General features: G+C 39.0%; 3 protein-coding genes and 1 gene segment (V, D, J or C); 3 read left to right on the top strand and 1 right to left on the bottom strand.

Annotated features, from left to right (window-relative positions):
- The first annotated feature begins 17739 nt into the window (after window positions 1-17739).
- On the top strand, window positions 17740-24572 carry LOC116902797 (probable inactive serine protease 58). Of its 2 annotated transcripts, none has more exons than XM_032905134.1 (5): window positions 17740-17779; window positions 18508-18673; window positions 20999-21249; window positions 23842-23990; window positions 24423-24572. In XM_032905134.1, the coding sequence occupies exons 1-5, from the start codon at window positions 17740-17742 to the stop codon at window positions 24570-24572; spliced, it is 756 nt and encodes a 251-aa protein (XP_032761025.1). The 2 variants fall into 2 exon arrangements, with proteins under 2 accessions (XP_032761025.1, XP_032761024.1); XM_032905133.1 differs by having other exon boundaries at window positions 18505-18673.
- A 7600-nt stretch (window positions 24573-32172) lies between these two features.
- Window positions 32173-36224, top strand: Prss58 (serine protease 58). The gene is made up of 5 exons (XM_032905052.1): window positions 32173-32212; window positions 33607-33745; window positions 33943-34199; window positions 35754-35893; window positions 35976-36224. Exons 1-5 carry the CDS (start codon window positions 32173-32175, stop codon window positions 36123-36125), a joined length of 726 nt encoding a protein of 241 aa, XP_032760943.1. The 3' UTR covers window positions 36126-36224.
- A 5757-nt stretch (window positions 36225-41981) lies between these two features.
- Window positions 41982-42874, bottom strand: LOC116904272. The segment is given in 2 exon segments: window positions 41982-42580; window positions 42820-42874. Coding segments are annotated over 2 exon segments (654 nt in total).
- An 11856-nt stretch (window positions 42875-54730) lies between these two features.
- The window catches only part of LOC116902695 (DBH-like monooxygenase protein 2), an 8465-nt gene continuing 6771 nt past the window's right edge, over window positions 54731-56424 (top strand). Inside the window, exons 1-2 of the mRNA XM_032905051.1 lie at window positions 54731-55018; window positions 56108-56254. Coding sequence (XP_032760942.1) covers window positions 54731-55018; window positions 56108-56254 — 435 coding nt within the window. The remainder of the gene's footprint in view (window positions 55019-56107; window positions 56255-56424) is intronic.

The raw sequence follows: 56424 nt of genomic DNA, 5'->3' as shown, positions 1-56424 counted from the left end.
ACCAGGAGCACTGGACGTCTAACACACTCAAGATCACAATTGAGGCCACAATATCTTTCCTAACACCCGGCAAAACGGGGAACCTCGGAATACCCAAGATACAATTCCCAGACCACATGAAGCTCAAGAATAATGAAGACCAAATTGTGGATGCTTCAGTACTTCTTAGAAGGGGGAACAAAGTATTCATGAGAGGAAATATGGAGACAAAGGGTGGAGCAGACACTGAACTAAAGGTCGTCTAGAGATTGCCAAACTTGGGGATCCATCTCATATACAGTCACCAAACTCAGACACTATTGCAGATGTCAAGAAGTACATGCTGACAGGAACCTGACATAACTGTCTCTTGAAAGGCTCTGCCAGAGCATGACAAATACAGAGGCAGATGTTAGCAGCCAACCATTGGACTGAGAATGGGGTTCCCAATGGAGGAGTTAGAGAAGGACTGAAGGAGCTGAAAGGGTTTGCAACCCCATAGGAAGAACAACAATATCAACCAATCAGACAACCCAGAACTCCCAGAGACTAAATCACCATCCAAAAAGTACTCATGGAGCGACTGTGACTCCAGGCACATATGTAGCAAAAGATAGCTTTGCTGGGCATCAATGGGAGGAGAGACCCTTGGTCCTGTGAAAACTTGATGCCCCCAGTGTAGTGGAATGCCAGGGCAGAAAGGCAGGATGGAGTGGTTGGGTTGGTGGGGGAGCATCCTCCTAGATGCAGGGGGCATAGGATCAGTGGTTTTCAGGGGGGAAACCAGGAAAGGGGAGAACATTTGAAATATAAATAAATAAAATATCCAAAAAAAAACCAATTGAAATCTAAATAAATAAAGTAATCAATGAATTTTTTTTAACAAAAAGAAACTGTAATAGCTTTTTGGATTGACTTTTAGTATTTTTTACATATTTTTCCTAATTTGGTTACTTTAGTATTAGATACAGAAATCATTTTCTACTTAATTTAATTTTCTACTAGCTTCAAGAGGCAACACTTGTTTAGGTTTTATAAAAATATCACTCATAAATATGCATGTTATATACTCAAGTTAATAATATATTCTGAAAAGGCTACCAACAAAAGATAAGGAAAATAGATTAATTAAATTAAGAGAAACATTATTGTTGTTTGAATACTTTGTCACTCATTTTCAGCTTTTCTCCACCATATTTTTATTAATTTTTAATTAATTGTATTTATTTATAGCCCAAATGTTGCCCTCCTCCAAGTCTCCCCTCTCAGAGTTCTTCACCCTATCCCCCTTACCCTTAATAGCCAGAAACTGGAAGCAACCCAGATGTCCCTCAATCAAAGAATGGATACAGAAAATGTGGTTTGTTTACACAATGAAAATGGTTTTAGCAGAGGCTCAAAGCAGTATTCCTAGGAGTATCTAACTCAAGACAGAGGAAAGAGCATGATGGATGGCACATGAGCAAAACTACCTCAAATAAATGGGTTAGGTTTAAAGTAGAAAAAGAAGCCTCTACAGTAAGGTGAGGCAAGCATACTAATCTAATCGGCTCAGACTATTATGACAAAATTCCCATGGGTTGGAGGTCTTCTTTTTTGGAGGATATTTCTTATTTACATTTTGAATGTTATTCCCTTTCCCGGTTTCCAGGCCAACATCCCCCTAGTCCCACCCCCTCCCCTTCTATGTGGGTGTTCCCCTCCCCATCCTCCCTCCATTACCACCCTCTCCCCAACAATCCCGTTCACTGGGGATCCAACCATGGCAGGGCCAAGGGCTTCCCCTTCCACTGGTGCCTCTACTAGGCTATTCATTGCTACCTATGAATTTGGAGCCAGGGTTAGTCCATGTATAGTCTTTGGGTAGTGGCTTTTTTATTTTTATCTTTATTAACTTGGGTATTTCTTATTTACATTTCGATTGTTATTCCCTTTCCCGGTTTCCGGGCCAACATCCCATTAACCCCTCCCCCTTCCCTTTTCTATGGGTGTTCCCCTCCCCATCCTCCCCCCATTACTGCCCTCCCCCCATCAATCACGTTCACTGGGGGGTCTTCTTAACACAGTTAAATTTCCTATCTATGAATGTTGTTAAGTCCTAGAACAAGATATCCATATTTATGGTTTCTAAGAAAGGCTGGTTCCCTGGTTTTCTACTATATCCATAATTCTTGGGTATAGATGAGAAAAGTAAATACAATTTAATGGTGACAATTGTCCAACTTTGTCTCTGTGTGATTTACCTGAAGACATCATTGTACAACCATCCTTAGGATGTTGTTGTTGTTGATGATGATGATGATGATGATGATGGTGATGTTCTTGGCTACCTAGATAGTCCTGTCCTTATCATTGATCCCACATCACAAGGGCTCTTATAAAAGACTAGGAGATGGTACCATGGTTCCTTCTGGCATAACTGAGCCACCAAGAGATTTAAAAGTAGTTGTCTTCATACATTTTGGAATTCACTGCTGTGGTTAATCTCATCTGTTCTGTAGGCAAGCATCCTACAATCAGATACTCTCACATGAGTTGCACATCTACACTATTTAAACACAAGACTTGTTACATGAAAATAAACCAAAACATAGAAAACTTGAAAAGCATTCAGTTTTGATAGTTTTGATTCAAAAAACATTTTTTGTAAGATGTTTTCATAAAAATATCCAGATACCACCCCCCCAAAAAATAACTGTTTGGAAATTTCTTTCGTTCTATCAGAAACCTGCAATTGAGAAAACTGGTATAGATACCAATAAGTATACACACATATAAATGCCAGATTCCTATGGATATCAAGCAATCTATGAAAATATATTTACAATTAATATATAAATAAAGATCTGTATATTTTAAAATTCCTGGAATTAAATTCCTTTAGAATTAAAGTTATTTCTAAAGTTACTTTTCGACTAAAATATATAATTTCAAATTTTATCGTGTATATTAGTGTTTTGAGATACAAATAAAACAGGATCATTGTAAAATAAAATCCAAGTCATAAGACAAACTTATTTTTCTTCTTAAGATAGACACATCTACATGACACAATTCTGACAGTTAATCAAGTTAACTGAAAAGCATGGAAAAAGTAATATTTCTAATTTGAGTAAATTGGCTCTTCAGGCAAACCTCCTTCTCATTTCAGTACGGAAGATTAAATTTTGGGACTAGAATCATTGTACATCCAAGTATCATGTCCTTTAATAGTATTTTAATCTTTCATAGCTTCTCTAAACTCTTATTTTTGTATTATTATAGAATCACAGTAAATGTCACTTTCAGAAAAGAGTCAAATCATCTAATGAAGAATATTGTTTGATTTAACATGATTTATATCTTGAGGTTACTAAGAAATTGAAACATTGAAGATTTTATTTATGTATACTTATAAATTTATCTCTTCTTAGCAGTTTTGAACTGTTCATGGAAAAATCTGAGCCATTAAATAAATCTAGGTGACCATTATCTCGGTATTTTGTTGATTTTCCTGTTTACTGTTTATTAAATAAATCTTAACTGAAATTCTACTTGCAAAGTCTTAAGATAAGCAAATGTTTTATGCCCTGTAATCCTGGACCAATCTTTTCTGCCCTGTGCTCTGCTTCATAAGGTAAGCACAATATCATTTACAGCTATCATTTACCAGCTTTCTGTCATTACACCTATAATCCCCATGAGACCATAATCTCTGGAGCTCCATAGTCATTGTCCGTTTTTCACACCCATCATCAGAGGTGAATGCACAACAGCACACTTTCCTCTACAGCCAACATTCCAAAGGCACCTACTACTGCTATCAAATGCCTGCCTTGCCTATCCTGGAATCATAGCCTGGAAATAGATTTAAAATAACAATCACATTGGAGGGGGAGTGGGGGAGATTCCTTTTAAACAGAAGAAAAAAAGGAATTTCCTTGAGTATGTATTATGGCTACCTCTGTCGTAGCCTCTGGTGCCCTAGGGTCATCCTGGGGATCTATATCTAGGCAAGGGCAATCCTCATACTGCCCACACTATCTCAATACTAGTTTGAATATTAGCGCTCTCGATACTTTCTTGTCTCCAAATTTATCACCTCTCTTGGGCAGGGCATCATCAAAGCTGTCTGTGGCAAGATGAATAAAGACCTCCAGTCCATGTCTTGTCCCCGACCAAATCTCGATCTCTAGCCCCGCCAAACGAACTATCACCACGGTTGATACCCGGCAACGTCTCCTGGAATTCTCCCTGTTACCCAGAGGCTTCACTGAGACTCAGGGCACTGAGCAGGAAATCCAGGTCCTTAAACTCGCGTAACCAAAACCTTTCGATCTGTCTGGATTGCTGGGTTCACGTAGTAACGCCATGGCACAGATATCTAATCATCTAAAGGATCCCTTAAAGGAGTCGTTTCTCACCTCAGAAGGCAGATTCTTCCCCAGGCAAGTAGTGTGTAGGGTGGCTATTTGGGAAGATAGCACCAGTTGACCCGGAGTTCTGGAGGAGCTTCATGGAGCACTGGGAGGGATGAAATGGTCATTTGGAGGTACATAACATATCCAGCCATAGCTACAGCCACAAACTGTTAAGAAAACTCCTTCCAGGTCATCTGTGTCATCAACTGAGCTAACTGGTTTGGGAACAGAGACGTTTCTCCACCTGTCCACCATCCTTAGCCAGAAAGTGTGTTAAGGAGATGGTCCTTACTTCCTATTTGTCTCTTTTGCTGAGGCCGTCTTGCTGTGCAAGTATTTTTAAGGCCATCTCGATAAAAGTGTCTTACAAAGTTAATTGATCAAGCTTAGCTTCATTTTTATTTAGCCAACAGTATTACATGTAATCTACTAAAATTTTTCCAAGTTATACAAACTTTGAAAAGTGGTTTTTACATTTTCAACTTATAAGCTGTTATTTACTTTTAAGTCACTTAGCACTATCTAAACACTATATGAATAACACTATAGATTTTGTGCTTTACCAATATTTCTAATAATTTTAGACCTATAATTACTAAGAAATAAACTTATTTTAGACGATTTATTTTTATCTTATGTGTCTAAATATTTGACAACACATATGCCTGTACATTATCTGCCTTTAGAGATTTGGCAAGGCCTTCATATTTTCTGGGAACCAAACATCAGTCCTCTGCAAAATCAACAAGTACTCAAGTGTTAGCCATTTTTCAGGTCCAAGAAATTAAGCATTAATAGAGTCACTGATCATCAAAACATCTTTTCATGTAAAATCTTTTAAATGATAAACTTATAAGCAAGTATAATTTTGGAAAGTTCTTTTATATATCTATGACCAGATATGTGCATATCTGGTATCTCAACTTTATTATGTTGTTAATTTATTTATTAAAATATTATGCAAAGATTTAGAGAATTTAGGGTAATGAGTTTAAGGCATTCCAAATGAATAATGTGTGGTCTCTTTTGAACAATATACATGTAGTCCTTCAAAGTATGAACCAGTCGTTAAATTTTTTTTTGACATTCTGACTTTTGTAAATCCTATTTTTCATTATTTAAACCTAGTCTGCATCTATGTGCCTTGTGTAAGGAACCCTTTTGTTACTGTCCACAAGAGTGGGAAACAATGTTGCACTCCGGGGAGTAGCCTCTCTGCAGTCTCTAACACAGCCCCCTAAATTAGTAAGAAGTCTCTCTTGGTTGCTTTCCTGATACTTTGATAAAATACCCTGACAAAAACAGCTTAGGGGAGAAAGTGTTTACTTTGGCTGACTGTTCTAGGGAGGACACAATCCATCCTGGTAGGGAAGGCATGGAGGTCAAGAGAAGCAGATCACTTTACAGCCAGTCTGGGAGGAATGGGAGGGGGAGGAAGGGGAAGAAAGGAAGGGGAGAGAGACAAAGGAGGAGAAGGAGGAGGAGGTAGTACAGCCACACCTCAAATCCTCCAAGCCCAGTAGCAGTGGCATGCTGTCTCTAGGAGCCACCTAAAGGTTCTATCACCTTTACAAATAACATTACTTCCTGGGGACCAAGTATTCAAACACATAAGCCTGTGAGAAGTGTTTCACATCCAAACAGCAACAAGACTTTGGGCCTTGATTGTTTTGTCAATGTGGGTGACCTCGTATTTTATATAGCCAGTGATTTTAAATTTCACTACAGATGTAGAAAAGACAAAAAAGTATTTCTATGTAACTGTAATGCTAATAGTTACTGATTTCTTCCTTATTAAATTAAGTTGTGTCCTAAGTATATGTGCCTTCAAAAAAGCAAAGCTTTAAAGAATACTTTACCAGGTTTTTGGGCTCCAAACTAAATCTGGGAATGGTATTCTTGTGCTCTGAACTGCATCAAGATAACTAGAAATCACCAGGTACTGCATACTCCAAGCCCAACTACTCTAATAATTCAAAGGATTTGTCACTGACAGAGTATAACTGTACACAAATAGAATACATTCAACTTTATCCAATTTTACCTCAGAATACAAAGTTAAATTGTCTTTTATGTTTTAACATCCTATTATTGACAAATTATGCTACTTATTAAGCTGAAGCAAGAATTCAGATGCATTTGTAAAGGAGGGATAATAAGAACAACTTGACAGCACTGACAAAATATTTTCAAACAAATCTTTCCCTAGATGGTGCATGGAGAAACAAAAGGAGTACTGTTGTGTCAAATGGATAAAAAACTTTCTATAATTTGAACCATGACTGCTTTAAGCTTTTTGCCATCCAGTGACAAGGCACAATTAAAATCAAACCATAGAATGTTTTATAAGCAGTGTATTCAGAGAAAACTATTCAGACAAAAGGGGGAATTGTCACAAAATGATGTCACACCACCCACAGTGGCACACAACTGTAATCCTAGCATTTGGAAACTCAAAGCAGAACAGTTGCACAAACTGGCCTTGAACTTGCTACCAGCCCGGGGTGATCTCAAACTCAGTCCCTCTAACAATGAAAAGTAAGCATGCATGTAAAGGATGAGAGCCATCATCCGGTTTTCTAATGAATGAATGAGCAGGCCTATGCATAACATTTAGTCATATACTTTGTGCCAAGAAAAATCAACAAAGTATGTTGAAACAGCTATTAGTTACATACCAAGGACACACGGTTTCACATAGCCCATTGGGCTAAAGTGCACAACTAGGATATTATATTTTATAAGAACCATGCAGCTTTGTACCATGTGTTGAATACAACTTATTTCATTTTGCAATGGACAGTCCCCACTAGGTTGAGTTTGCAGCGCCCATTCCCATAGCCGTCTCAGAAAGTAGGGAATGCTTACATGTGGTCCTGCGTCGTACTTCATCTGTCATTGAACTCTATTTTTTTTCTTTTACTTTACGTGGCATCTATGGCCCTGAGTGTCAATATCAAAACTGGAGATATAAATAGCTGTGGAGAAAAAGCCTTTTTCCTATTGCCCAGTGCAGAACTACTGAGTAACCATGAAGATCGTTCTCTTCATGGTTCACCATGGAGCTGCTGGTGAGTATTTCAAAAGAATGCATACAAAGAGATATACATTGCATATAGATATATGTTTTGAGCTTAGAAATCAACATGAAAGCAAGATGATAGAAATACAGGAAAATTAGTGTGTCGCACTTCTGTTTATAAATGCCTAATTTTCATCAGAGAAAATTCATGAAAACTTAAGTGTCCAGTGTATGAAGCACAGAGATCTGAAACATGTTCTAAACTACTTGGCAGGCTCTCTAAATTAGGGGAAAAAAAGGAAACAGTAGTCCACATAAAAGAAGTGACAGTCTTGATCTCTAAAAATATGGTGTTAATGGTTCAGTGCAAGCCTGCAGACTGAAGAGTTGGTTATTTCCCAGGGAGAAGGTAATTGACATGGCAAAGATATCTTATGTGCCACAGATAAAACCTTAACCTGTGTTTTGAGAAAACTGTTGATGAATTCTTGTTACTATAAAGTCACATGTTATTTGATTGTGAGGGGAAAATGAGGGAATTCTCTATTTTAGTACTAGTAATATCAAATTTGTATTACTTGTAATGGCTATTCCTGGTCGTCAACTTGACTATCTGGAATGAACTACAATCCAGAATTGGAGGACTCACCTGTAATCTAGATCTTGAGGCTTGAAGACACAAGTTTCTGACCTGTATCTTGGCATGGAGATCTTGAGGCATAATGGCTATGTAAAGCTTAGGTCCAGGAAAGTAGTACCCGCCTTTAATGCCAGGAGACTAGGAAAGGAGATCTCTGAGTTCAAGGTCAGCCTGGAATAAAACAAGTCCCAGATCCAGGCATGGTGGTACACACCTTTAATGTGGACCACATCTTCTGCTGTAGACCTACATAAGGACATTGGAAAAAAGAAAATTTGCTCTTCACCTGCTTGCATTTACTTGCCAGCACATCTGGAATCTACTTCTCCAGAAGACCACCTGAAACAACTATTCTTGTGAGACTGAGCAACTACTAGATTCTTAAACTGCTAATTCACCTCAGACCATTGTTGGGGAGTTGGACTACAGACTGTAAGTCATCTTTATAAACTCAATATAGAAAAACATTCCATATGTTCCGTGACTCTAGAGAACCCTGACTAATACAGAAGTTGGTAACAGGAGTGGTTCTAAAGAAATGGTAGTATAAAGATGAATCTTTTAAGAATCTGGAGTCGGGTTAATAATTTGCTAGTATCTTCTAATTCACCAGCACCTTCAACTACTGAAACCTCTCCATAGACTCTCTCTCCTGAGAGCTCGGAGAATATTGAAGACCTGTGGGGGAAACTATATTTCAAGCTTAAAGAAGCTAACACCTTTGATTATCTTGATTCATCAATTGTAAGTGGCAATATATTAGGTGACCCGGTTTACCAATTTTTATAAAATTTGAGGGGAAAAAATCAGAAAATGATTTTGCTGGCCTGTTGCTCTTAGTATCTTTGGAAAAATTGATGAAGGAAAAGAATGAGCTGTATGATAAAATTGAACAGCTCCAGATGCAAATAAACAATCAAAAGGTTTCCAGATGCAAATAAACAATCTAAAGGTCTCTAAAGTGTGCCCTTGAAGAGAATCTATCCAGCAGCCATAGAGCTTGCGTTACAGAAAATCAAACTGAAGCCCTCATTTTAAGGTTGGCTGAATTAAAGTGAAAAGTCAAGTCTCAACCCCAGAGGGCGACAGCAGTTAAAATAAGGGCATTAATTGGCAAAGAACTGTATCCTCACACTTGGGACAGGGATGGGTGGGAGCGCTCTGTTAAAGCTGAGAAATTTAAATTTTTACATTTTCAGGGGTTTACCTCATCAGTGGAAGTAGTGCCCTCAGCCCACTCCTTGAAATAATGCCTTTTTCACATGAGGAAATTAATCCCTCAGAGTCTGACAAACTAGCAGTGACTTTCTCTGAAAAAATGTCAGGCAAGGCAATACTGATGTTCCTCAACTTCCACTAATAGTTTCTTCTAGAACTATTATCAGACTCAAGGCAAAGCAGGCTCCTAGAGGGGAGGTAGAAAGTGTAGTCCATGAGGAAATGTGATACACTACTAAGGAGCTTAATGAGTTTGCTAATTCATTCAAGCAGAAGTCTGGAGAATGTGTGTGGGAATGGATTTTAAGAGTGTGGGATAATGGTAGAAGGGTGTGGGATAATGGTAGAAGGAACATAAAACTAGACCAGCCTGAGTTTATTGACATGGGCCCTCAGACTAGAGATTCTAGGTTTAGTATGGAAGCTCACATAGTTAAAAAAACAAAAAAGTCAGAAGTTTGTTTGAATGGTTGACGGAAGCATTTATCAAAAGATAAAGGAGTTTGAGATGCCTGATATCCCTTGGCTTAGTGTTGTTGAAAGGATTTTAAAGCTCAGGGAAATTGCAATGCTAGAATGGAAAACTTTGTGTAAAACCTAATCCTCTACAATGGGAAGGCCCAGAAGATATGCCCTTCACAAATCCTGTAAGACTCAAACTGGTGAAACGGGCAGCAGCACATTTGAAGAGTTTTGTCCTTTCCCTTTTTCTTGTGCCAGACCTTAGGATGGGAGATGCTGCTGCTCAATTGGATAAATTAAATGCAATGGGTTTAATTGGGCCTCCAGGTAGCAAGGACCAGATGACCGCATTAAATCGCCAGAGACAAGGTGATCATAGTTCTAATGGATAGCATAAACAAAACAACATTTATAATGACCTAGTAGTCCTTAATGGTCAGCACAGGAAAGGTGAAATTTATAATGGCATGACCCATACAGACCTTTGCTACTGGATAATCAGTCCTGGTGTTTCCAGGCAAGAAATAGATAGGAAGCCTACTGCATATCTGATCTGGATAAGCAGAAAAAAATCTCAAATGAAAGAAACACTACAATGAGTCATGGCAAAAGGCAATCTTAGCCAGAGAATCAGTTTCCAGGCTTGAGCCAGTTTGCAGACCAAGAACCCCTTGAGTGAAGGGGTGGCCAGGTTACTCTGAGGAAGGATCTTGATAAGATACATAAAAGTTTTGTTGTTAGCCTTTCTCCAGTTCTTCTCCAAGAGACCTGTGGCCTTTTACAAGGGTAACTACACTGGGGGAAAGAAAATAATCAGACTTTCTGGGATCTATCAGATACTGGTTCTGAATTGGCACTGATTCCTAGAGATTCCAAGAAACATTGTGTTAAAGAATGCCAGTTAAAGAAGGCACTTATTGAGTACAGGTGATTAATGGAGTTTTGGCTGATATTTGACTCACAGTAAGTCCAGTAGGTCCCTGAACACATCCTGTGGTCATTTTCCCAGTTCCAGAATGTATAATTGGGATAGATATACTTAGAAATTTGCAAAATTCTCACATTGGTTCCCTGCCCTGTGGAGTGTGGAATATTATGGTTGGAAAGACCAAATGGAAACTTTTAGAATTGCCTCTGCCAAAGAAAATAGTGAATCAAAACCAGTATTATATTCCCAGAGGAATTGCAGAAATTACTACCACCATCAAGTACTTGAAAGATGCAGGGGTGGTGGTTCCCACCACATCTCCCTTTAACTATCCTATCTGTCCAGTGCTGAAGACAAATGGATCATGGAAAAAATGACAGTTGACCACCAAATACTAAATCAGGTAGTAACACCAATTACAACTGCTGTACCAGATGTAGTTTAGCAGCTACTTGAGCAAATTAACACATTCCCTGGTACCTGGTATGCAGGTATTGATCTAGCAAATGCTTTCTCAGTACCTGTCCATAAGGACCACTGAAAGCAATTTGCTTTCAGTTGGAAAGGCCAGCGGAATACCTTTGAAGTTTTGCCTCAAGGATATAATACCCTCCTGCCCTGTGTCATAACTAAGTTAGAGGGGATCTTGATCACCTCTCTCTTCTAACAAAATAGTACATTGGTGCACTATATTGATGACATTATGTTAGAATCAGGGGTAAGACACCACAGCAATGGAGCCTAGCATGGCTGTCCTCAGAGGCTTTCTCAGCAGCTAACTAAGACAGATGCAAATACTTACAGCCAACCTTTGGATTGAGGTCAGGGACTCCTAAGGAAGTGGTAGGGGAAGGACTGAAGGAGCTGAAGGAGATTGTAACCCAAAGGAAAGACAACAGTATCAACTAACTAGGACCCCTCAAAGCTCTCACAGACTAAGCCACCAACCAAAGAGCATGGGCTAGTCCATGGTTCCCAGCACATATGTAGCAGAGAATGGCCTTGTCTGGCCTCAGTGGGAAAGGATGCACTTAATCCTGTAGAAACTTGATACCTCAAGGAATGGGGATGCTGGCAGGGGTGAAGTGAGAGTGGGTGGGTGGGTAGGTGAGGGGACCACCCACTCAGAATCAAAGGAGATGGGGGATGGGATAAAGAACTTGGGGAGGGGGGAACAGGAAGGGGAACAACATATAGAATGTAAATAAATAAAAATAATTTAATGGTAATAAAAATGGATATCACAGCAATTGTATCCAGACAATATACACAGGCAACATTTTAAGGTGGATTGCAAGAAACTCTTCTGGAAAAGAAGAGCTGTTGAGGTGGTCATAAATCTCCAGTCTTCACCTTTTACTGCTCCTACAAGACTATAACAGAAAGAAGTAGGACCATAAAAAAGTAATTTATCCATGATATAGTAAGAAGATTGTGTGTGCTGGGAATATTGTGAGTACCATTTGAAAGACTGAAGAAATAGTCCCTAGGATAATGAAGGAATACCTCTAGTCTCATTATCTCATCTGAGCATCAACAAGAACACAGATGGTCTTTTCTTCTTGTTCACTATAACTCTGGTAGCCCCATGATTCGCAATGAAGGACTCCAAGTTATTCGCTCCTGGGGCACAAGCTGTGGTGAGAAAGGGAAAACTGGTGTCTACAGCAAAGTGTGCAACTACCTGGACTGGATTCAGCGGACCACTAATGCCAACTAAGCATCTTTCCTGAGGTACCCTCTCATAGACAACTTCACTTCTGTACTGAATCCGAGATGGTTATGGATATAAAAACATTGTATTCTGCCACACACTTATTGATGTGTTGTCTGTGTTTGGTAATGATGAACTTTCTCTTCAAACTTGCTGAGAGAAGGCTGTCATTTTCTTCAAGGACACAGACACTTATTCACTACTCTTTTTTCAGTAAATAAATTCCTGTGCATGGCACCAACCATAATTAAACTCAATGACTTTTTTTTCCTCTGTCTTTATTAAATTAGGTATTTCTTATTTACATTTCAATTGTTATTACCTTTTCCAGGTTTCAAGCCAACATCCCCTAAACCCTCCCCCTCTCCTTCTATATGAGTGTTCCCCTCCCCACCCTCCCCCCATTGCCGCCCTCCCCCCAACAATCACGTTCACTGGGGGTTCAGTCTTGGCAGGACCAAGGGCTTCCCCTTCCACTGGTGCCCTTACTAGGCTGACTTTTTTAAAGACACTAACATAAGGAAGCTTTTTTGGAAAAAAGAAAAAAAAGATTTCATCGGGGTAGGAGACTAAGAAAGGGTAAAAGGGATGAAAGCTCAGAATTCAGAATAAAATTATACAAGCTGAATAGTTTATATACAGGAATGTAGATCTATAAACATGTTCATATGTGCATGCAATAACAAGTAGTAAAAACAGAAGAAATGAGAGGGTGAGGAAGGGTACATGGGAACATTTGGATGAAGGAAAGGAAAAAGAGAAATATAAGTGCATTATAATCTCAAGAATTAGAAAAGAATAAAATATAAAAGCAGTAGACACATATATAAGATTGTCAAAGAATAAAAATAGGTCAAAAGAGAAAAAGATGAAAAATGAGAACCTGGGCGGAATGTCAAACGACTTTATGGAAAGAATTTGAAGGATATTTTTTTGTCAGTCATTTAACCTAACCAATAAATTCTCCCTGATCCCTGATGGCTTGATGTGGGACAGACTGTGAACACTGCAGTTGTGAAAATGAATAAGGTGACAGTTTCCATTACATTAAAAAAAATTAGATGTTTCATAATGCATTAGAGAAATTTTGCTACATTTGCTAAATGTTAATATTAACATTTAACATTAGTTGTGAAACTAAGACTGTGACACTAAAATTCAGAGTTAAAATTAATTACCCAAGGTCATTAAAATAGCTCACAATTAAGATAGAACAGTTTCCAGGCTGTCCTCATTCCTAAAGCATCAGTGCTCCTTCCTGTGACCTTTTCCTTTTCCTTCTACTTCTTCTTCTTCTCCTCCTCCTTCTCCTCCTCCTCCTCTTCTTCCTCCTTATCATTATTCTATTTTTTAAAATCTAAAATCACAGCCTTTCTCCATTTTACTAAGCTTCATCCACCAGTATTCCAAAAGTGCACTATTACTTATCATGGAGTCTGTGTTGAACGTTTGGATCTTCGTGATAGAATTTTTAGGAACTAAGGTCTAAATGGAGGAAATATACCACTGAGGGTGTAGCTTTGTAGAACATGCATGGTCCTCAGTCTCATCTCCTTTCTATAGCTTCTTGTCCACATTGAGGTGTACCCTCTGCCCATGCTTTCATCACCACAGTGCTCTGCCTCACCATGACCCAAAAATGGATGTAAACCAAAATAGTTGACCTCTGAAATCATGAGCAAAAATAAGTACTTCGTCATATTATCTTGATATTGATCCAAATAATGAAAAGCTGGTGATCTCACCACTGATGTATCTGTGGTCCTCAGCAATAATCTACCCCATCCCATCCCACCAATTATCCCAGATGCGTGTGAAAGTAACTAAGGAGAAAAATTCAAAAAGAATGAGCCTGCCCCATCTAGGGATATATATAGTAATGAAGCCAAGAAGTGCACGCCAATAGGAGCCTGATATAGCCATCTCCTGAGAGGCTCAACCTGAGCATGACAAATACAGAGGCGAATGCTAACAGCAACCATTGAACTGAGAACAAGGTTCCAGTTGGAGGAATTCGAGAAAGGATTGAAGGAACTGAAGGGGCTTGTAACCCCATAAGAACAACAATATCAACCAACCAGACCTTCCAGGGACTAAGCCACTACCCAAAGACTAAACATGGACAAACCCATGGCTCCCACTGCTTATGTAGCAGAGGATGGCCTTGTTGGGCACCAATGGGAGGAGAAGCCCTTGGTCCTGCCAAGGCTGGACCCCCGTGTAGGGGAATGTCAGGGCAGGGAATCGGGAAAGGGAAGTGGTTGGGGAGAGGGATGGAATCAGGTGTTTATGGATGGGAAACCAGGAAAGGGAATAAGATTTGAAATGTAAATAAAAAATATCTAATAAAAAAGGAATGTATAAACATTTAAGATCTAGTTCCAACAATGGTGGTTATCTGTGCTTTTAGTACACACACACACACATACACTCATACTCACACACATACCCACATGTGCCCATATGCATGCATAACCACATACACTCACTCAAACACAAACACACACATTCAAACAAGCACACTCACACATACACACACTCTCTCTCACACACATACAAACACATGCACACACAGTCACACTGATACATCCTCATACACACACACACACATACACATACATGCATACATACACATGCACACACATACTCACACAAACACCTGCACATACACAACCACCTGCACACAAACACTCACAATCATACTCACATACTCACACACACACATACACATACTCATATGCACAAACACACACACACACACACACACACACACACACACACACACAGCCTTCGTTCCTTACTGGCTGTCACCCAAGTCATCATTGCATTACCAGTCCATCCAGGGATGCGTCAGGTAGAAATCCTACCTCCTAGTTCCTGTTATTGTCTGGAGAATGATGCAATGGAAAGGACGCAATGAGAAGTGGTGCCTAAGCACAGATAACACTGAGCAAATGGAGTAGGCTTTAATAAGAAAGCAACCCAGGGTGCAGCCCACCCTGCTGATAAGGTTTAAAAAATGTGTAAGTCAGCTCAAATAGCCATTGCAAAACACCAGAGCCCATGGGACTAAAAGTCATATACACTTTACAGGTTTGGAGGGTGCTGAGTCCAAACTCAAGGCAACAAAAGGTCTTGGGAGGGCGAGAGTCCTGATTTTTCTGGTGCGTCCTCATACCTCCCATAACTGCATCCTCATGTGGTCACCCGAGCTACCGCTGGTCCTTCCAGCTTAAAAACAGTTCCTCACAGGATGTCCACATTTCTCAAAGTAGTTCATCCTAATGACTTCTCAAGCCTCCTTTGTTTTGAACCATCTTACCTCAGGTTAATATTTTAAAACAACTATCAGAGGAATACAAGCAAGTTGTCCGCAAGATACTTTGACAATAAACAGTATACAGGAAGATAACTATACCATTACCTGCTGGGAAACCCTTTTTAATTCCTGCTGGTTTTTGATTAGATAAACTCAGTGTATCGGTTTGTATTCTGATGCTAATTATGTCCCCCCAAAACTGTTTGCATAAGAGGCTGTGCACATAGCGTCTGGGAACCCGCCCCTAATAATTTTGATTGGAAAATAAAGATGCCAGCAGCCAATAGCTGAGGAGAGATGTGGGCAGGATTTAGAGTTCTGGGCTTGGACTCCAAGGAAGCAGGAGGAGAGAGAGAAAGTTCAGCCTTGCTTTAGGAGAGTGTGGAAAGAGGAGAGACACAGCAACCACCACGTTTTCGTGGCCCAGATGGCTGACTAATTGAAGTTGAGAGCAGCCAAAATGCAACATAAAAATTAATAAGTAATAACTCAGAATAATCAGCAGAAGGTAGGTTCCAGCAGCATGGAAGTTAAGCAGTCACTCAGCTATTAATGTGCTTAAGGCATATTAAGATATAAAGGCTGTGTATGTGTGTCTTTCACTGGGAAACATAAACCATTGAGGTGGGTAGCAACCCCACACCTGGGAATATTTAAGTATTAATACTATACTCTGAGTTAAGATGTAGTATTATTATTGCCCCTCAGATGACACTAAAGAAGTTTCTTAAGTGCAAACCCAATACAATGCCAAGTGTAAAGTCACCACCTCAGCATAATTTCCTTAGTTGTTCACTAAATCACGTCGTTTTGTTGGGAGAGATATGGAGAGAGTAGGGGAGGAAAATTGGAGGAAAAATATATCATAATTATATGCACTAATAAAATTCTCAATAAAAGTATAGGTAAACCTATTAACTATTTGTTACCTATTTCAGGGTGCAGATAGCAATCAAGAAATTATGTCAGATTTTCTTATAAAAAATATGGTTCATTTGGAAAAAAAAGCAGTGTACAAAAGTCACAAAAACATAAAGTAAAAAAGAAACTGGTTTTATTTACTATTCCATCCAAATAGTATCTGTAGGGCAGTTTTGCCCCAAACCTTTATGGGATGAGGAAGATTATGTTAGTTTTAGATGGAGAAATTAAAGAGTCAGGGTTGTTTTTGCAATCTATGGGGAAATCTCAGTTTGCTGAATAGAAAATGTGTAAGAATAGCTAATATTGAGGAAATAAACTTCTATCTTACCCCATTGTTTATAAGAAAAAAAAAGAGAGATTGGCAGGTTTATATCTGGCCCCGTATAAGCTTTTGGATTTGTGGGAAAACAAAGGAGTCAATGGTCTTACTGGAGTCAGAAAAGAAAATGTACAGAAGGCCTGACCTAAATCTCAGGGAAGATTGTACTCTGTGTTGACTACTTTTCCAGTCACAGAATCTACCTATGAGAAGGTTTCACAGCCAAGGATGTTTGCTGGTTGTCCAGGACTCAGGAAAAGCTCAGTCTTGTCACAGGGAATTTGAAGAATTCATTGTGTCCTGATTTTGCCACAAACCTTTGTAAAAACAATAGGCTCTTTGGCTCCAAAGTGGGAGGAGAAAGAAAAGGGGGTTGATAGGTGCATTTTATACATCAATGTTCTGAGAGCCTCTGAGGATGGCGGAGACTGCAAAAGCAGAGGTGCCCAGGGAGGCAGGTCCAAAGTCACAAGCAGGAGTCAGGGGAGAAAAGTCATGTCACAAAGAGGGGAGGGAAACAGTCAGCAGGTACATCTGATGCCTGGCAAAGGTTTTAGTATCACACAGGAAGCACCAAGAACCAGTTTTGGTCTTCTTCCTCTCCATCTACGTTAGAGCCAAACCCTGCTGACTCCCATACATCTTGATAGATTGGATCCTGAGGAAACAATTTGAAGATTTCTGTAAGATCCTTGCCTTTTCCTCCTGTCACAGTGTTTCTCCTACAGCTGTTGTGATCAAGGATCCAGGTCTCAAGATTGTGGCAGTTGCCAGTGTGAACACCTAGTCTGCTCTAGTGAGATCATAAATTGATATGAAGACTTTTATCATCTTTGCTCTCTTGAGTCTAGCAGGTGAGTTTGGAGTCTAGTTTCTGTCTAGGGTGAGATCCAGAAAAGCATAACAGTGGTTGACCTCAAAGTGATACAACGACCCATAGTTTATGAGATAGGATGGGGGGTAAATCATTTTAAAAACAAAATTAGTTGCTGAAGGAAATCAAAGACTCTCATATTTTTCTAGCAACATGTTGTCCAGGTCTCTCTGATATCTGGGAGCATTTTGAATATCCTTTGGGCCAAACCTCTGTAGAGACATCCCTAGGAAATCCACAGGAGGCACCTGAGACATGATTTCTCCTGCACGGCCACCATTTCCTTTTCCCTGAGAAGATGCTAAGACATTTGGGATCAGGAAGGGAAGTAGACTAATTTTAAGTTAAGTTTGCCAAAGTCAAAAAAGTATTTTATTTATGCACCTGTTATTGGCAAAGGTTGTTAAGATCTAATATTTAAAGTACTTACTGATTTTGTTCATTTTCCTAATACAGTGTTGTCAGAATTTCTGAACAGCATCAGATAAGACCATGTGATAATATTAGACAACGTTGATATAGTTACATCTCAACAAAAATAACCATTAGTTTCCTTCATATGTGCAGATTGTATGACACATTATTTTATGTGAAACTTTTAAATGTCAAAAATAAAGACCTTGCTATCTTTTAATAACTTTGATTAGAGAAAGCTACCCTAACTAAACTAGCTTACTAAAATTTTCACTTCTGTTCTTCCTTTAGTAGCTAGTTACCCAGAAGTTGTTCTAAAAGGAAACCAGGATTCAGATGAATATTTACCAGAAAATTTTAATGTCCCTTACATGGCCTATCTGAAGTCCAGCCCAGAGCCTTGTGTTGGAACTCTCATTGACCCTCTGTGGGTGCTCACTGCTGCTCATTGCTCCGTACCGTAAGTGTTTCCTTACTCCTAGGAGCTTGGGGGGATCTGTGCTATTGAAGCTGGTCTGAGAAGCAACTTTCCACTCTTTCCATGGAATTATAAGCTCCAAGAAGATAGACTCTTCTTCCACTTCTATGCACTTCCTTACAGAAATCAAGGAGAAGTCTTTGAAGCTCGACTTCAAATATTCATCAATAAATACCCATCAATCATTTACTATACCATAAATGCTTTTTCATAGAACCATTGAGGGAATAAGGTAGAAAGAACTTTTCCCTGTGGAGTGGACATTCTAATATAAATAATCCAAAGTAGGGAAGGGATCCAGAGTAAAATTAAAACAGTAGAGCAAGAAATGATATGTGTCACGTGGGACGTATAATGTGGTTATGTTAGACCTCTTTGAAGACACGAGGCAAACAAACAAAAAGAAAGCACACACACACACACACACACACACACACACACACACACAGGCATGCGAGCGTCTGCTAAATAAATAAAGCCTGGGGATGTTCCAGAGCAAGGGAACAACACTGAGTAATCTCTGATGTGATGTAACAAAGGTCTAAGGGTATGGCATGTTTAAGAATCAGTGCTCACAGACTATAGAGGTAGTAGTCACAGAATGCAACTGAAGGCTTAGATGGAGATCACATCATGTAGGTAGTAAACAAGAGAAAGCAAGGAAGCTCTGTGTAATATAAGGCACCTCTTAAAAATCCATTTGTCAATCATTTTATTGAAATGCACTCACAAATATAAACACCACACAACTAGAGTAACAGACTCCCTCAAGCAAACACCGCCCAGTCCCAAACTCCATAAGTATCATTGAGTTTCTATACATTTAGAGTGGCCATTCTGAAGCCATGGAGCTCCACGTATGGATTTGCAGTTTCATTATCAATTACATTCTTATGCACGTATTTACCACAAGAAGAAAAAAGTCACGACAGAATTAGAAGGAGAAAAACGTAGCTTTATATCTTCTTTCATAACCCATGGGTTCCTTTTCTGCCTGTTATACTTCTTCATTACACACTACTAAACCACACACTGTCCTTCTTTCTGTGTTATTTTATAACCAGGTGTAAAATAGCTTCATATATACATATTTGCAGTACAAGCTAGGATACACATACAAGGAAGAACTTGTGTCTTTTACTTTCTGAAAATCTATTTTTGTGGGTGTCCGGAATCTATTGAGATGATGGAGACACAGCTCGCCAGCTAAAAGTGCTTGCTGCTCTTGCAAGAGGGCTTGGATTCCCAGCACCCACACAGCTTCTCACAACTCAAAGATCCAGGAGAATTTTATGTCCTCTTCTGACCTTCAGAAATGCTTCCACATACATGGTACACATTCGTATATTCGGGCAAAGTATGCATACACATTAAATAAAAACAATATTTGAATTTTTCAAAAAAGAAGAATGGACAAAGAAGTTTTCTTCAGAACTTTGGCTCTATTTGTGACTCAGCATTCTGGTTGTTTAAGACAAATTTAGCTCAATGGAGTCTGAAGTTTGCTGTCTACATTAGAATGAATTATATAGGAAACAAATGCCGTTAATATGATGCTGCAGCTTGTAAATCAAAGTACCATCCATAATTACTATGAACTGCTTTGAAAATGGAATGGTGTTTTTGTTTGTTTGTTTTGTTTTGTTGCCTGACTGGTTAGTTTGTCAAAGGGGCATCTATTTGGCTCAGAGTTTGCCTAGAGACTATAACAGGAAATGATGACTTGCTATCTCTACAACACTATTTAGGAAGTTTTAAGAATCTAGGAAGGGTAGACAATGCATGACAAAAATAATTATATAGTCCCAAGAAGAGCATTGGATAGGCTAAGAATGTTAGCAGCAGTTAGGTACTGCTCAAAATCTGCCTGCACAAATATACAGTATATAAAAATCTCTGAACCCATCAAATGTTATAAATTATCTACTGGCTGCCAGTTCATATTGTTCAAATCTTAATTAGGATAGTATCTACTGGGGTTGGGGATTTAGCTCAGTGGTAGAGCGCTTGCCTAGCAAGTGCAAGGCCCTGGGTTCGGTCCCCAGCTCAAAAGAAAAAAAAAAAGGGATAGTATCTACTGAGTTGGCTCTGGATATCAGATCCCATGTTGGTCATCCCATATGAATGGCAAAAACATAATCATCCTGTAAACTATTATTTTATACACAGTGTTAGTAAGCTTCAATTATGCAGATGAAAAGTAAAGCTAGGTTGATTGGATAAGGTTACTTTTTACATTTTTTTTTAGTAGTTTGACATTCAGTGACTGTATTCTCTTCCATCTCTCTGTCTTTCTTTTTCTCCAAGAACTAAAATCCGACTGGGAGTTTACCGACCCAACATCAAAAATGAGAAAGAACAGATACATGGTTACTCATTGACTGTAGTCCACCCCAATTTTGATGCAAATATCCGGAAAAATGACTTGATGCTGATAAAACTCTCATATCCTGCTACTATCGACATGTATGTGGGGACTATAGCCATAGCTATGGAACCAATGGTATTTAATGAAACCTGCTTTATACCCACATGGACCTGGAATCACTACAATAACTGTAAGTGCTTGCCTCTGATTTCTTCATCCCGGGGAAGTTGTGTCTGAGAAAGATGTGGTTGATTATACATGATGGGAAGAGGTAATATTTAAAAGTCTTAATCTGCAGTGATTCCCAGCAAGACTTGGTCTCCCAGGAGGTGACAGGATAAACTCATGAGACTGGTGCAGGAAAACTACTCTGACAGCAACAAATAGGGCAGGCAGTAATTTAGAGATCGTGCTATTTCTATAATACTTGAGAACTGGGACTAATGAACTAAATCCAAATAGATTTGAAAAACTGGGAGTCCTTATTGACTAAGATGATATTCTAGGTGGAGGATGGGCTTCTGTCCAGGAACTGCTGAAAGCCTACCATGCACATCTTAGAGGAGAAGTTAGGAAAAGCAAAGCAAACCTTTTGTTATGAGTGAGGGGATAGGGTGCTTTCAACTCTCTACCATAGGAACCCAGACTGTGTGTAGGGCATGCGGACACATTCTTTCCATTGAGCCCTGTATGATGAAGAAATGTTGAAAGAGCAAAATCTACCCTCTTGCCAGTGCTGATTCCCTACAGAGTATAATTTTCATAATTTGTGTTGCACTTGTGGGTACACATGTGGAGGTTTCATAGAGGAGCTGGCTCTTACAGCATGCTTGTACTTATATCTCTAATGTGACACCTGTCGTGGGAAAATAATCACAGAGCATGAGCACACACCTCTCTCCCCTATGGGCCCCTCTTGGGAAGAATAGAGAAATCTGCTATGAGCAGGAGCTACTCTTCCAACATGGCTTTCTAATACACGTTATCAGTCCTTGATGGCTGTTACTTCCTGCTTATTTTAGAGTTTCTCAAAGTTGCTTGGTCAGGTTTAAATCCAGCCTCTGGTATCATGAAAAGAAAATGAGGACTTTCCAAATAAATGTTTTTTCACATAAAATAAACTATAGGGACTTGAATTTTCTCAGTAGTTTGTAACTTTTAACTTTAGAAACAAACTGACTAGGAATCGAAGAGCATATTCCTTATAAATAACAAAATACATTTCACGTGGTTTTTCTCATTGACTTTTTAAGCTTTATTTGAAATTTCACCACACCTTACAAAACTAATTTATTAGGTGTCATTTGAAATAAAGCCAACTACACTATATGAAGATTTTATTGTGTCAGCTTTGTATATCAAAACAGTAAAAATGAATGGCAGACTACCTCTAAAAGACCCCTTCTATTTCCACATAGTTTTGCAAGTGATTTTTTCTTGAAAATAAAAATACTTAAAACTGAACATAATCAATCTCTATCTATCTATCTATCTATCTATCTATCTATCTATCTATCTCTCTTACATGTTATGTTTTGGTCTAATTTACATGGCTCTGTCTTACTAGATTTGCTATCAGCTCCTTGGGTATCACAATGCTTCACTTGATAATTTGTTGGGTTTTTTTTCTTAACATCTCTATTAGAGATTAAAATACATAGTATATTGATTGAAGTTCCTTTACCCAGACATTTAGAGTACAGTGGCAATTTCTGTGATGGAGACGAGCAATGTAAGCTCTCCGGGGAACATGTGCACGTGCATCTCTACGGAGATACACATTCACATAAATAACCGTTAATAACCAAGAACTGCATAACGGTGTTTCAGACAATGAGGAGAGGTATGCAACAGCAATCCTACAAAATCTGTTTTACAGCTTAAAAAACACCAAAAGTATTATACCAAAGTTTTCTACATTCACATATGTTTAAATGCATAATTTGTTACCACTGTGTGACAACATTCACTGATGTCACATGCTAGGCAGGTTTATACTAGGCATGACAAACTATAAAATGTAGCTTAGACAAGTAGTAGTCTTTACAATTTAGATTTGTGCAAGTATATCTTGCCTAGTGATCCATTTCTCAGAGCATTCCCATTGTTACCTGAGGCATGATTTGAGGTTTGGGGCTAGCAAAGTGTCTTTTCTCGTAAAGGCACTTGCCACCAAAACTGACGGTCTGAGTTCAATATCCAGAACCCACACAATCGAAGTAAAAAACTGAATCCCACAAGTTGTCATTTGACCTTCACCAATTCACAAAGTACATGCAGACATGCACATACATGTACACATACACAAATACTCACAATAAACAGATAGATAGATAGATAGATAGATAGATAGATAGATAGATAGATAGAGAGAGAGAGAGACAGATAGACAGACAGATAGATCAAAAGAGTAATTTTATGTACATTTTTATGTGATAAAATGTAAAGAAGATGAAATGGATACCCAATAAGGTTTGCAGTAGAAATTTTGGATAACAGGTATATTGCTTCTTTTTCTTTGTGGACATTTATAATTCCATACAACATTTTCAAACCATTATGAATTATGCACAGCAGATAGAACTATGTATCTAATGATGGATAGATGAAGAACTTTGGAATCTACTTCTCCAACATGGAGATTCTGCAAGAGTGATTCGAGTGTCTATATCTACTTGCATTGAATCTACTCAGGGACTGATTTATTCACAAACTAGGGGCTGGTGCATGATTACGGGACAGAAGAACAGCTCTGAATCTCATCTGGCTTTTCTTTCCACAGATAGTGATCCTGACACTTTGACATGGACAAATCAGTATTCTCGTTCCCCAAGTGACTGTTGGAATACTCTCCATCAACAGAGACAAGAAACGAGAATAAACATCATGTGCATAGGAGGACATTCATTTAATGTTAAATCTTCAACTAAGGTACCTCATTAGTACCTTTCTCCTTAGTACTTTTCTCCATCCAAGAAGATAGTCCAGGATCCACTAAGGAGAGAGGTAGTATTAGAATATCAAACATCACGTATCAAAAGCATTCTCCACAGAGCAAAGGGAAGAAAGCTGAAGTCCCCCTCCCTGACTTAGGATTCTGCAATGTACCTCATTCCCTTCCCAGATCTTAGAGTAGGAGAACTCTAGGGAGACCATCTGTCCTACTCCTACTTGTACTCAGGTTATATAAAACTTGAACTGAAAAGGGAGAGAATACAGCGGATAGAAGTAAAAGTTGTCACTTCTGCCACACAATGGATTCATTCCCCGAGATGACGTGGCTACTACTACATGCCATATCTTAGGATTTCTTCTTGATCTATGACAACAAAGTGACATTGACATCTTACCTCTTTTCGTCAGGAAGTCTCAGCTGCTCCAGCCATCTGCAGTGGGAGAGTGCATGGAATACTGTCCTGGGGGAAAGCAGGTATAACCAACGGAAGTGAAGGCTTCTTCACTGAAGTTCATCCTTATGCAAGATGGATCTTAAAAGTGATGCATTCACACTGAGAAGTCACACCACTCAGTGTAAAATAATGCAATCTCTACAGAGGATCAACAACTCACCATCTGTCTTAATGAAAAAAAATCCAAGGGAAAACACCCAATAAAATATCACCAGAAATTTATGACTCCTACCTTTATCAGAATGTAAACTTTGAGAACAATGAGAAATTTAGTAACAAACTTGTTTATTTGTACATACACACACACACACACACACACACACACACACACACAAGATTGTGCTATGAGAAACTGTGAGTATAAAGTGTCCTTTGTCACAATTCAGTCAATTCTGCAATCATGTAATGATTACTCTAATGGAAATGACCGATAGCCTTCACTGGAACATAATTCTAACTATTTTGCATGGTGGGAGAGGCACTAAGGAACTTGGAGAAGATAAACTAAACATAATTGATTAAAAAACAAAGGAGTATATAACTGCTATGCATCCTAAGAAATATGTGAATAACATAAAAATAACTGCATAACAATACATGGGGGGAAAACAGGCTTTAGGGAAGGAGAAATAATAAAATAATTTTATGTTCCCCATAGTCAGTCGCTGGCAACATTTAAACTACAAGCTGTTCTCTGCCCATCTCTTCCCATCTCATTCCATTTTACCCAAGTCCTCTCTTTGCTTCCCTGGCCGGTGCTCTGCCAGGAGTCTGCCTGGCCTGGAGTGGGCTTGAAGTGGGACTCAGCACTGGATGTTGCCTTTTAGACTGATGTTCTCCAGATGCAGTTTGGCCATCTAGCTCTCTAACTATATTGAATGCTTGCTGATAACTTCTAAAAGGTTCCAAAATCTTTCTTGCTTGTTTTATGGTTTAAAAAAAAAACTGGCTTCAGCAGTCTCAACTAACCCAAACCCCTGAGATATCTCAGACACTGAGCCACCAACCAGACAGCATACACTTGCTGGTCCAAGGCCCCAGACGAATATACAGCAGAAGACTGACTGGTCTGGCCTCAGTGGCAGATGCACCTAACCCTGGAGAGACTTGAAGCCCCAAAGAGTGGGGAGGCCTGGTGGGAGGAGGGAAGGGGGTATCCTCTTGAAATAGGGGAGAGGGACAATGGGATGAGGAACTGTGGGAGAGCAGATTGGGAGAGAGGCAACAACTGGACTGTAAAAATTTTAAACTAAAAAAACAAAACCTCTGTCTTCTTTACTCTAACTCTGTGCTTTATAAACATAACTCTCTGTGCTGTATTCAACGTTTTATACTTAAATAAGCACTAGGAAAACTTAACTCTTTCTTACTCTTCTCTGTTTTCTTAAGTGCTTAAAGCATAATTCTATTACTTGTGCTTTAATCAGTGCTAATATCTGGAGATTAACACTTGCTGCTTAGCAGCAGGGAATTAAATAAAAGGATTTACTGCTAGTGTCCCTTAGCCTTTCTGGCTAAGCTGGTTAACTCTTTGTGAACCAGAGGAGAAGAAAAGGAAAATGAATAAGATGCTTTATACAGACAACAGACACATATACATTCAAATATTCATATATCCACACTCTGGCCGGGCCTGACTGTATGTCACAATCAAGTATTCATGTATGCTTACATATACACACAAGTACCTACACACAAACATATAGACAAACAGACATCTGGATACATGCATACATCCATGTATGTAGGCAAAGCTTCCCAAGCCAAACCATTCAAACAGCAACTTTCTTTTCTCTGGTCTTTTTATACCTTCACAGACAAAAAGTTTTTTAGAAAATTACCTCAGAAATAAAATATTACATAGAATGGAAGTTACAGATGGATGATGATATTAACATCAAAGCATTGTTTCATTATAATATACTCATAAGTTCAGAGCAACAATTTTTACATTGCCTTGCTTAATCAAAGTGCACAACTGTTAGTTTATCCTTGGACCTAAATGTTTTTCTTTGAACACAAAATTATCCCAAGTCTATTTCTATTTTTTAGTGTAATTATGAAAGCTCATTGTATTTCTTATTATTCAGCCTTTACCTACTATTATGAGGAGTGGGCACATTATATTCCTAGTTCTAACTTTATTATATCTTTCTAGCAACTAAGACCATCTCTAAAATCATTCTCCTAAAATTATTTGAATCAAGTGAGGAATTCTATAGAGTCATTATCTATAGAGTATCACTACAAGGTAATACATCTTTGTAGGTCTGTAGAAATCTGCTCAAAAAGTAGGCCAATACCTATTGACTGTTACACATTTAATAATAATAACAGGAAAATCATACAGCAGAAATCTTTCCTAGGATTTAATCTTCTTGGCCTTGCCTAGAGAAGCAAATCTGTCATAAATATTAGTCCATGGTAAAACCATCTTAGGAAGATCACCTGCTAGTTTTTAGTTACTCCTAGATGGCTCTTGGCAGTGCTCCCTGCCATAACTCTTAAATAACATCTTCAGGATTTGAGATGCATACATTACAATTAATTGTATTATTCTCCACAGAAGCCCTTTATTTCAAAGCTTCTTTCTCCTCAAAGTTTCCTTGGTGAACTAGCTACCAATGAGTTCCTCATATTATAATTAATGAGTTTGCTACAGACTTATGCAAGAAACACTAATTTAAATTCACCAATAGCACACAAAAACTGTGAAAGTATGGACTGGAGAGATGGTTCAGATATTAAGTGCATGTTCTGCTCTTCCAGAGGACCTGAGTTCACCCAGCACTTATATCAGGTGGTTTACAACTATAACCGCAGCTCTCAGGGATCAAATGGGCTTTCACGGGCATCTGTACTCACACATAATACCCACATCTGCATACTTGAACACACGCACACACACACACACACACACACACACACACACACACACACACACACGACTTGAACAAAATCAAGTCAGTTGAAAATAAATGTCCTTCAATGATAATGACCCGAGCATAAGATAAAGCAAAGGTGGGATACATGCATTCTTCTGAGTCTTGGTGATTTGTTCTTCTTGCCTGGGAATCCTAAAAGTCCCACCTTTTTCACACTGCCCAGCCATTAACCATTACAGCTTTATTGATTAATCAAAAACCAATTGGGGACAAGGACCCTCAGAGTCTGGACATGCAGATTCCCATGCGATTTGGGGAGCAAATTAAGACAAAGAATTAGATCCACTTTCCAACAGTTTTATAGGATCCTTCTCTCTATAATAGTCCTTCTCTGTCATTCTACTCATAATTCTTTTCTCCTAAACCCTGATTCATCTTTCCACAGATTTCTCCCTAATTTTTTTTTCCATTTCTTACTATTTGCCATTCTTCTAGTCACAAACATTTTCCCACGGAGTATAGAAATTCCTCTCAAAGACACTATTATATGGGTCTCAAACAAAGTATCAACACAGTATATATTTGTATTATGTTTTATTGCTGTACACAGTCTTTAACTCAAACTTAGTGCCTTAAAATAGCACATTTCGTATGACCTCAGTTTCCCTGGTTTCATAGTTCAGGCACAACTAAGCTAGACTCACTCCTCAGCTCCTGAGAAACCTTCAAACAATTCATCCATTATTCAAGTTCCCAGTAAAATTCATGTCTAGTGTTTACACTTCACAGGGCCCTGGTTTCCTGCTTACTGTTAGCTGAGTACCACTATAGGTTCATAGACTGTATTGATTTGAGAGATTGGCAACAGCTGAACTTCCTCACCATACCTTCTTTGACTTTAAGCTTCACAACATTTGATGTCATCAAGCAAGCATGGAGATTCTCTTGTGGGCATTGGAAAAACTCATAGAGCATATAATTTATCCTTATGCAGTAACATCATCATGTGGAGACATCCCACAACCTCTAGAGTACTCTATTAAGCAAGTCAAAAGCACTGCTCATGTTTAAGTGAAGAGGACCACATAGACTTCTGTGATGTTTGTGGTTTAGTAGCTCAGTTTCTAAAATCATGTAATTAAATATTTCCACGTGTGGATTTAGCATACTTTGTTTATCCACTTACCTGCTTCCAAGGTTTTGCAACTGTGGATAGTGATTTTGTAAATATTAATCTTCCATTTTATTGTGTAAATATTTTCAATTCACTAGGTAAAAAACAAGGAATATGATTGGTTGGATATATGGAATATTGACATTTAGCTTCTAAGCAAATTTCTAGACTGCCTGAAAGCCAGCATTACCATATTTTGTCAGGATTACATGAGATTACAGAGGAAGGGAGAAAATCTAATAGAGGTAGAATTCTCATTTGAAGGTTTTTATTTTTAATTATGTGCATACCTGTGCATCTGTATGAGAGTATTTATATTAGTGCAAAGACTAGAAGAAGTTAGATCCCTGGAGCTAAAGTGATTACAAGCTACCTGACGTGTTCGTGAAATAAACTGAAGTCTTCTACAAAACCAGTAAGTAACCATAACTGCTGAGCTATGTCTCCACCCTCAGAATTACTACTCTTCCAAAAAGAATTATTTTACTTAAAAGTTTCCACATATTTTAATAATATTCCTTCTCTTCTTACAACTTCTATAATATTCTCCTATCTCTGTTCCCACCTAACTTTCTCTCTCTCTCTCTCTCTCTCTCTCTCTCTCTCTCTCTCTGAACAAAAACAAAAGCAAAACACAATAAGATAAAAAATAGATCAAATCCATATGAAACAAAATACCAAGAAAAAAAGTATGGAGTCCATTTTGTGGTTTTGTGCTGGTCAACTACTCCTAAACATAAGGTTTGGTCTGAGTTGTGTGGTTAATATACCTGTGGCATGTAATTGGAGAAAACGTATTTATTTTCCATTCCCAGTGGTTATCAGTTGAAAATACCTTCTTGGTTAGGGTGGGGATTTGTGTGTTTCTTTTTCTGTGTGCTGGTATCTTGTCTCCTTTGAAACTGTACTAATTTTATGCATGCTGTCACACTTTCTATATATATATATATATATATATATATATATATATATATATATATATATACTGTTGTAACTAAAAGATAATGCCTTCTTGGAGCCATCTACTACCTTTTGCTCTTATAGTCTTTCCTCACTTCTTCCACAAAGATCCCTAAGCCTTGAAGGGAGGGATTTTATTAAGGACGGCTCATAAAGGTATGAGTATGCCAACATTTCTAACTCTCTTTACATTTCCAGTTGCAGATTTCTGTCTCAGTAACTATCTACTGCAAGAATAAACTCTGGTGAAGTTTAAGCAATGCACTGATTTCTGTATATAGCAAAGTCATCAGAAGCCAATTTTATTGCTATATTCCCTTATCAGAATAGTAGTAGAAGATTCTTCCCCTAAGGTCTAGAACCTATTTAGTTTCAGTTCCTGACGACTTTAGTAGTGTCAGATGTGAGTTCCATCTCACAGAGTGGGCCTTGAATCCCATTTAAAATGTGGTTGGTTACTCCTATGACATTTTCTCCACTATTACACGAGTATATCTTATAATCAGAATTGTGTTATAGGTCAGAAGATTTGTGGTGCAGTGATTAATGATTAATTTTCTTTTCCAATAGAATGCTAGACAGTAGGGGGTGAAACTTCTGTTTGTGTACCAGCTTGATTGCTTCAATTTGATGACATAATTTAGTAGTGTTTTCAGTAATAAGTCCTGGCCATCAAATTGCATAGAGTAACCAATTGCCTTGGTAATAACCCATGATGTTTCAAGGGCACTAAGGAATCCCTTTAGTTAATGATTCCACACTATGTAAACTATCCCTATTACTGAAACATTGACTTGGTGGTATAAGACAACTAATTAGGGTATTATCTCCTCTATTACATGATGATTTCATTTAAATTCCTTTAATGCTTGTTTTAGTATATTTTCATTGTTTTTTTTCAAAGACCTTTAATGTTAATTATCATTGCCATACTCCCTCATTTATCTTGCCCTTCCATTTCAACATCTTGTTCTAGTTTTCATTTTTCTCATTATAAAACTGTATTTCCCCATTCTTGGACCACTATCTCCTGTCCCTTACTGGGTTCTCACATCTGCAGATTAAAGGACACAAAGAAAACTTAAAAGCTAACATCTGCATATAAGAAAAGCATGCAGTATTTGTCTTTTTAGGTCTGTGTTACCTCACTTGGAAGGATATTTGTTTCTATTGTTATCCATTTGCCTTCAGATTTCATGGTTCATTTTTCTCAATAGTGGAGCAGTGTTCCATTGTGTAAATGCACCACATCTCATTATCCATTCATCACTTGACAGATGTTCACACTACTGATTTTTTGGCTATTATATATAGAGCAGCAATGAACATGGGTGAGCTTCTCTAGTAGGACATAAAATCCTTTAAAGTATATGCCCAAGAGAGTTATAGTAGATATTGAGGCAGATCAATTACCAGATTCCTGAGAAACCTCACCCACTGATTTCCATGGTGGCTCTACTAGTTTGCACTACCACCAGAAATAGGTGTTACCCTTCCCTCACATCCTCACTATCTAACAGGTGCTATAATTTGTTTAATTACCTTGACCGTTCTGACTCAAGTAAGATAAAAGTAATAATTTAATTAGCATTTCCTCATGGCTATGGATGTAGCACATTTTAAATTTATTTCTCAGTCATTTCTGTTCCATATTTTGGGAACTCTCTAAGTATTAGATTCTTATAAGAAAAATAATAGTCTATTCCCCCTCCTTTGCTGTGCATATACACATACTGGAAAAGCCAAGTGAGCCCCCAGAAGAAGGAAACTATCCCTCGACCACCTTCACCAAATTTGTCAGTAATTGGAGAAATAAGTTACAACCTCCAGATCTATAAGAAGATTAATGTTTGTTGTTCAAGGCACATAGACTGTGCTATTTATTTTGGCAATCCAAGGAGACTAAACCTTCAGCAACCACCTGCTCAGATCTTAGGCCTACATTCAAGTCAGGTTGCTTGTTGATTGTTGCATTTTAATATTTTATATTTTTGGATTACTGATATTTTAACAGATGTGATTTACAAATAGTATTCCTAGTCTGTATAATATATCATACTTTTGGAGACTTTTGGTAGCACCCATTTGCTTCACTGTTTATCACTTCGTCCAGCTTGAGAGCTCCTTGAAGATAGAAATGGGAACTTTAAATATATGGGTACCCAACCAAAATCAAGACATATTCCAACTCTGGTAAGGTTTGAGATTTTAAATGATGGCTGGTTTTTGTCATGAAAAAGATAGCTAAAGTACTTCAAAGAAACACCAAGTGCTAAGCAAAGGGGTTACTGTCAGTGCGAGAGTACAGATAAATTCTAGTGTCACACAAATGGGGTAAACAACATCATAGAGATGGGAGGGGTCTGCATCATTAATGTAGCGCAGGGAGCAGCCTTCCTGCACAAATCAAGGAGCAGGAGGCTGTGGAGACATTGTGAACATCTCACTTGGATTAAGTAACTTCAAGAGAGGTCAAAATTCAGCTCTAGACAGCGTGAGAGACCAAGTTTGTGACAAGTTATTTCCTTCCTCTGACACCACTCTGTACTCTGATGGGGAGAGTTTTTCATAAAGTAAATTTCACCACTGAAATAACTCATCAGTGTTTTATCTCCTTTTCTCTTTTTTACACTTTACAGAGACACTGAGCTAAACTCCATCTCAAATTAGCTTTCAACATCATAATGAAGTTAGTCTTCTTCTGCATTCTTTCAACCCTGCTTGGTGAGTATATTCACATCTGCCACTGTTTGTCAAAGAAGAGTCCTTGGGAAGACAGGAAAGATAGGAAAAATGATAGAGACATCATTTCAGACTTAGTGTTTGACTGTTTCTCTATCTCTCAGCACTGCCACCACACCTACCAAGTTTAGTTACTTCCTATGAGAATACCTGCCTTCTGCACTTGTACTTTATATCTTTAATGGGCCTAACTTTATCCCCATAGTTTTAATCACCATAAAACATGTTATTTTATTTACTTTTTATTTTCTAATATGTTTACAAATTCAGATGTTTGAGAGCATGGTTATCTGTTTCACTTATAAGCTAGCTCAAATTCCTAAACAGAGCCTGCCATATACTAGTACCTGACATTAATTGGTGGAATTATTTACTCCCTTGTTGTCCTTAGACTCTGAGAGCATTTGCCCTGTTCTTGTCGTGGTACTGGCTTTCATTGTTCATGGTACAACTGTTGAAAGAGAGAGATAACTTGTGAAAGTCCTTGTATCAGTTACTATTATTATTGCTATGAACAAGAACTGACAAGAAACAACTTAAAGGAGAAAGGCTCACTTGGCTTATGAGCTGAGATAACAGTCTATTATTGTGGAGAAGGCATGACAACAAGAGCAACCTCTAAATTGGTAGTGGAAACATGAGGCTGCTTGCTCACATCTATGCAAATCAGAGACTAGACAGGAAGTGGAACAGGCTAACAACATCAAAGCTTGCTCTCTAGAGATCTACTTGCCCAGACACCACCACCAGCTGGCATTCAAGTGTTCAAATATATGATCCTATAAAGGGCATTTTACAGGCGAATGTTAATAACAATTTAAACTTGGTAAATTCGTTTAGTAATTAGCTACTCTTACAGATTCCACAAAGTTGTATAAAATGAGAGCACTTGTATTTCTTTTAAAAGTCATTTCTTTATTATTATATATGTAAGAAGAGGGGATCCATTGGTTATGGTACATTTGTAGGCTACTTTGTGAGGTAGGTACTCTCCTTTCATCTTTGAGTTCTGGAGGAATCAAACTCAGGTTGTCAAACTTGCTCAACAACTGTCCCACCTACTGAGAGTTCTCACAGGCCTAAGAGAATTCACAATTCAAGTAGAAGAATATTTCTTTACAATTAAAAGGATAAACACTTTTAAAATTTTAAAGTAACTGTTTCTATCAACTGTCATTGTCTTCAGAACAAAATAAGTCACTTTAAAGATTTGATTTACTATTTAAAAGTGCTGAAGAGGAGGGTTCAATAACTTGAAGATAGTGAAACATATCCCCCCTTTTTTTGATTTTGTTGTTGTACTTTTGAAATTTTGTTTTTGTTTCAATGTTTTTCTTAGGGATTGATGAAAAAAATTCCCATTCCTTTCTTTCCAGGTACCTTTGCCTATAATCCAGATCACATAGCTGGCACCACTCCCCCCTACTTAGTCTACCTGAAGTCTGATTACTTGCCCTGTACTGGAGTCCTGATCCATCCTCTTTGGGTGGTCACAGCTGCACACTGCAATTTACCGTGAGTGATAAGAACTTCAGATTGTTTTACTCTTTGAGTTCTCAAGTCACATATAGACCCAGCAACTTGTATATAACTCTCAATAAATGATCCATGAAAGATCTTCAGGGAATGTTCTTTGGGAAAAACTAATTAAGGTCCATATTATTGCAGAAAGTTGATAAATTATTTTTATGAATATTTCCTTATCATTGTAGGGACCTCCGGGTGATTCTTGGGATAACAAACCCAGCAGATACCACAGAACATGACGTGGAGGTGTCTGACTATGAGAAAATGTTCCGTCATCCATACTTCTCGGTCTCTTCTATTTCATATGACCTTATGTTAATCAAACTGAGAAGAGGGATTAAGCACAGTTTCTATGCAAAAGCAGTCAAGCTACCTCAACACACGGTGCCTGTGAATGCCATGTGCTCTGTGTCTACCTGGGCCTACAATCTATGTGACGTCAGTGAGTTCAAAGCATAAAGTGATGGTGTCTAACTTTGCCGGCATTCTCTGAGGACTCCTCTGAGCTTCTGAGATTCTGCTTCCATAGGACTTTCTTCAAGCTTCTGCTGTCACCATTTCCTTTTCCTTCACCTCATTAGAAGACATTAAAGTCTTTTCTCTGACATATCTTTATATCTTCTTGGCTTATAAATATAAAAGAAATAGTTTCAATAGAATACCTCATGATGTGTATCAGAACTCTTATTTTTGTCTCAGAGTATTAATTTTCTTCCCTCCAAAATGAAATATGACATACTATCAAAAGTTTTCAAACCATTTCAAGCAATGAATGAGCTCAAATTCTGGAAAGAGGAAAGGCATAATAAGATATCAAGTATAAGATAAAATCATAATATTGTGGCAGATCAGACAGAGCATTACTATGTAGGACTGAAAAAAAATATCTGAAGACTAAAGAGATGGAGAATGGGAAGAAGTGGATCAAGTGATGTATAGTACAGTGAATGCACAGTAAAGTGATTGTAATAAATAATAATATTGTATACTTCAAAACAGAAAACTTCATCAAATAATAAATTTTGAGTATTGCTAGCAGCACCAGAGAATTATTACCTAGGTTACTTTCACTGGGTGTAAAAAAGAAAAATGACCTCCCTTACCCCCTTACCCCCACATACATAAATGTATCTTAATTAACTCTAATTCATGAAGTAAACATTTCTGAAATTACTCTCAAAAGAAATGTGGATCTGTGAATGTATTGTTATACTAGAAAGTAAGGCAAAGGAGCTCAATATTCACTTTTAAAAAGTGTCATATTTTCAAATAAAGGTTTAGAAGTAAGCACTCATTCAAATTTAAAAGATAAAATCTCAAATATAGAACTTTTGCCCAAGAATCCCTAAGAAGAGCACCTATAGACAGATAGTACTCTGGTTTCCTTATTCTCATTGCTTGACAGATTAGAAAACCTTTCTTATTATAAGACTTTGATATAAAAAAAAAAAAAACAGCTTGAATTAGAAACCAGAAGACACAGTATTAAACTGTACCACCTAGTCTAGTTGGTTTTTTCCTCTACTTTTACTAACGCCTTAGGTGGCTCTATTACTGTTTATTATTATTATTATTATTATTATTATTATTATTATTATTATTATTATTATTATTGTATTACTTATCAGATAATTATTTAGTTTTAGCATCTGACTCTATATTTACAAGTTACCTCAAGCTCTAAAATTTGCATAGGAAAGGACACTCTCTAAATGTTTAAATTTCCAGAAAAAATTTCAAGCAATTTGTTTCATTTTGTTGCAAGAATGACTGACACATTCCAGCCAACCTCCTAAGGGGATGGGCATTTGCATTATGACAAGTTGTTAATCTAAAAATCTCTCCTATACTTAATGTTTAAACTTCTTGGTTCTTATTTCTCAAAATTTGAACTCCTTTCCTGATAATAGAAAAGATACCAAAAAAAGAAGGAAGCAAAGGAAGCTCTGATACTTAGAAAAACTCACGGGAAATATGACTTTCCTGTTTCCTCTAGCCAAGGAACCTGACTCACTGCAAACTGTCAACGTCTCTGTAATCTCCAAGGCTGAGTGTCATAATGCCTATAAAGCCTTTGACATCCGAGAAAACATGATCTGTGTGGGCATCGTGCCAGGACGGAGGCTGCCCTGCAAGGTAATGGACTCATGATACCTTCCTTTCATCATTGGATTCCTTATCTGGTACTTGAATGATAACCTGTTTTCTTTTCCCGTAGGAAGTCACGGCTGCCCCAGCTGTCTGCAATGGGGTACTTTATGGAATATTGTCTTATGCAGATGGCTGCGTTTTGAGAGCTGATGTTGGCATCTATGCTAGCATCTTTCACTACATGCCCTGGATTGAAAATACCATGAAAAATAACTGAGCTCTCACAACAGGAGGAATTCTGAAACATGTGACAAAGCATGTGCCCACATCCAACCTCACAATTAAATGGGCTCATTGGACCATGAGAGGCACAGCGTCTCACTTCTATGCATTCAGTGATTAGTAGTCATTCGCACATAATCCCTTCTTTTCCTATCCCTGACAACGGGAAGCTGAAAACTTGTCATTTCTCAATGTAGCTGGTAACAGAGTTATTTAAAGGGGGCCACTTTGCAGTCATTTGTGGTTACCAAACTTGCTATGCGTGTTTTCAGAAAGTTAAACACTTCATTTGGGGAAAGATTGTCTGACAGTGAGTGAGCTAATGGGGGTATCAACTGGAGAAAGGACTTTAAAATAGGAATTGGAAGAGGCACGTCATTAATTCTCATAACCGTACAACTCGAATATCAGACATAGATAAAGCTTAGTCACTCATTTGGAATCTGTACTTGCAACATAGGGTTAAAGTTCAACGTTCACTGGTACTTAGAACAGCAGATAAATAGGGTTAAAGATTTAATTTTCCCAGTGTATGTCTGCCTGTTTATGTAGCTAATGTTTTGAGGTGAATAATATTCCGAGAAATGGGTTTCATCATAGCATCCTCACACATTCAGCTCACACGTTGCCTTCATGCACTGACATCAGCTGCCTTGGGAGCTCTACTTCATTTTGATTATCACTCAAGCATCCTTCCTCCTCCTCTTTCTGCTCACTTGCACAGCTTTACTAATGGCCGCTGAGATTTAACTGACAGGTTTTCATGGGGAATTTTCTTTGGCCAGTTGACTAAAGGTTTAAAAAGCAGCACAAAGACAATCTGTAGCCACTCCAAGTAGACCACTGGAGCCTTTGAATACCGAAAGTTCTGAGGCCAAATCTTGTCCTCAAAGAGGTCCTAAAACCTCCAAGCTATCTTAGCCTCACCTAAGATTTCCTGGAACCAAAACTGCACTTGACTTGCCAAGTGTGGATCTGAGAGCTTCATCTTCACTTGTTTTATGAAGTGAAATTTTCATTATGAAAGGAACATGTAAACTCATAACATCTCACCTTGCAAAAAAGGGTTAATCCACTTAATCCACTACAAAAACTATGAGCAGGGCACATAGCAGCTGAGGCATCTGAATTGCATGGGTGTGGGTGCCATCTCTCTGTCTCACCATGAGCTCTAAGAGATGACATCCTTTACTGGAAATAAATTTAGTAACAGGGGAGTTAGAACGATTAAGTCATGGTGCAGTTCAAGAGTGGTAGTGATTACAAAGATGTTGTAACACAAATCCTCATCATCCTTGTTTGGTTCTTTGTTTTACAATGGTTTAAGATGAGACCAGTGACTCTTGTGGGTTGTGAGAATGAATAAGACAGTTTACTCAAGTCTGCAGAATTGTATTAACACATTGAAGGCACTCACATCTCTATCCAGAACTGATTTGGAATCCATATTACCATCTCCTTATACCTATTGTCTTAGTCTATTTGGAATTCCTCCAAAAATGAAACTGGAAACTTATAAACTACAAATGAAAACAAACCTGGTGACAGCTGTTTTGCTACATCCTTTAATGGAAGGATGCAAAATGGCAAAAAGTAAGAATAAGTAAAGGAATAATTTATTTCCTTGGAATCCTTCTACTAGATGCTACTCACATCCATGAAAATGTAGCCCCCACCTCTAAAACTACTATGCTTGGGGTGAGTTTCAACATACATCTTAGAGAGGACACAAACATTCAAATGTAGCACTTAATCAGAGAAGAGATTACAAAATCAGAATCAGAAAGCCGATAAATATTGTGATATAATTTGACATTTAATCTAGAATGACAGAGGAGTCCTTACGTATAAAATAGGAGAGGGATTGTTGCTTCAACTTCTAAGGACTGAGCTAAGGAAATTACAAAGCAAATAGCCTGTCTTTGGATTTTCTTTCAATCTTCTTACTCATCATCTTCATGTAAATATATCTGGCGGTTCTCCAGTTCCCAGTGGATACCAATGGTCTCCTGTTGAACCATTGACTGTCCTCATCCTTACATATCTGTCTAATCTTATGGGCTCAGATTTCATTCTCCCAAGAAAAAGGCTACCTTCCCATAAAGGCAGTGAGGTTGATCTCAAGTACCAAATACCACAATGAATTTTTAGAATTATTTCTTCAGAAATACTTCTGATTTATTAGATATTAGAGTCCATTGATAGTGTTAGATTTGAAGTCAGATTTGCTTGTCTACATACAAATAGTTGATGTATGCAAAAAAGTATTTAGCTCTTCAGCATTATAATTATAAAGGAAATGTAAGTCATACCATATAAGATATTGCTTTGTCCCACTAAGAATGACTTGTCAAAAAGAGAATAGATAAGTACAACAATATTAAATGGTCAGACACCCTAGAGCTCCCAGGAACTAAACCAACAACCAATGAGTACACATGAAGGAACCCATGGCTCCAGCCGCATATGCAGCAGAGGATGGCATTGTCTGGCATCAACAGGAGGAAAAGTCCTTGGTCCTGTGAACGCTCCTTTCCCCAGTGTAGGGAAATGCCAGGGCATTGAGGTTGGAGTGGGTGGGTGGCAGTGGAAGTATCTTCATAGAAGAAAGGAGAGGGGGAGGGGAGGGGAGGGGAGTGGGAGGGGAAAGTATGGGGAAGGGAGAAGGGGATAACGTTTAAAATGTAAATACATAAAATAGCCAAGAAAAAAGAAAAAAGAAAGAGAATTGATAACAAATGATAGTGAAGATGTGAAGAAAAGGAAACTTTGTAGGCTAATGATGTATACATAAATTCATATAGCCAGTTTAGAGAACAATATGCAAGCTTCTCAAAAATTTTCAAATAGAAGTACCATATGAGGGAACTATACCATTCTTGAGAATAGATCAAAAGGAAATTGAGCCACTATGTCAACTCCCATGTTTATTACATAATTATAGCAATAGCCAAGAAATAAAAACTGAGTTTCCATAAAATGAATAGATATTTGACACATATACACAACATAATACTATTCAGCCACAGAAAGAATGAGATGGTGGTTACCAGGCGGCTGAAGAAATAAGAAAGAAGAAGGGGAGGGAAGAAGTGGATCAGTGAGGGGGCTGTGATCTATTCAGACTGGACTAGGTCCCTTGATGCTACTGCACAGTAGGGAGAGCATCAACAATTATACACTGTGTGTCTAAAAACACCTCAAAGAAAAAGACTTAGATGTTTTTACTAAAATATTGAAATGATTTAGGGTTAGATATATTTCAAACACCTCAAAATCATATAAGTTTAATGTTTTAAAAGAATATTTTTCTAGGTATAGGAACACACTCTTATAATCCGAGCACTGGAGATGCTGAAACAGAATGCTTAGGAATTCAACAGCCTCAGCTGTATGAAGACAGCTTGGGTTATATGAGACCCTGTCTTTTAAAAAAAAATTAAAGTTCTCAGAATCTCTGCTGGCAGTTTACATGCCTGGCGTCAGAGTCTGGACAGGTTCAGTTGTGTGATCATGGAGTCTACAGTGGGCAGCTGTATGATTTCATATGTGGAATCTTTGGTTGTACTGAGGGAAACAGTAGGGACAGGATCCAAACCAAATTCTGCAGTGATGTGAACTATCCAGAGAGCTTTCACTTGAGAGCAACCCAGTCTCTGGTCTGAAGTACAGGTTCTTCAACTCCATATTTCTATCCATGGCTCATCTTTAATTCTCCTGTGTCACCGTCCTATCCTGTATAGGATACAAGCAGCTAACTAGCTCCTTGCATCTGAACCCCACACTCCCTCCTCTAACCAAATCTGACTAGGACTGTGACTGTGATTTTATTTCTACCAGGTCTAGTGGCCCTAAATTATCCTCCTGATTTTGTCACAGGACATGAGGAATGTTAGTGAAAAGTCATATGGTCACCGGGAGGACATTTTGGTAGTCATTCCCATTTGCTGCTATGTGAGAGCGTTAGAGAGTGTTAACATGTGGGGCACAGATAGAGAGGCCAAACCAAGGTCACAGAAAAGCCATGGAAGCTACTGTGAAAGTCAGGGAACTTAGGAGTCCTCTAAGTGGAGGTGGCACCATTTCTGGAGGAACAGTTTCTGTTCTTACCCCAGATAACATTTTAGAATGTCTGAGAGTCTTATTAAAAGCAGCCTTTTCAACAGCAGGGTTTTAGAAAAGTTCATAAACAGAAAGCATCCCATGACCAGGGCTTTGGGGCCAGGGCATACAACTCCGGCATGAGGCAAGTCAATGTCTCAAGCAGATGAACTTCTGAAGATCGGAAAGAGCAGATGAGAGAGACAGGTAAGAGAGCAAGGAAGCCTTGTTGGGTTACCAAACAAACTTCAGCGCCATGAAGAATTATGGGCAAATGGCTCCCCCTTGTGGAAAGACCCTTCATTCTCCATAGGACTGAGGTATCTCAACCAAAGAGGAAGCTATAATTTGTCTTGGCAATCCCTCACTCCCACACCTTTCAGTTGTCCATAACCTACCTCAGACCGGGCTCAGGATCCTGTGCTTCATGATAGTTCACTCTCTGTCATCTCCCTTCCTACCTCCTCCCCTCCCCACTCCTTTCCTTCTTCCTCTCCCCTCTGATCTACTCTCCTCCCTTATGTCCCTCCATTCCTCCCCACTGACCCCAGCCTTGCTCTGTGATTCTGAACTTCCTGTTGATTTCTAGCTATTCGCCTGGCAGTTGAGCAGTCTTGTTCTGCTCTTTACTCTGGGTGTAGCCTTCCACAGATTGCAAATTGAGTTTAACTCAGGGCTTTCTACTACATTTACTGCTGCCTAAATGCTAATTTTAGACCTTTATGTTTCTGATGGACTTGTTTTCTGTAATATGTGGTCAAATTAGCTCTTTAGTAAATATACCTCTAATTTAGAGCAATTGTCTCTCCCCTTCTATGTATGTATATATGTATGTATGTATGTATGTACGTATGTGTGTATGTACATGCCTGAGTGTGTATATGTGTGTATATTGTGTATGTCTGTGTGTGAATGTATTGTGTCTTGAATGAGTGTGTGTATATGTACATGTGTATTGTGTGTATGCCTGTATACTGTGTGCGAATGTATGTATACATATGTGTATGTGTGTATTTGTTGTATGTGTGCACTATGTGTATGTGTATATGTGTGTGTACTCTGTATATATATACATATATATGTATATGTGTGTGTGTGTGTGTGTGTGTGTATTATGGCTATTTCAAGCTTGTAAGACAGAGGCTTTATCTTCTGAGCTATTCTCCAAGCTCAACGTAATTTGTTTAATGTTTTTCTTCAGGTATAAGTCTTCATCAGTTTTTCTTTAACTGCTTTGATAAACTAGTAATTACCTAAAAAATATCTAGATTTAGTAGCTTTGAGCTCATAAGTCTGATATGGGAAGGAGATTTAGTTTTCTTTTAAATTTATTTTGCTATGTTAAATGTCATATTGAAATATTTTAAATAACATAAGTAAAGCAAAATAAATTAGACAAAAAAAGGGACACAAAGAACCCTTTTAAGATTGAGTTTGTGAAGGCAAAGTGGGTGCAGGTAATAAACACGTGGGCATTATGGAAACAAGGGTGTTTATTTAAAGGGTATCATCACACCTGCACATTCAGCCATTCAGCCAGTTTTTATATGAGCTCTGGAAATTTCTCTTGGTTTTACTCCAACCCCACATTGGGAATTGATTCAGGCACCACACACAACCTGCTATTCACTACCCATATTGTGGAGGGAAGAACTAATGCAAACCGCTGGTTTCCTTGGTGCTCTGCATCATATTGTACCAAAGAGTACACCTGAACTATGTTGCCCGGCTGCCTGCTGGGGTAGCCACATTAGCTGTCTACATCCGCAAATCGGAAACTACAATATAGGAGGATAAGGACATCTTCCAATCTCACAATGGAAGACCTAAAGTCTATGCTCTGATCTCCTTGAGTCACAGAATAAATCAGACACAAACAGAAAAAGTGGCTAATCAGCAAGTAGAGGGCACTCTTTGCTAGGACAAGGTCATGGGGAAGTCTGGGTAGAATAGAAGAAAGCTCAGAAGGGCTTGCAGAGGAACAAAGGTTGGAGGGGAGGGCAGGGTGTATGTGTGGTTTTTGTTCCAATGCCCCAGCAGAGTTTACCACTGTGTCTCTACTGCAGGTGCAGTACAGAGTTCTGCCCTGGCTCAGGTTGGCTACTTGCAGCCTCAGCTCTGTATCACTGACCCGTGTGGCCAGGTAATCAGCACCAGGAAGAGATTTGACCTCTTTGTCCCCAGGACTTCGCAGAGTGACCAGCAACTGTAGTTGCTTTTGGAGATCCTGCTGATACCAGCTCAGCCAGGGATACTGGGAATCCTTCAAGATGCAGCTCAGGTTCGCAGCTTGACCACGTGGTACCAGACCCCACCTCGGTTTTTGTTCCAGAAAAGTCACTGTGGGGTCTGAAACAAGATGAAAGGGGGAAACTAGTGAACTCTATGTATAGCCAACTCAACTACATCCTGAAGAAGAAAATCTATGAGTAATGCAGACAGAAGGCTGTGAGAAGCCTTGACCAGGGAGAGTGGCTTTGCCAGGTGACTGTCGTAGAATTAAGGGTGGCTTCTCTGCTTACTAAGCTAAAGATCCCGGCCTCTCTTTCCCTCCCTCCACCCACTGGATTCCTCAATTGCCATCTGACCTGTAGTCACAAAAGCCATGAGTACACAGAGGCACAGAATGCAAAACTGCCACATCCTTGAGCCCCCTGGGTTCTCTCTAGGAGTGTAGGGCATGCAGGGCATCAGGCAAGAGAGGAGGATCCAAACTAATAAGGTGGCAACCAGAAGCTTAAATCTTGGGCCTGACGTTCCAAGGGCGTGACTTCCTCAGGAAACGACTATCTCAACTCATCTTTCCTCTAGAGTGAAAACCTAAAGCTGAAGGGTTGCACCCTTTCCTGTGGTCTGAGCATGCTCTCTCTCTCCACACCCCTGCACACTGTATACTCACTACGTAGCTGAGTGCAGTGACTGGGCCCTGCATCTTCTAAGTGGTGGCCAGATATTCCTGGAAGTGATTGGTGTAGAGCGTCACCTGTCAATAAAAAAGCTTATGGCCAATGAGCTGACACAGGAAATAGGTGGAACATCCAGCAGGGATACAGAGAATTCTGGGAAATAGGAGGAGATGGCCCTGAAGATTCGCCTGAGAACACAAAGAAGGTCAGAGGCATAGGAGCTGAGCAGAGGCAAGCAGTCACTCAGGATAGATCACGAGTAGAGATTCTCCTGGAACACCAAGGAAAAGGACAAAAAAGGTAGAGAAACTCAAGGGATAGAACACAGAGGGATTCAAGCTAAAATGCTGAGCTGGTGGGAGTAAGAAGACAAGGAGAGGAAGCCACCATGTAGCTAAAGCCACGTTAGAACAAAAGAGATAATGAGTTAAGAAGTAAGGTAAGAGTGAGTCCGAGAACAAGCTGAAGTTTATGGCCCAGGCATTTCCTAATAAGTAATGAGTCTCAGAGTCGTCACTCCATGAGCAGGGTTGGATGGAAAACAGGGTTTTTTTTTCATAGATTTGAGTTTGACTCTCAAGCTCTTTCAACAGAGTAAAATGTCTCCATATAACTGAACATGTAGAGGCTGTCGCAGGGTTATACTAGGCTGTACCCAGTGAATACTCATCCGTCTAACTCCCAGAATGCAAGTAGAAAATAAAAGTGAGTTTGGTTCTGTAACATACCTGGCAGAAATAAAGACATTCTAAAGATTCCCTAGTGTCTTTCAATCTGACCACCAGGTTATTCATACAATAGACCCCAAGGAAAGGGAAATTTCCCTAGGACTACATGCTGGAAGAAGGAAAAGGCACCAGCCAGGGTGGGAACGTGTCTCCTAAAAAAAGTTTTTTTACACAGCTTTAACAAGCCTTAGAGATGGGTCAATGTGGGGCAGGACCATACTTTGACCTAGATTGCTTATCCTTGGTCCTCTAAATTTTCATCTCATTTCAACCCTCAAGACTGACTTGGAAAGTTCAGTTTACACTGAGTAAATCTTTTCTGTTTTTTAATTTTTAACATTTTTTTAATTTCTTAAATTTTAAATTTTTTTTTAGTATTGGATATTTCATTTACATTTTTAATGTTATCCCCTTTACCAGTTTCTCTTCCAGAAACCCCCATCTTATATTCCCTCCCCCTGCTTCTATGAGGGTGCTCCCCCATCCACCCATTCCCACTTCCCCACACTGGCATTCCCCTACACTGGGGCATTGAGCCTTCAGACGACCCAGGGCCTCTCCTCCCATTGATGCCCGACAATGCCATCCTCTGCTACACATGCAGCTGGAGCGATGGGTCTTTCTGTGTGTACTCTTTGGTTAGTGGTTTAGTCCCTGGAAATTTTGGGGGGTCAGGTTATTTGATATTGCTGTTCTTCCTATGGGGTTTCTATTTTTTTCCCTAGTACTGGGTTTTTATTTTATAGTGTATCATGTCTAGTTAAGGTTCCCCAATTATACAGTAATACAATTTAAACTCCTTTTCATATGTATGTGTTTTGGGAACCTTGTACATTAATGAGTTTCCACATAGCTTTTCAAAAGGCCTTTACTGTTACCCCTCTTCAGATCCTTTGCTCAATCCTGTCCTCCTGTTCCCCATTCCTCTTAGTTCTCTTGTTCTATTTGCCCTTTGATCTTTTTGTAACACGATATTGATATTCTATTTCCCACTCCTTGAAAGATCCCCTCCTTTACAGTCATCCCTTGCCAGCTCCCTCACAATTGCGAGTATTCTATAGCATTTTAATGGATATTTTATGTATTTACATTTCAAACATTATCCCCTTTCCCCCCTCTCACATACCCACCACCACCCCTACCCCTGCTTCTGTGAAGATGCTCCCACTCCCACCCACGGATTCCCACCACAACACCCTGGTATTCCGCTATACAACACTTCATAGGACCAAGAGCTTCTCCTCCTATTCATGCCAGAAAATGCCATCCTCTGCTACATGTGCAGCTGGAGCCATGGGTCTCTCTATGTGTACTCTTTGGTTGGTGGTTTAGTCACTGGGAGCTCTAGGGCTCTGGTTGATTAATATTGTTGTTCTTCCTATGTGGTTGCAAACCCCTTCAGCTTCTTCAGTCCTTACTCTAACTCCTCCATTGGGGTCTGTGTGCTCAGTCCAATGGTTAGCTGCAAGCATCCTCATTTGTATGAGGGAGGCTCTGGCAGAGCCTCTCAGGAGACATCTATACTAGGTTACTGTCAGCAAGCACTTCTTGGCATCAGCAGTAGTGACTGGGTTTGGTGGCTGTATATAGGATGGATCCCCAGGTGGGGCAGTCCCTGGATGACCTTTCCTTCAGTCCCTCCTCCACTTTCTGTCCCTGTATTTTCTGCCATGAGTATTTGGTTCACACTTCTAAGAAGGACAGAAGCATTCACATTTTGGTCTTCCTTCTTGAGAATTCTTCTCTGTGAATTGTTCCCTGGGTATTCTGAGCTTTGGGGCTAATATCAATTTATCAGCTAGTGCATACCATTGGTGTGATTTTGTGACTCACTCAGAATGATATTTTCTAGTTCTGTCCATTTGCCTAAGAATTTCATGTAGTCATTGTTTTTAATAGGTGAGTAGTACTACATTGTGTAAATGTACCACATTTTCTGTATCCATTATTATATCGAAGGACATTTGGGTTCTTTCCAGCTTCTGGCTATTATAAATAAGGCCATTATGAACAAAGCAGAGCATGTGTCCTTGTTGTATGTTGGAGCTTCTGAGAAGCGGTATAGCTGGGTCCTCAGGTGGTACTATGTCCAGTTTTCTGAGGAACCACCAGACTGATTTCCAGAGTGTTTGTACCAGCTTGCAATCCCACCAACAATGGAGGAGTAGAACCTATTTTTTCACATCCTCACCAGCATCTGCTGTCACCTGAGTTTTTGATCTTAGCCATTCTGACTGGTGTGAGGTAGAATCTCAGGGTTGTTTTGATTTTTATTTCCCTGATGACTAAGGATACTGAACATTACTTTAGGTGCTTCTCAACCATTTGATATTCCTCAGTTGAGAATTTGTTTTAATTTTATTTACATTTCAAATGTTATCCCCTTTCCCCCACCCAACCACCCACCCCTTCCCACCTCCCTGCTCTGACATTTCCTCTACACTGGGAGGTCCAGCCCTGGCAGAACCAAGGGCTCCTCCTCCTTTTGGTGCCCAACAACACCATCCTCTGCTACATATGCAGCTGGAACCATGGGCTTGTGCATGTATATTCTTTGGATGGTAGTTTGGGAGCTCTGGTTGGTTGGTATTGTTGTTCATATGGGGTTGCAAATCCCTTCAACTCCTTCAATCCTTTCTCTAACTCTTCAAATGGGGAACCCATTCTTACTTCAATGGTTGACTTCGAGCATTTGCCTCTGCATTTATCAGGCTCTGGCAGAACATCTCAGGAGACAGCTATATCAGGCTCCTGTCAGGATGCACTTCTTAACATCAGCAATTGTAGGATGATGTCATTATGCAGGTGAAGGCAGGTACAAGGTAGAATGAGGCCTGACGTTGGATGAGAAGGAAGAATGGGCAGGAGAAAAATTTGAGAGGGGGAGAGGAGGCTGGAGCCACAGAGAGAGATAGCAGCAGAGTGAACATGGAGGCAGATGTTAAGATTCCTCTCTGCACATTTACAAGTTGTTATGAGTATTTTTAAGGGATGGATGTGTATAGGATTTTGTGTATCTAGATGAGCCAGCTGAGTCTAAGTGTGAAATTACGTCTTATCAATTGGATCAGAGGTTATTGTGTTGTATGTTCTTTCATGTGGCGATTTAATTGAATTCAAGAGAGTGTGTGGTGGCTGGAGACCCTGGGCCATCGCAGAATCGGGATGTGTATGTCTGGCATGGTGGCAACCCACCTTGGGAACTAGATGGATAGAGAGATTGCTGCCAGGTTCAGAGTAGCCATTGGCAGTGTGATATGGGATGCAGCAAAGCGGGTGAGAGGCTCTGCTGACTGAGATGAAAATATCAAACAGATGTCATGGAGCACTACAGCGCTGGACCTAGTGCATGATAAAAGGAAGCATTTATTTTAATTTTACCGCAACAAGCAAAATTGTCTGGGTTTGGTGACTGTTTGTATATGGGCTGAAACCCCATGTGGGGCAGGCTCTGAATGGCTATTCCTTCAGTGTCTGCTCCAAACTTTGTCTCCATATCTCCTCCTATGAACATTTTTGTTCCTTCTTCTAAGGATTGAAGCATCCTCACTTTGGTTATACTGCTTCTTGAGCTTCATGTGGTCTGTGGATTGTATCTTGGGTAATCTGAGCTTTGGAGCTAATATCAACTTATCAATGAGTGCATACCATGTGTGGTTTTCTGTGATTGGGTTACCTCACTCAGGATGATATTTTCTAGTTCCATCCATTCGCCTATGAATTTCATAAAGTCCTTGTTTTTAATAGCTGAGTAGTACTCCATTGTGTAGATGTACCACATTTTCTGTATCCACTCATCTACTGAAGGGCATCTGGGTTCTTTGCAGCTTCTGGCTATTATAAATAAGGCTGCTATGAACAAAGCAGAGCATGTGTCTTTGTTATATGTTGGAGTTTCTTTTGGGTATATGCCCAGGAGTCGAATAGCTGTGTCCTGAGGTAGTACTATGTCCAGTTTTCTGAGGAACCACCAGACTGATTTCCAGAATGGTTGTACCAACTTACAATCCCACCAACAATGGGGAAGTGTCCCTTTTTCTCCACATCCTCGCCAGCATCTACTGTCACCAGAGTTTTTTTTATTTTATCCATTCTTACTGGTATAAGGTGAAATACTATGGTTGTTTGATTTTTATTTCCATGATGACTAAAAATGTCGAGCATTTCTTTATGTGCTTCTCAGCCCTTCATTATCCCTCAGGTGAGAACTGTTCAGCTCTGTACTCCATTTTTTAATAGAATTATTTGGTTCTTTGGCATCTAACTTCTTAAGCTCTTAGTATACATTAGATATTAACCCTCTGTCCTCTATCAGATGTAGGATTGGTAACAATCTTTTCTCAATCTTTTCAACAATCTTTTTCTCTGTTGGTGGCCGTTTTGTGTTATTGACAGTGCCTTTCTTTGCCTTACAGAATTTTTGCTATTTTAAGAGGTCCCATTTGTCCATTCTTGATCTTTGAGCATAAGTGATTGGTATTCTGTTCAAGAAATTTTCCCCTATGCTTATTTGTTCATGGCTCTTCCCCACGTTTTCTTCTATTAGTTTCAGTGTATCTGGTTTTATGAGGAAGACATTGATCCATTTGAATGTGAGCTTTGTACAAGGAGATAAGAATAGATCGGTTTGCACTCTTCTACATGCCAACCTCCAGTTGAACCAGCACCAATTGTTGAAAATGCTGTCTTTTTTTCATTGAATGGTATTAGCTTCTTTGTCAAAGATCAAGTGACCATAGGTATGTGGGTTCATTTCTGGGTCTTCAATTCTATTCCATTGATCTACCTGCCTGTTTCTACTAATACCATGCAGTTTTTATCACGATTGCTCTGTAATACAGCTTGAGGTCAGGGATGGTGATTTTCCCCAGAAGGTCTTTTATTGTTAAGAATAGTTTTGGCTATCGTGGGTATTTTGTTATTCCAAATGAATTTGCAAATTGCTCTTTTTAACTCTATTAAGAATTGAGTTGGAATTTTGATGGGGTTTGCATTGAATCTGTAAATTGCTTTTGGCAGGATATCCATTTTTACTACATTTATCCTGCCAATCCAAGAGCATGGGAGATCTTTCCTGAGGTCTTTTTTTATTTCTTTCCTCAGAGACCTGAAGTTCTTGTCATACAGACCTTTCACTTGCTTGGTTAAAGTCACACCGAAGTATTTTATATTATTTGTGACTATGGTGAAGGGTGTCATTTCCCTAATTTCTTTTCAGTATTTTATCCTTTGAGTAGAGGAAGGTTACTGATAAGTTTGAACTAATTTTATATACAGTCACTTTGCTGAAGGTGTTTATGAGGTTTGGAGTTCTCTAGGTTTTGGGTCACTTAAGTATACTATCATATCATCTGCAAATGGTGATATGTTGATTTCTTCCTTTCCAACTTATATCCCTTTGCCCTCATTTTGTTGTCTACTTGCTCTGGCTGGGACAATATTGAATACATAGCAATGGAGTGGGCCACCTTGTCTAGTCCCTGATTTTAGTGGGATTCCTTCAAGTTTCTCTCCATTTAATTTGATGTTGGCTATTGGTTTGCTGTATATTGGTTTTTAATATGTTTAGGTATGAGCCTTGAATACCTGATCTTTCCAAATTTTTATCATGAAGGGGTGTTGAATTTTGTCAAATGCTTTCTTAGCACCCAATGAGATGATCATGTGTTGGGCTTTTTCCTTTGAGTTTGTTTATATAATAGATTACATTGATGGATTTCCATATATTCCCTGCATCCCTGGGATGCAGCCTACTTGATCATGGTGAATGATCCTTTTGATGTGTTTTTGGATTCAGTTTTACTGAGCATTTTTGCATGGATATTCATGAGGGAAATTGGTCCGAAGTTTTCTTTCTTTGTTGGGTCTTTGTGTGGTTTAGGTATAAGTGTAATTGTGGCTTCATAGAAGGAATTGAGTATTGTTCATTCTGTTTTTATTTTGTGGAATAATTTGGTATTTGAAGGTCTGATAGAATTCTGTACTAAACTCTTCTGGTCCTGGGCTTTTATTTATTTATTTATTTTTTGGTTGGGAGAGTTTTAATGATGGTTTCTATTTCTTTAGGGGGTATGAGACTGTTTAGATGGTTTATCTGGTCCTGATTTAACTTCAGTACCTGATATCTGTCTAAAAAACTTATCCATTTCATCTGGATGTTCCAGTTTTATTGAGTACAGGCTTTTGTAGTAGGATCTGATAGTGTTTTGAATTTCCTCAGTTTCTATTGTTATGTCTCCCTTTTCATTTCTGATTTTACTAATTTGGATACTGTCTATGTGCCCTCTGTTTAGTCTCGCTAAGGATTTATTTATCTTGTTGAGTTTCTCAAGGAACCAGCTCCTGGTTTTCTTGATTCTTTGTATAGTCCTTTTTGTTTCTACTTGGTTGATTTCAGCCCTGCGTTTGATGATTTCCTGCAATCTATTCTTCTTGGGTGTATTTGCTTCTTTATGATCTACAGCTTTCAGATGTGCTGTCAAGCTGCAAGTGTATGCTCTCTCCAGTTTCTTTTTGGAAGCACTCAAAGCTATTAGTTTTCCTCTTAGCACAGCTTTCACTGTGTCCCATAAGTTTGGGTAGTGCCTTCATTTTCATTAAATTCTAAAAAGTCTTTAATTTCTTTCTTTCTTTTCTTTCTTTATTCTTTGACCAAGTTATCATTGAGTAGAGCATTGTTCAACTTACATGCGTATGTGGGCTTTCTGTCATTTTTGCTGTTATTGAAGATAAGCCTTACTTAGTCTGTGGTGATCTGATAGGATGTATGGGATTATTTCAATCTCCTGTATCTGTTGAGGCTTGCTTTGTGACTGATTATATGATCAGTTTTGGAGAAGCTACCATAAGGTGCTGAGAAGGTATATTCTTTTGTTTTAGGATGAAATGTTCTACAGTTATCTGTTAAATCCATTTGGTTCATAACTTCTGATAGTTTCACTGTCTCTCCATTTAGTTTTACTTTCTGTGATCTGTCCATTGATGATAGTAGAGTGATGAAGTCTCCCACTGTTATTGTGTATGGTGTAATATATGCTTTGAGCTTTAGTGAAGTTTCTTTTATGAATGTGGGTACTCTTGCATTTGGAGCATAGATGTTCATAATTGAGAGGTCATCCTGGTAGATTTTTCCTTTGATGAGTATGATTTGTCCTTCCTTATCTTTTCTTTTATAACTTTTGGTTGAAATTTGATTTTATTCAGTATTAGAATGGCTACTACAGCTTGTTTCTTGGGACCATTTGCTTGAAAATTTGTTTTCATCCTTTTACTCTGAGGCAGTGTCTGTCTTTGTCACTGAGTTGTATTTTCTTTAGGCAGCAAAATACTGGGTCCTCTTTCCATATCCATTCTGTTAGTCTCTGTCTTTTTATTGGGGAATTGAGTCCATTGTTGTAAAGAAATATTAAGGAATAGTGATTATCTTTTTCTGTTATTTTTGTTGTTAAAGGTGGGATTATGTTTATGTGGCTATTTTCTTTGGATTCATTGAAAGAAAATTAATTTCTTCCTTTTTTGAGGGTCTATCCCCTACACCACGGGTTGGAGTTTTCCATCTATTTTCCTTTGTAAGACTGGATTTGTAGAAAGATATTATATAAATTTGGTTTTGTCCTGGAATATCTTTGTTTCTCCATCTATGTTAATAGAGACTTTTGTTGGATAGTAGCCTAGGCTGGCATTTGTGTTCTTTTAGGGTTTTTATGACATCTGTCCAGGATCTTCTCACTTTCATAGTCTCTGTTGAGAAGGCTGGTATAATTTTGATAATTCTGCCTTTATATATTACTTGACCTTTTCCCTTTCTGCTTTTAATATTCTTTCTTTGTTTTGTGCATTTAGTATTTTGACTATTATGTGATAGGAGAATTTCTTTTCTGATCCAATCTATTTGGAGTTCTGTAGGCTCCTTGTATGTTCATGGGCATCTCTTTCTTTAGGTTAGGAAAGTTTTCTTCTATAATTTTGTTGAAGATATTTACTGGCCCTTTAATTTGGGAATCTAAGCTCTCTTCTATACCTATAATTTTTATGGTTGGTCTTCTCATTGTGTCCTGGATTTCTGGGCTGTTTTGTGTTAGGAGCTTTTCGCATTTTGCATTTTCTTTGATGATTGTGTCAATGTTTTCTATGGTGTCTTCTGCCCCTGAGATTCTCTCTCTTATCTCTTGTATTCTTCTGGTGATGCTTGTATCTATGACCTCTTTTGTAAGTTTTATATCTCTAGGGTTGTCTCCATTTGCAATTTCTTTATTGTTTCTATTTCCATTTTTAGATTCTGGATGGTTTTGTTCAATTCCTGATGTTAGTTGATCTTACTGTCTCTGACTGGAATTTGTCCCTCCTGTGGGCCTGTGAGCCTGTGATCTTAGGAGTGAGAGCAAGCACTCCTTGAAGACCAGTCCTCTCTGGGCAGGTTTCAGGTCTGGAGGGCTGTGGGACAACCTTATCTCTGGGCACAAATGTGTCTACTTTTTTATTATTGATTTAGTTGTTTTAATTGACTTATTGAGTACAAGTGGCTTGGGCTACTGGCTTTTGTTAGGTCTCAATCCTGAGACAAATGGCTAGCTGAGTTGCTTATTTAACATATCAAAGTGGACCTGGATGCCAGGTTCACCCAGCATTCCTTAGTCCCTACCTATTATAAGGCATGACCAGCATACTCACCCTCTACCCTTAACTTCTCCAACTCAGGGGCTGGGCTGCCTTTCCCAGCTACCCTCCCCTATAAATCCAGCCATTTTGCTATGCTGTCCTTTTATCTACCTTTTACTCTCCTGGCCGCTCCTGTCCCCTCTTTTTAGGGTCAAGTTCAAAACTTTTCCAGATGTCTCTGACTATGGTCTCCCTTATATGTACAATAAAAATCTTCTGCATATTTTAGGAATAGTCATGTCCTTCTTTTAATTGCTTTTTTCATTCAGCTATGAACCCCCCCCCAAGTTTGATAACACTTTCACCCTTCATTTTTTTATGGTATTTATTTTTGAAAAGAACAAGTTCTTCCAGCCTCTATAAATCTCTTTAAAAAGCAAAATAAACTCTTTGAGCTTTAAGAGCCAGGAAGAAGAGGGTAGAGCAGAGATTCCCTGTGTCTGAAGTCAGTGGCTCCTAGCTCCTCCTGCAGAGCTCCTTTCCTAAGGACAGCACTCTGGCCAGCCAAGCAGACTCCAGGATAAGGGAACCTGGGCCCTTCTCAGTTTACTCAGCTGTCTGTCCTAGCTTCAGCTGACCCCTCTTCAGCCTAATCCTCTAAGAGATTGGGATCAGAATGTCTCTCACACTCTTGTTATCTCCCTTGCTAACCTTCCTGCCATCCAAGGTCATTGCCTCCAGGGATCTGCCTGTCCCCTCTTATCTTGACCAGCTTGCAGTACTGAGCCAGGTTAAGCCTCTTGTTTCTAGATCAGATGGCTAGCTAGCTCCTCAGCGTTGGAGGTCATGGCTACCTCCTTGGAACATTTCTCCCCCCCCCCACCTGAAACTGCATCTTAATCACTACTCAAGTCCACACCACAGTAGCCAACAACTTTAGCAGCTTTTTGAGTTCAGTAAGCAATTCAGGTGAGGTCTTAAGGGTATGCGTCTTCTCTGTTGTCTAGAGAACTTCAGGACATGCAGTGGGAATCCAATGAACAAAAAAGATTTATCTCCTCAAGTCAGGAGACAGGAGTCATTAAATCTTGTATGGCACAGATTTCTTCCTCTCTGAGAATTAATCAGCAAATGACACTGATTCCTTCCACTATAATACACGATCATGGCAAAGCACTCAGAGGACTGCTGTCCTAGGAGTGTCAGTGGCTTGAGGAAGTAATACAAAGTACGTAGATGAGACAGGCTTCCTTACAGTCTGCCATTCAACTCCATCACTGACAGACAGGGTACGCGACCATACCCTATTGATGCTACTCCTTCCAGCCCCACTTATCTAAAAATTAAATGAGCTGGAATTGTCATGCAATTAAACAGACTTGTTTCATTATGGCCTATTGTTCAAATATTCTTTTTGGGGCTTTAATTGTTTACATAATACCAAGGCACTTGAAAGTACAAAACCTTGGCTAAACCTGTAGGGGGAGAATAGTTGAACTCTGATTTCTTTGAAAAGTCACTCATTTTTGCAGTACAGAAGCACAAACTGTCCCACAGGCAAATTTACATGTTTCTCATTCCCCCCCCCTTTCTTCTTCCCCTCACTTCTTGCTCCTCTGTATGAATTGCTAAAAATCGATACTGCCCAGACTTGTCCAACTTTGTAGAAGTCTTTCAACTCTAAGTGTTCTTCCTATGATTAGAAACACAGGTTTCTGCAGGAGACTGAAATTATAGTCTTTCCTTTAACACCTCTCTTTCTCTCTCTCCTCCACTATACCAGGAAGTCAAAAGGATATGTTTCCGTTCCACTGCCTCCATTCTATACATCGACACAATGGTGAAAGACCACAAAACTGGGGTGGGAAGGGTGTATTGAAAGGAATGTTATTTGCTAAGGTTATTACAGAAGTAGGGTAGATATGGAGTAGCAGAGAGGTGGAGGAAAATTGAGAACCTCCCTGACTCTACAGGTTTCCATCAGGCATGACCCTATCATAAAGTTGTTATGGAAAACTGCATAATTCTTTCCAATTTCACATTAGGTCCCTGAATCCAAATGAGACAATCCTACTCTGTGTCCTCCCTGTACACTTCTGGCTCAAGTTATGTAAGTGGCACCACTCTGTGCACAGTGGATAATCAGATCAGACGAATACCAACCTGTTCCTCCCCCATGGCACTGTGCCAGGCACAAGTATAGATGCATATAAGTCCGGAGCTCTTGAGTGTCGTCTTTAAGAAAGCTGTTCCAGGCCCCATGAGCCATGGCCTGTTTTCTCTTCTTCAGGCTTTTCTTACTTTGGGTCCTGGCAGCCTTTTCCCAAGGCAAGCGCCTCAGCCCTACATCCCCCCTTCGTTATTCCAGATTCCTAGATCCTTCCCATGCTGTTTTCCTGCGCTGGGACTTTGATTATGAGACTGAGATAATCACATTTGAACTGCAAGTCCAAACAACTGGCTGGGTTGGCCTGGGCATCACAGATCGCTACACGTTTGTGGGAAGTGATCTGGTAGTTGGAGGTGTCCTACCCAATGGCAATGTCTACTTTTCGGTAAGTCTAGGAATAAGCAACAGTTGAAGATGGCTTCATGTCCATAGTCTCCAACCTCTAACCCACAGAAGAGCTCCTTCCCTGGGTTGAGGATGGCTTTGTGTCTAGGAAAGAACTTTTCTGCAAACACAGCCAAGCACAGTGAACTCTAGTTGACTGCAGATTTCTCCCTACGATGATACTCTAGCACTTCAGTCTATGTCGTCTAGGCCATTTGTCTGCAGACTTTAAAGAGAGAAGAGATTTTATACTGTAAGAGTCTAATACAACTTACTTTCTAGGATCACAGTAAATGCAGGTCATCGAAAAATTTCCATTATTAGAACAGTCTTTCTCTCTCCAGTGCCCTTACAGTCACTCGGGTGGACCCCAGAATGAAATTGTCTAATAACATAATGATAGCAAAAGAAGCAAAAATGTTAAGCACTTTTGTTTTAAGTTCTTGTCATTTTAAACCCCATAGCATCACTGAGAGGGATTACTATAATCCATTGGTTCTCAACCTTTCTAATGCTATGTTGGAGAGACACCCAAACATAGAATTATTTTTGTTGCTATTTATTTCTAACTGTAATTTTCTTATTGTTATAATTGTAATGCAAATATCTAAAATTCAGGATATCTGATATGTGATCGCTATGAAAGTGTCCTTTGATACCCCAAAGGGGTCACAACCCACAGGCTGAGAACCACTGCTATAATCTGCCTTTTACAAATGCAATATTAGTTCATTTTTCTCCCTAGATTCACATATTCAAAGCTCACAATCACAGCTCTGAACTGTACTTATATAGTGTTATACTCATCACAGTACACAAAAATGTATAATCAAAGCATCACGAGAATATACAGATAATTCAGATAAGTTTTTCTAAAGATTTCAATGATTATTAGAATTTATGAATCTAACATTTGAAGTGAAAATAGTAAAGCCAGTGGTAAATCTCCAACAGACATGTCTTTCTTAGGAACATATCTATTTGTGCAATGTTGGTAGGTGACTTCTGTGATTTTAGCATATACTTGCTGTCCCAAAGCTTAATTGTTTGGGATCCTGGTTCTTTCTTCTTAATTATCATTGGACCTCAGGATCAGCACCTTCTGGATGAAGACACTCTAGAACAGGATGGGAGCCAAGATGCTGAACTCCTAAAGCTCACAGAAGATTCTGTCTCGACCACTATGCGCTTTTCCCGGCCCTTCAGATCCTGTGATCCACATGATCATGACATTACGGTAAGATGTGAAAAAGGGAAAAAAAATAGCCACAATCAGCATCTCCTAGAAAGATATAGTCACCAGAGTAATGCATCAGAGTAATTCATAGGACTTTTATCCTTAGGTCTTCTTGGGTACTGTCTAGTTGTATCACCTCTTAATATCTGCAATGATTCCTTGGAATGGTC

The sequence above is a fragment of the Rattus rattus genome, chromosome 6 (genome assembly GCF_011064425.1).
Source record: "Rattus rattus isolate New Zealand chromosome 6, Rrattus_CSIRO_v1, whole genome shotgun sequence".
In the NCBI taxonomy this organism is placed as follows: domain Eukaryota; kingdom Metazoa; phylum Chordata; class Mammalia; order Rodentia; family Muridae; genus Rattus; species Rattus rattus.
Note: the sequence above shows the minus strand (reverse complement) of the source record. Positions and strands in the feature narration are given on the sequence as shown.

Coding starts and splice junctions, on each gene's coding strand:
- LOC116902797 (XM_032905133.1), top strand. CDS start 17,740: ATGAAGACTTTTATCATCTTTGCTCTCTTGAGTCTAGCAG. Junction 17,780..18,504: donor TGCTCTCTTGAGTCTAGCAG/GTGAGTTTGGAG, acceptor TTCTTCCTTTAG/TAGCTAGTTACCCAGAAGTT. Junction 23,991..24,422: donor ATGTTAAATCTTCAACTAAG/GTACCTCATTAG, acceptor TCTTTTCGTCAG/GAAGTCTCAGCTGCTCCAGC.
- Prss58 (XM_032905052.1), top strand. CDS start 32,173: ATGAAGTTAGTCTTCTTCTGCATTCTTTCAACCCTGCTTG. Junction 33,746..33,942: donor GCTGCACACTGCAATTTACC/GTGAGTGATAAG, acceptor TTATCATTGTAG/GGACCTCCGGGTGATTCTTG. Junction 35,894..35,975: donor GACGGAGGCTGCCCTGCAAG/GTAATGGACTCA, acceptor CTTTTCCCGTAG/GAAGTCACGGCTGCCCCAGC.